Raw genomic sequence first — 70771 nt, 5'->3', positions numbered from 1 at the left:
TTTATTGTGTGGTAAATAAATACCAGGGTCTACTATCACAACAATCTTGCGCCAACTCGGTATGAGAGGGAGCTTCAGTTATTTATCTAGATTAGCCGCCGAGCCACACACACTTTCAGAAGGATTCCTTGGAGTTAGTGCTTGCTAATGTCATTTGTTCTGTTAGCAACCACATACACAGATCTCTTCGGGGTAGGTCAATAAGTGCGTCGGGCATGGGTAAGGATAGAACTCAATTGACCTACATTGCAGACATAATCAACAATGGCCGTTTGACGAGTGTCCACACACACACACACACACACACACACACACACACACACACACACACACACACACACACACACACACACACACACACACACACACACACACAGACACACACACACAAGTCCTTGTCACTGCACAACAAAATGTACGACAACCTAACATGCATCTGTCTCGCCGTCATAATAGCCAGCTTGTTATTAGCCGGCTAACCCCGCCCCCTGCCAGGCAACTCACAGAGGGCTCAAAGAGGCCTTTTTATTTGTGTGCGGTGCCAAACAAGGCTGGCACAGAGCGGGAACGGAGTGGGCGCGTGGGAAAAGCGTGGCTGCTCTCGTGATCCGACACAATGCGCTTGAAAAGTCCTGCGGACACAAAATGCGATGAGTGAAAAGTCACTTTTGTGTTTATTGCTTTGGAGAGCAATGGATGAGCTACTATATACTAAATGATGTTATGGCAATGCCAAAAATGTCCTAATGGTCAAATCCAGTTATCCAGGTGAAAATATGAATATATTGGGTTTCTGTATAATATTCCAACATTTGTGTCTGATTGTTCCCATCTGAGAAACTATCTGCAACTGTGTTTGATCTGCATCCTCAGGTAATGATGAGAAAATGAAGCTTCAAATGTGCTTCATAAAATTCGTATTATGTAACTCCTCTAGATGGCAATTTCTGTTCGACACAATTTCTATTGTACACTGACTTGCCATTTCTTAAACCCCGTATTTAAAGTAACAGTGCCATCTAGGGGAGTCAAAAAAACAGCTGGTTTATGAAGCACATTTGAAGCTTCATTTTTAAGTTGAGGACCTCAGGCTTTCCATTGGCCTAACTGATTAGCTCTCCTCTGTGATTTTCTACAGCACGTTACACATAACACTGCACATAACACTTAACATGTGATCTGTAACTTACGCAGCAAACTTACCATAAAATGTTTGGTTTCTAAGTATTCACATACAGGGAAAAAATAAACAATAGCAGAATAACATGATATGAGTAGCATAACATTACAAAGAATCAGGCTACGTACATGTCACAAGTAAGTCTCAAGTCATAAGCTTGAAATCTCAAGCAATTCTCAAGTCACTGTGAAAAAAAATAAAAATAAGACCAGTCACCAAATTTCAATCAAGATAAGTCATAAAATCTTGCTTAATCACAGCATATGTTGGAGTGATAATCAAATATATCATACTACAAAAAGTACATTATCCCAAAATATTCTACCAATCTTGACTTCATCTCATTCTGTGTTGCCTTCGTCAACATATGAGCTCTTTCCGAAGCCAAGTGGGACATGAACATAGAGCTTATTCATCAACGTGGCTCTTAGAGGGCCTTACGATTTGGCCTTCTAACATCTGTACCAACTGTCCTCTGGATGACATACACAGATATGCACCAACTGTGTTTGGTTGCCTCATGGGCACTTGCTTCCTCAAACTTTTCTGAAACCATGCATAAGCTGTCTTCTCCGAGCAAAACAACACTTGATCGAAAGGAGAAGTTGTGCTTCCTCACTGTCACCAGACAAAATATATATACATATATAAAAAAAATTAGCTACACGTGCTATCCTTAAGCAAGAACAACGGACAAGTTAGATAGCAGAACTGAAAACATTTATCTCACATCTGTGCTCAATCTTTAGATCCTCTCTTGGTACTCCCCTCAATAACAATCTGATTTCTCAACACAATTTACACCTCACCCCCCCAAGGACACTCTGAGATTTTACATACATTAAGCCCTCAGATCGTCACTCAATGCATTCGCTTGCAAGTGCGATCCTTGGGGAGAGTGGATCGTGAGTGAGTTGTCACGTGTATTATACTTGCATTAACCGCTGAAGAAAGCGAGACAAATCCAGCATGCAAATCATTCTCAAAATAACACGCAAAAGTAATTCCTTAGACTTTTTATCGGTATATTTGACCCCCAGTGGATTTATATTGATTGCTGCACAAAATAAGCATTAAGGGAAGTGTCGAGCAATATTTCCGGTAATTAACTTGCTACGCTAGCTACGTGCGGATAGTTTTATCTCTGGCAATTGAACGGCATGCCTTAAAGAGCAATTAACTACAACAAGATTAATTCCTCCAATAATGTTGAATAGGAGGTGGCAAGAAGTGAAGACGGATGGCAGCATGTCGGGAAAAGCAGACCCGAGATTTATCGGGTATCGACAGTTTGATCGTTAGCTTTAGCTTTAGGAACTGATGATTTTTTTTCCAGGAAATGGAGGTTTCTTACCAAAACCTTCTTGTGTATTCAGAGATAAAAGAAAAGACAGACTAGGACCACGTTCTTAGACCACCGATTCTGCCTTCAATTGTGATATTGGGATTGTCGTATTACGAATCCTCCTGCAGAGGGGACCAATTATTTTAGTAATCGAGTAATCGTTTCGAGTCATTTTTTAAGCTAAAGACTATCCAAGTCTTATGATTTCAGGCTCTTAAAGGTAAGAATTTTCTGAATTTGATAACCCTTCACTAAACCAGACTTATTTTTTTTTTTTGTGTTTAATCAAAGCAAACATTTAGTTTTAATAATGACAATGACATCAATCATTTTGGGATATTTCTTAACTGTAGTTTTTAAGACACTTTTACACAAATTATGTTGGATCCGATTATTTCATTGATGGAATAATTGGTTAAATAATCGCTTCTAAAAAAATATTTGATAGTGACAGTCCTATTAACATTACTTAAAAAGAAACAAGCACATTGAAGCCTGAAACATTTTGGAGGTTTGTATTCATTACAACAGTCATTTGGACCCTGAAACTTTCTTTCTAAAAAATGACACATTATTAATGTAGGTATTTAAATTTAAGGGATTTACATTTCAGCACTTGACAAAGGGATACGACTTTATTAATCAATTGATCATTTAAAAAGGGTGGATTCTTTCGCCTTCATTAAACACTTGTGAAAATGGACGCCATCCAATAAAATAAGTCACTGCAAAACTGCTTGCCGTCCTGTCTTGTATGCTATAATTATCAGCTTACTGGTGTGCAATACCAGAGATGCCAGATATCTGAGAAAATGACAGGCTTGAATACAATACGGCATATTAAAAGTAAATAGAGACGTCTTGTTTCTTTTGCCTTGTGGTGTCTGACCTTTTTAGAAGAGCCGTGGGTGGGCGCTTTGTCTTCTTTACTTACCATACTGCTACTGTGTCTAGTAGACCCTGCATTGACAATGACAAAGGATATTCCAAAAGACGGTTTTGGATAAGAATCTGCTTTGTGATTCTGATGCTGTTACGTGGTTGTTGCCATGACTGAGGAACAAAGTTTTTATGCTTGTATGCTAGAATTATCAGTCCACTGACACCACTGGTACCAGATATGTGAAACAACCACAGCCATCAATATAAAGTGGCACATTAAAGTTAAATATAATTGTGATGGGAAAATGAAGCTTCAAATTTGCTTCATGAAACAGTTGTATTATTGAGTCCTCTAGATCAGACAACCTTTTTAGCACCATGGCTTGGTATGCAGTGCTCAATTTATTATTTTGGATAATAAGCTAGGTTTCAATAGCTGCTAAGTATACTCCAATTATCAGCTCGCTGATGCACATCGCTGGAGCGTGAGAATAGATAGCTAAAAAATGAGAGGCTTTATTATGAGGAGGCATACGCAAGGTAATGATCGATGATTCGCCCCGTTTGGACAGGCTGTGGGGGAGTCGTCCTTGTGTTGAATATTACTCGCATGGTTCCAGCCCAGTTGCTTGTGTTTGCTCCATCCATAATGAGATTTACTCTTGATTGAATTTGAGGATTTCTCGTGGAGGCCGTCTCGACCCACAGCCGAATGAAGCTGCTCAGAGAAGAGGGCTTGCGTGGTAGCCGAGCAGTTTCAGGTTGCAGCACAGCTCACGTAACACATTTGTTATGAGGGCTGAGGGATCAGGGAAGTTATATTGTGTGCAGGAACAAACAGAGGTGTGTGTGTGCACAAAGATTAAAAACAGATAGAAATGAAGGTCAGGCATTCAGGAACAGGTTTGACATACCCTGACAAAACATCTAGCTAATATTCTTAACACAACTCCACACCCACTGACATATTTTATGCTCACTGTGTTGTTTTGCCACAAGCCACGCCCCCTCCTCAGATCACCTGGTGTCATAGGATTCTCATTGGTAAACTTCGTTTGAGATGGCGACACCCTCTAAAGGTTCACTGACCTCTATGTTTACAAACTATTGACGCGCATGAGTGCACATGAACAATTTTGGTTGAGAATTTGTTGAAATTTTGTTGACATTTTTTTGTGTTACGACTCAAATTCTTTATTGTTATTATCAGTAGGCCAAATTTGCCAAATATTTTTCATCTTCCGAAGTCACTTTCATTTGGCAGCATAAAATTAGGTAGACATGATTATCAAAAGTAGACCCACAAAAATCTCAAGACGCCATGCCTGAAAAGACACTGAAAGTCTGTTTAGTTTCAAGCAGCTAATTTGACCGAGAGCCCCCAAAGCCAGTTTCATGTAGCAACAGGAAACCGAGTTGGCATGTCTATCATGTGTAGACCCACAAAAGAAACCTCAGGAATTGAAGCCGCAAAAGAAGCTGGAGGTCAGCCTTTTTGTTTTGAATTGGCAACTTTAGGGAGCAGTTTGACCATTGTGCTTTGCAGAGAATTTGTCCGATTGCTACCAGATTTGAACGATGCATATCAGACAGATTTGCAGCTAGATAACCATTTTCATTTTTGTGATTGTGTGTGGGTGGAACACAATGACATAATTAACCAGATTTTGGCTAAGTTCCTAAGACTACACCTCCTGACACTGTATAGGTCAGTGGTTCTTAACCTTGTTGGAGGTACCGAACCCCACCAGTTTCATATGCGCATTCCCCAAACCCCTCGTTAGTGATTATTTATTTATTTTTTTATTGTAGACATAGATATTTTTTACTGGTGCACAAAATGACCCATGCATGAACATCACCTTGTTCAAAGAACAAAACCAATGCATGTTCAATGCATGAACTCACAACAAATTACATACTGGTAAATCAGAATTTACACAATAAATTAGGTTTGTTCGGACCTTCTCTGTCGAACCCCTGAGACCGACTCACCGAACCACTAGGGTTCGATCGAACCCAGGTTAAGAACCACTGGTATAGATGCAATAACAGTCATACATATATACAGTGATCCCTCGCTACTTCGCGTTTTGTTTATCACGGCTTCACTACATCACGGATTTTTTTTCCAAGTTAGAAAAAACATTTAAAAGTCTAAATGAAACTTCTAAATTGAGGAAACGTGTCCAACCTTTAGGACAATGTAGTATTGCTCTAAATGTTTGTTTACATTCTTTTAGAAGTCCGTTTTCGCGCGTTAGCACGATCGCAAATTAGCATCTTTCCACTAACTCGTTAGCCTGCCCAGTACTTCTTGTTGGTGACCGTACTTCGCGGATTTCACTTATCGCGGGTGGTTTTTGGAACCATTTATCCGCGATAAACGAGGGGTTACTGTACATATATTAGGCGAAGGCATACACTTAACTGTTGATCCAACTTGGTAGCACACCAGCAGCCTTTCATGGAAGCAAACATACACACCAACCAGCCTCACATGTGTACAGAAGCAGGGGGAAGTGCAACATACCATAAACTGTAATGTATACAGTCCACTCGGCAAATGGTAAAATAACACAAATTCTATTCGTGTTTTTCTCGCCCATGGAAAGTCAATCTAGCATTATAGTCCAATCACGAGTATTAGCTTTGGCTTTTCATGGTGCACACAACACTGACACGCATGCGTCTCCAAAGAAAATACAGCCTTATGTAATTTGCTACTTTTAAACAGCCATGAAACATGCTGCACACACATCCTGCAGTTTGCTTGTAGTTATTTTATATCAAAGAACTACTACTAACATAATTGTTAGAGCCATAAGTAGGAAATGTTTAAGTTAATTGTATTGTGGTTTGTTTTTTATTTTCTAAAATTGAGTTAAGAGGATTGACATATGTTTAGGCATTTTTATTGTGAAATCTTGTTTTATTTTGAAAGGTTTACTTCCTGTCAGGCTGTATTGCATTAGAACAAACCATTTAGGGATCGTTTAGACAGTTGGATTACGTAGACACGGAGAAAAACAGTTTTTGACCGTGTAGATCGTGTACATAGTATATACTGTGTATTTTTTGGAAAGAAAGAAAAAGGAATTGTAAAACTGATTTATCGTAATTTTTGTATTTGTATTTTTTATAGATAAAGACCTTTTTGTTAAATTCACGGTTCGCACGCGTCCTTTACTACAAGTGTCTAGGGAATGACACAGATATTGGATCTGTTGCCATAATATTAGTCAAAAACTGTCTCCAGGAGGATAAAAGGACATTCAAGAAAGAAGGAGACGAATGAGAGGAAGCTTTTGGAAGACGAGAGGATGAGAGCCATAGTATCACCGTGATTAGCTGACCTGCTAACATGCTAATGGCGAAGCTAACTATGCTAACGGAGGGAGCGCCTATTCACACTTAATGAGTCGTTTTGCAAGTTAAGAAGACATTAAAGTAGAAGAATACTGTTACGTTCATGGACTATAAAAGCCCTTTTTGATCGTTTGTTGAAAAAACTTGTTGGATATTGCTGAGATTAAAGCATGGAGGAGAAACGATCGTTTGTTGCCGCATCGGACGCAATGCAGGCGAGTGACCACAAGAGGGAGCCAAAGTACACACAAAAGGCACTCGAGGAGAAACTCCAAAGGCTTATCGGACAAAGAAGGGCAAAAATGGCTCATATTACGGCTAAAATGAAGGAAATGGACAACATGAAAAATAATGAAGAGCATGTTGATAAAATGGAGTCAGAAACACTTCAAAGTTTTTACAAGCTGCATGAAGAGTTCATATTGCTAAACAACAATATTGTACAGATGTTACCTGAAGATGAAGCTGACACAGATCAGCGTGACTGGTACGAGTCAAAGGCAGCTACTATTAAGCAGTTTTTGCATGAGACTGAAGGTTGGATTCAAGAACGTAAAAGAAGTGTTCACAATGAAGAGGAGGTTGCTCCATATGACAGTATTTCTGTAATAACGGAATAACGGATCTTCGTCGTCAAAGAAGTAAGAGCAGATCGAGTTCCAGGACTGAAAGTTCTTCACTTGTGTCAAACACGAGTTCAGTGGCTCGCATGAAAGAGGAGGCTAAAAGAGCAGCTCTTCTAGCACGAGCTGAAGAAAAAGGCAATTCAACTGCAGGAAGCAAAGTTGAAGGCTGAGTTGGAGGAGCTAGAGATTGAAACTGCAATAGCAGCCTCTACTGCTAAGCTCAAAGTTTTCCAGAACCACGAGGATCCCCAAGATGCAATGAATGAATATGTGAAATACAGGCTGGAACAACCTTTGGCAAGTCTTCCAAGATCCCAACCTGTACTTGAAGTCCAGGCTCAGATGACAGCAGATGCTGAAGATAAGGAAGATCATCCGATGTATGATGTGTCTGCTAGTATCACAAAACATTCATCTCATGCATATTTGTGTCATCCGGATCACTCAGATGGAGCCCCACCTATACGTCCTCAGGAGCCCACATCTACAGGTGACAGGATTTATGAGGTGATGCATCATCAAAACCTAATCACTGAAATGTTGGTCAAGCAGCAAAGCCTATCACTGCTGCTGCTCACTGACATTCCTGTGTTCTCAGGTGATCCACTCAAGTATAAATCTTTTCTCAGAGCATTTGACAATGCTATTGACAATAAGACACAAAATGAGAAAGATAAACTCTTCTTTCTGAAGCAATATACACGTGGAGAGCCACAAGATCTGGTGAGAAGCTGTGAACACATGACCCCAGAGAAAGGTTACAGAGAAGCCAGACAACTGCTTCATAAACAATATGGCGATAATTTAAAAATAGCCATGGCTTACATCGAGAAGGCTTTAAAATGGCCACAAATAAAGACAGATGAGGTTAAGAGCTTAAACGCTTATTCTCTCTTCCTGATTGGTTGCCGAAACACGATGCAAGATGTTGACTACATGGAAGAAATGGACAACCCAACAAACATGAGAGTCATTCTGTCCAAATTGCCATACAAGATGAGGGAGCGATGGCGTAATGTGGCATTTGAAATGCAGGAGAATAAAGGAAGAAGAGCAAGGTTCACAGATCTGGTAGATTACATTGACAGACAAACAAAGATCGTCTCAGATCCATTGTTTGGTGATCTACAAGAAGTCAGTCTATCTACAAAACAAAAAGAAAAGAGCAGTTTTGTGAAGAGAGCAAAGGAAAGTACACCAAGAAGTAGCAGTTTTGCTACAAGTGTTGACACAGAAAAGCAGGAATTTCCACAGTCAAACCAAGTCACAAAGACTGATAACGCAAACTAGCTCAGAATAACTGTTTGTACTGTGACAAAAATCACGGACTTGGGAACTGTGAAAAGTTCCAGAAGCTAGCACACAAGGACAATCAGAATCAGAATCAGAAAACCTTTATTGTCATTCTACATAGTACAATGAAATTGGAGACCTCCATCCAGTGCATGAGGTAGACACAAGTAACATAGTCAAGTAATCGACTAGTAGAAAAGTAGATGAAATAATCAGAAACAGTAGTGCGGACAAAGTGCAGTAATAGTGCAGGAGGAAAGTGTCATCAGTGTCGGCTGGAGTTGAGGGCGGCTATGGCTTGGGGAAAGAAACTGTTTCTGAGTCTGTTTGTCCTGGTCTTCATTTGCCTGTAGCGTCTTCCAGAGGGCAACAGGTCAAACAGGGCGGAGCCAGGGTGGGAGCTGTCCGCTGAGATGGCCTTAGCCCTGCTGAGGCAGCGGGTAGTGTAGATGTCCGTAAGGGAGGGGAGAGGGCGGCCGATGATCCTCTGGGCTGCCTTCACCACTCTCTGCAGCTTCTCCCTGTCAGCGGCGGTGGAGCTGCCGAACCATACTACGATGCAGTAGGTCAGTAGACTCTCGATGGAAGATCGGTAGAAGGTCAGCAACAGGTCGGTGTTGAGGTTGTACCTCCTGAGGACTCTCAGGAAGTGTAACCGCTGCTGAGCCTTCTTGACGATGGTGGTGATGTTCTCTGACCAGGAGATCCGGTCAGAGATGTGGACCCTCTCCACCTGCTCGCCGTTGATGAAGAGGGGAGTTGGCTCAGGGCTGTGTCTTCTGAAGTCTATGATGAGCTCGTTGGTCTTCTTGGTGTTCAGAGCGAGATTGTTCTCAGAGCACCAGTCGACCAGCTCCAGGACCTCCTCTCTGTAGGCTACCTCATCGCCATTGGAGATGAGACCGACCACAGTGGTATCGTCGGCGAACTTGACAATCCGGTTGTGTTTGTGAGCCGGTCTGCAATCATGAGTGTAGAGGCAGAAGAGGAGGGGGCTCAACACACAGCCCTGTGGGGAGCCGATGCTCAGCGTACGGGTGGAGGAGAGGCGGGAGCCAACTCTCACAGCCTGGAGTCGGTTGGTCAGAAAGTCATTAATCCAGGCACATGTGAGAGAGGGGAGTCCGAGAGTGTCCAGCTTTGTGGTGAGTCTGTCCGGGAGGATGGTGTTGAATGCCGAACTGTAATCCACAAAGAGCATCCGGACATAGCTCTGCTGCTGCTCCAGGTGGTTCACCGCACAATGGAGGGCTACGGCGATGGCGTCTTCTGTGGATCTGTTGGTCCGGTATGCAAACTGGTGGGGGTCGAGGTGTGGGGGAAGATAATCCTTGATGTGCTGAAGGACCAGCCTCTCAAAGCACTTCATGATCACCGGAGTGAGGGCCACTGGCCGGTAATCATTCAGGCTAGAGATGGCCGACTTCTTCGGCACTGGGATGATGGTTGAGGTTTTCAGGCAGGGCGGGACGGTTGCTAGGGCCAGGGAGCGGTTGAAGATCGTGGTGAAGGTGGGGGCGAGCTCCTCAGCGCATGCCCTCAGCACCTTGCCGGGGACCCCATCCGGGCCTGTGGCCTTTCTGGGATTCACTGTAAGGAGCACCTTTCTGACCTTGTGCTCCTGAACAGTGAGTGGAGTGATGTCAGAGCTGGGTGGGGGAGGGGGCAGGGCAGGGACAGGGGAGTGCTGCTGGGATGTTCCAAACCGAGCAAAGAAGCTGTTTAGCTCCTCTGCCAGCTGTGCGCCTTGGTCTTCGACTTGAGCGGCACTGCCCCTGAAGTTGGTGATCTCCTGGATGCCCTGCCACACCTTGCGGCCATTGTTGCTGGACAGGTGGGACTCGATGCGTTTTCTGTGGTCCGCTTTCGCCCGTTTGACTCCTCTCCTCAGCTCAGCTCTGGCAGCGCTGTACAGAGCTCTGTCTCCTGACCTGAAGGCGGTGTCGCGGGCTCTGAGGAGAGAGCGGACCTGGCTGCACATCCAGGGTTTCTGGTTAGGGAAGACCCGGATGGTTTTGGTCACAGTCACATTGCTGGCGCAGAACTGGATGTAGCCCAGAACTGTGTCTGTGTGTGTCCCCAGCTCCTGGTGGTCGAACAGGTCCCAGTCTGTCCGTTGAAAACAGTCTTTGAGTTTGTGGAGTGCATCCTCAGGCCAGGAGGTGATGGTCCTTAAGGTGGGTCTGAGTTTGCGTCTGAGGGGGGTGTAGGCAGGGAAGAGCAGGAGGGACAGATGGTCTGATTGCCCGAGGTGGGGGAGGGGGATAGCTCTGTATGCATGTTTGATGTTGGTGTAGACATGGTCCAGGGTGTTCTCACCTCGTGAAGCACACTTTACGTGCTGGTGGAAATTCGGCAGAACAGTCTTTAAGTTGGCCTTGTTAAAATCCCCCGCTACAATGTGGAAGCCATCAGGGTGAGCCCGTTGTTGTTCACTCACAGCTCTCAGCAGGAGAGAGAGTGCCGTGCTTACGTCAGCGTCGGGTGGAATGTAAACAGCAATGACGATAACAAGATTGAATATTTGAAATTCAAAGGTTTGTGTTTTGGATGCCTGGTTCAAGGTCATTTGAGTAAAGATTGTTCAAGATGACTGACATGTCAGTTATGTTCACGGAAACATCCAAGCATCCTACATGTACAACGAGAAGAAAAGACATCACCGAAAAATGAAAGAAACGCCACTTCTGAACCTCAGACCACTAGTGCAGTAAGCCAGGAGATGTGTGGATATACTGGGGCCGGGAGCAAAGAAGAAGTTTTGGCCATTGTTCCAGTAAAGCTCAAGTCCAAGAAAGGCACACAGATAATTGAGACATACGCCTTCATAGATCCTGGCAGTTCGGCGACGTTTTGCACAGAGAAGATCATGAGAACACTGAACTTAAGAGGCAGAAAGACGGACATTTTGCTCCGAACTATGGGACAGGAGAAGCTTGTCCGTAGTCACATCCTGTCAGAACTGGAAGTCAGTGGATTTGAAGAGGAAAAATACATTGATCTACCTTCAGTGTTCACTCAACATGAAATTCCTGTCAAAAAGGCGAACATTCCTGATCAGAAAGACCTCCGGAAGTGGACATATTTGGATGAGGTGAACCTTCCAAGTATCAAGGCAGAAATTGGCCTGTTAGTTGGTTCTAATGCTCACAAAGCAATAGAACCATGGAAAGTCATCAATAGCCAAGGAGATGGTCCATACGCAGTGAAAACGTCGATTGGATGGATTGTCAAAGGTCCTGTAAAGGGGGAAGAGGACGTTCAACAGTGTGAGAATGAGTTACCGAGGTTAACTGCGAACAGGATATCAGTGGCAAACCTTGAGGAATTGCTGATACAGCAATATAATTTGGATTTCACAGAGCGTAGCTGTGAAGACAAAACAGAGATGTCACAAGATGATCAACAGTTCATGAAGGATGTGGAACAGTCTTGTCAGTTCTTCGACGGACATTACTGTATAAGTCTCCCATTTAAGAACAAGCCTCAGAAGATGCCCAATAATCGCAGTCCAGTTGAGCAGAGAGCCGTCAATCTCAAGAAGAAACTCGTAAAAAACCCTGATTTTCATGCTGACTATAAAGTCTTCATGCATGACATCATAGCAAAGGGTTACGCTGAAAAGGTGCCTGCAAACAGTCAGTGCAACGATGGAGAAGTGTGGTACATCCCACATCACGGGGTGTATCACCCAAGGAAGAAGAAAATCAGAGTTGTTTCTGACTGGAATGCAACATATCAGGGAGTTTCACTGAATAACCAGTTACTTCAAGGCCCAGACCTCACAAATACCTTGATTGGAGTTTTGACAAGGTTTAGAGAGGAGAAGGTTGCATTGATGGCTGACATAGAGGCAATGTTTTACCAAGTCAGGGTACCCTCAAAGGACTCTGATTTTCTGCGTTTTCTATGGTGGCCTGATGGAGATTTGAACGGAAAACTGGAGGAGTATAGAATGACAGTACATATTTTTGGAGCCACTTCGTCTCCAAGTTGTGCTAGTTTTGCCTTAAGAAAGACAGCTGAATACAAAGAAGATGAGACAACAGCTGAAGCCTCTAAAGCAATCAAGAGGAAGTTTTACATGGACGACTGTTTGGCAGCAGTGGCTTCAGAGGACCAAGCAATAGCACTTTCACAATCTCTGAAAGTTCTATGCTTGCAGGGTGGATTCAACTTGACAAAATGAGTCAGTAACAGCAGAAAGGTTTTCTGTCATGTATTCCTGAAAATGAAAGAGCTGCAAAGATGAAGGATTTAGACTTGAACAAAGACACTCTGCCTACCGAAAGAGCTTTGGGAATACACTGGTGTACAGAGTCGGACACTTTCACATTTAAGGTGAACGTACCAAGAAAACCTGCCACAAGGAGAGGAATTCTTTCAGTTGTTAACTCAGTTTATGATCCTCTGGGTTTAATTTCCCCATGTATTCTTCCTGCCAAGATGATTTTGAGGGAACTCTGTCAAAGAAAATTGAGCTGGGACGAGGATGTTGGAGAAGGAGATTTGCAAAGATGGATGCAGTGGGTTTCAGAACTCGAGGAACTTTCCAGCTTCCACATAAAGAGATGTATGAAACCAGATGATTTCTGTCCCACATCTAAAGCAGAGCTGCACCATTTCTCGGATGCAAGTGATATTGGTTATGGTACTGCTACATACCTATTGCTGATCAATGAAGATGGACGGAGGAGCTGCGGATTGCTCATGGCTAAATCCAGAGTTGCCCCACTGAAGAAAATAACAGTCCCTAGGATGGAACTGACTGCTGCAGTCATAGCAGTGAAAGTCGACAGACTGTTAAAACAGGAGCTGGAGACCCCCCTTGGAGCGTCTGTTTTTTGGACAGACAGCCTCACTGTACTTAGGTACATACAGAATGATGCTTCACGTTTCAAGACTTTTGTGGCCAACCGGGTTGCATTCATAAGGGAAGCTACTTCACCATCTCAATGGAGATACGTGAATAGTTCACTTAATCCAGCAGATGCGGCTTCACGTGGTACAAAATTTACCACTCTTATCCAGAACCACAACTGGATTTGTGGTCCACATTTTCTTTATCAAGAGGAGTTTGAGTGGCCTACCAGACCTGACATACCAAGCACCATGAATGAGGACAGTGAGATCAAGAAGACAGCGCTGGTCAGTCTCTTGACCATGACTGAAATTACACCCATGAAGAGACTGGTGGAATACTACTCTGACTGGCACAAGCTGAAAAAGGCTGTTGCATGGATGCTACGCATGAAGGATCTGCTTCATTACCTTGTTGAGAAGAGAAGAGAATGTAAAGAGGTTATTTCCCAGAAAGAGACAGAATCATTGAAGCAATACCAGAAAGTGCATGAAGAAATGATGAGACTGAGAAAGTCAGTGAAAGGAAAACCTTTGTCTGTTCAGGACTTGGAAGATGCAAATGTTGTGCTAATACGTCACAGTCAAAGAGAGATGTTTTCAGAAGAGTTGTCTGCACTCTTAAGTAATGATTTACATATAAAGAGGTCACATCCGCTTTCCAAATTGGATCCTTTTCTGCATAATGGCATCATCAAAGTTGGAGGTCGATTGAACAAATCAGCCATGCCAGAAGAAGCAAGATGCCCAACTGTGTTGCACAAAGAACATCACATTGCTAAGCTGATTCTGCAACAGGTTCATCGACATAATGGTCACCGCGGAAGGAACCAGCTGGTTGCAAAGGTCAGACAGCAATACTGGATACCAGGACTGAACAGAGCTGCCCGCACAACAATATCCAAATGCATCACATGCAGGAAAATACATGCAAAGCCTGCAGTCCAAAAGATGGCAGACTTATTGGAGGAATGTGTACTCCCAGATAAACCTCCGTTCACGCATGTGGGAGTGGACTATTTTGGACCTTTTGGTGTAAAGAGAGGACGCAGCATAGTGAAGCGCTATGGCGTTCTGTTTACATGCTTTGCACTTAGAGCAGTACACATAGAGGTTGCTCACTCATTGGATACCTCATCATGCATAAATGCCATCAGAAGGTTTATATGTAGAAGAGGTCAAGTTTCTACCCTGCACTCAGATAATGGGACTAATTTCATTGGTGCCGAAAAAGAACTTAGAGAAGCCATGGCTGAGCTTGATCATTCTAAAATAAGAGAGGATCTGATGTCAAAAGGTATTGCATGGACCTTTAACACACCAACCGCCTCCCATCAAGGTGGAATATGGGAAAGACAGATTCGTACCGTCAGGAAGGTGTTGAACTCTGTGTTGAGGCAACAAACATTAGATGATGATGGCCTTCACACACTATTATGTGAAGTGGAAGCAGTCATAAATGATCGTCCTTTGACTGCTGCATCAGATGATCCAAATGACTTGGAGGTTTTGACCCCAAACCATCTTCTGTTGTTAAAGAAGCAGCCGATCCTTCCTCCAGGCTTATTTAACAGTGATGATACATACTCGCGTCGAAGATGGAGACAGACACAATACATGGCCGATCTGTTTTGGTCAAGATGGACAAAGGAATATCTTCCATTGCTACAAGAGAGACAGAGATGGCGGACTCAAAGAAGAAATTTTGCCGCTGGAGATCTTGTTCTCATTGTTGACAATTCAGCCCCAAGGAATACTTGGTTGACTGGAAGAATCCAAAAGACCTTCCCGGACTCCAGAGGAATTGTGCGACGAGTTCAAGTTCAAACCAAGTCTAGTTTGTTGGATAGACCTATAAGTAAACTCTGTTTGTTACAGGAGGCAGAATGAGTCAGGAAAAGACTGTTAGTTGACTCACAGGCAAAACCTTGATATATTTTGTTAGGTTAATAACTATATGGCTCTTTTTGAGGTGTAATTGTTATGCATCCTGCCCATACAATTAGGGGCCGGAATGTTAGAGCCATAAGTAGGAAATGTTTAAGTTAATTGTATTGTGGTTTGTTTTTTATTTTGTAAAATTGAGTTAAGACGATTGACATTTGTTTAGGCATTTTTATTGTGAAATTTTGTTTTATTTTGAAAGGTTTACTTCCTGTCAGGCTGTATTGCATTAGAACAAACCATTTAGGGATCGTTTAGACCAGGAGTGGGCAAACTTTTTGACTTGCGGGCCGAATTGGGTTCTAAATTTTGACCGGGGGGCCGAACCAGGAGCAGATGGATGTAGTGTTTGTGTGAAGTAATATAAACGACCTGTAAAGGTCATTGCATAAAAGGTTTTGGCCTTTAGTAGGTAGTAAAGCATGGATATTCCAAAAAAGTTTTTTGAAAACAAATGCATTTATTAACAGCATTAAAAAAAAAAAAAAAACCTGAAAAACTGCTATCAGTGATTCTCATAAAATACGACACTGTTATTATGAATAACAGTCTCCATCACTTCAGTGCCTGCAGGTCAGATTAATGAAAGATGTTTATCTTATGAGATCACATCAAACGGCAAACATTCTGACCAAATATATCATCTTGAAGAATCGGTGAAAGCATACATCCAAATAAAATAATCAAAACGGCAACACGGTGAGGGGTATCTGAAAATCTGGTAACAGAGGTGAGGAAACGGGAAACACTTCCTTAAAGTAAGCCTTAAGAACTTTACAGGTTAAGATTAGTCACAAACAGGTGGTGCATCAATGTCCTTGAGCATCCTGCATTGTTTGAAAATGAGAATGGTCGGTAGTTTCAATCCCTGCTATTTGTACAGATCATATTCAAAATGCATTTTTTTACAACAAACTTGAAAGCCTCCCCTTCATTTTCAGTGGGAACAGTGTTGTTGGTCTCCCTTTTTTTTGCTAGTGTGTCATAGTCTGGAGTAAAATTTGTTGTGGCAATTCTTAGGAGAGATCCGAGGTGTTGGTCCGTTTACCTAGATCTGTGACGGGTTGATGTTCATGTGGCTGAACGTCACGTCGCGTACGTCGAGCCAAATTGGCCACTCTTTTTAAACACTCGGCACTCAGCTTGCTTTTCCATGGGCGACTCATTTTAATGGAAGGATTCCAGGGGAAGGTTTGTGGGTGGCTTTAGCGTAAAACTGTATCCGAAAGCTCGGCGCGCAAATTACAAGAATGCTGTCGTCACAGCCCACGCTCTAAATTCGGCACTGATACAAATAGAGCGCGAGTGCGCCATTTCCGTACTACTGAGTGCGTACACGCACTTGTGAGTGTGCACCGAGCTTTCTGACACGGCTTCCGGTAGTAAATGCACAGGCGAGTGGTTCCCCATCTACTGGGGAAACACAGTCATTGCAGGAAAAATGACCGAGAGAAAAAAAATAAGTTTAATAATACAATTTATTTAGGGTTGGCGGGCCGGATTAAACAGCCCCGTGGGCCGGATGTGGCCCGCGGGCCGTAGTTTGCCCATACCTGGTTTAGACAGTTGGATTACGTAGACACGGAGAAAAACAGTTTTTGACCGTGTAGATCGTGTACATAGTATATACTGTGTATTTTTTGGAAAGAAAGAAAAAGGAATTGTAAAACTGATTTATTGTAATTTTTGTATTTGTATTTTTTATAGATAAAGACCTTTTTGTTAAATTCACGGTTCGCACGCGTCCTTTACTACAAGTGTCTAGGGAATGACACAGATATTGGATCTGTTGCCATAATAATAATTTTTATTAGAGTAATTTCTATTGCCTTCACAATAAAGGCATTCTATTCTATTGAATCGTCATGTGATATTTAATATACTCATGTTCATAGAGAAAAAACATGTTTTGTTTTTTTATCCTCAGGAATTATTTATAGATTTTTATTGGTGTCTGGTAAGTGCTACCAACAAAAATGGGTCAAAACAACGTGAACATTCTTCATAAGCCTCCCAGACTGATCTTTGGTGACATTTCCACCAGTGTACTACCATGTTGTGTTAGGCTGCTTGTCTAGACTGTTTCATAATGAATGGAGCCCACTTTGGTGGTCGCTACATGTGCTTACCAGATTAAAATCAGTCCCAATTTATACTTTAACCAAGAGATGGTGATTTACTTTTAAAAAAAAAATCCCTTGAACTCACCATGACAATATTACCCGTTAGCAATGATGTAACGTTTTCTTGGACTTGAACTTCCTGGAATACTATGTCTTAGTAGTTGTGTACTCGTTGTGTCTCGCTGAATGTCTTTATCTTTATGAATACTTGCATATTATGTGTGAAGCAAACCATATGATCAGATATTGATCAGGCTGAGTGTTTGGCTGTCTGCGCTGAGGTCAGCATGCTCTTCCCACAGATCCTACACTGTGTAAACACAGCTTTTCGTTCGTCTACTTCGGTGTGTGTGTGTCTTTGTTGGGGGAGGCAATTACAGGATTGTGAGCTTGGGATGGAAGGCAAGGGCATGGAGGTTATTAAGAAGAGAGACTGTAAAAAAGGGGGGTTTTAGTTACCCCACTGGAAAAAAATGTTACTTTGTGAAGATAAACACGAGGGTGGGACTCGGTATAAGGGTCCGCTATCAGATGAAGGGCAGATTAGGGGAGCGGTTACATGGATTTAAATGTAGTAACCGCCAATGTTTATGTTAGCAAAGGGAGAAAATGGATGGCAGGTGTGTTTTGCGAACCAAAACAGAGTGTAAAGTTGCTGTAATTAGGTCCAAAAAGTAGACTTAACACAAACACAAGTATAGAAGCAATTTAGGGACAAATAGAAGAAACAATTTTCCAGAAGAAAAAAATAGATTATTAGATTAGAAGTTTTATGTAAAATGTAATCTTTTTCATAATTTTAGGTCAAAAATGGCTGTTCATTTAATGTAATTTTTTAAAGCAAAAAATTAGACCTGTTATTTTCTGAAAAAAATTTGCAATTGATCCTCCAAAAAGCAATTTGACAAGAAAAAGAAATCATATCATATCGAGTTCATTTTTGTATGCCAGTAGTCAGAATTTAAAGAAAAAAGAATCACACAACAAAATTTCAAATTTTCATTAGTAAAGTATTTTTTTTCTTGAAAATGTTATGAAACATCTTTTTTTACGTAAAATTTAATCTTTTTCATAATTATTGGCCAAAAATGGCTTTTCATTTATTATAATTTTTTAAAGCCAAAAATGAGTCCTGTTAGTTTTCTGAAAAAACATTGCGATTGATCCTCTCAAAAGTAATTTTACAAGAATAAAAAATCATATCATATCGAGTTCATTTTGTATCCCAGTAGTGAGAATTTAAAGCCCCAAAGTCCCAATGATCATCGTCACACACACATCTGGGTGTGGTGAAATTTGTCTTCTGCATTTAACCCATCCCCATGTGATTTTGATCCATCCCCTGGGGGAGGGGGGAGCAGTGAGCAGCAGCAGTGCCGCGCTCGGGGATCATTTGGTGATCTAACCCCCCAATTCCAACCCTTAATGCTGAGTGCCAAGCAGGGAGGCAATGGGTCCCATTTTTATAGTCTTTGGTATGACCCGGCCGGGGTTTGAACACACAACCTTCCAGTCTCAGGGCGGACACTCTACTACTAGGCCACTGAGCTAGAAAGAAGAGAAAAGAAGAAAAAAGAATCACACAACTAAATTTCTAATTTACATTTTCAAGAACCAAAAGACACTCTAATAGGAATGAAAGCAAGTATTATTATTAGATGAACATCCAAATTCTAAAAGAATTACCGTATTTGCCGGTGTACAGGTCGACTCGGTGTATAAGTCGACCCCCTAAAATTCGACGGAAATTTACGATTTTATGATATATCCTTTGTATAAGTCGAGCTCAATTGTTGCATTATATTAAACTTCAAAATTCAATATGCGAAATTTATTGACGAAATGTGTTCAAATTCCGGGAGGCCGTGCGCATGCGGCTGTTTATAAGCACCGCGGAGGAGATCGCGGAGCCTCATTCGACTTCCAGCGGCCGGCGAGCTCGCGCACGCCGCCCGGCACCAACGGGAGGCCGGAAATAGCTCCAAGCCGAGCGGATCGGCACTTTATAAGCACCGCGGAGGAGATCGCGGAGCCTCATTCGACTTCCAGCGGCCGGCGAGCTCGCGCACCCGCCCGGCACATCCGGGAGGCCGTGCGCACGCGCCAAGTGGCCGAAAATAGCCCCCGCCGAGCGGATCGGCTGTTTATAAGCACCGCGGAAGAGATCGCTGAGCCTCATTCGACTTCCAGCGGGCCGCGCACTCGCGCACGCCGCCCGGCACATCCGGGAGGCCGTGCGCACGCGCCAAGTGGCCGAAAATAGCCCCCGCCGAGCGGATCGGCTGTTTATAAGCACCGCGGAGAAGATCGCTGAGCCTCATTCGACTTCCAGCGGCCCGCGCACACGCGCACGCCGCCCGGTTCAAATTTTCTAAGTGCAACGCACAATGAGATGCATGAGAAACGGCCTTGGTTACCATCACATTTGAAGCGATGAATACGAAGTTAAATTTTATGACTCGGTGTATAAGTCGAGGTCAATTTTTTTCGGTCGATTTTGGATCGAAAAAGGTCGACCAATACACCGGCAAATACGGTAAACCTTTTGCAGTGAAATTGCAGAAAAAACAGCACGTTTATTTTCCCCCCGGGTAGTATCAGAAGGTCAAAAAGCGGGTTGTGTATGATCACAACATGCATGCTTTGCAACCTTGACGTCTTCTAAGAGCTTTTTTTGTTTGGGGAAGTTCCTGTTCTAAATCCACCCAAACACTTATGACATCATTTGCCTTGTCTTGGCAGCCTTCAAAGACCCAACAGACACCTCTGGCCAAAAGATGTACTACAAAAATAAATTAGAGATAGAAATTAATAAAAAATGTGGAATAATGTTACTAACAATAAACTGGTGTTGAAATTTAATTTGTTTAGAAATGTTTAGAATTTGTTTGCTCTTAGCAAAGTGTGTAGATGTTTACTGGCATGTGTGGAAGATTGTTTTGGTCCAGTTGCTCTAGAGTAGGATTAAGTTCGCCCTTCAGGTCAGAGTTCAGAGGTGAGGGTTCAAATCTTGGTTATGTGACAGCCGTCTTTCTTTCGCAGACAGAGAGGAGGAAGGAAAAAGCGCCTTGGTCTTTGTATGCTCGCTTTGCCCTCACATGGCACATCATTGGAGCATGATGCAAGCAGAGATGTTCATCCATAATGTATCACCAAGTGTCTTATGTAAGGCCACTTGCGCTTGTATACTCTACATGTGATCGCTCTCAAGAGATATACTTGCAAAAAAAACTTGTTAATGTGGACCGGTTTTTGTTGTGCGTGCGGCTCCGGTAGGATTTTAAATTTAATTGGGATATTCCGCATAAAATATTAAATCGTCTTCATTTGAACTAATTTACCCATAAAACTGCCCCCACGCGTATATTTTCTCTACCCTAAAAGTATATATATTGTAGTTAGGTGTGATATCTTCTTAGAAACGTGATTAATGGTTGGAAATGACATTATGACCAAAGCTGAGAGATAAATGCTACTTCGGCGACCCCTCACGGTCAAATTATAAAGAAAACGCTTACTTATGCAGCATCCAGTCAAGTTACTTTGCTGCAACCTAGCGACATCTCGATGTATTACATAACAGTTAACAAAATTAGGAACATTGAACACTAAACGTAGATAAACTGATGTGAAAGGCGTTCATTTAAATTTTTTGAACGGGAAAAATAATTTGGTAGGCCTGGGTGTCATTCATTGTCAATTGGAGCTTCTGTGGCTTTTTTTTTTTTTAAACCGTTTGCTAATAAAGCTGGTGTGGAAATTTACCTGAGTGTACATGGCAATTACATCTACAGAAATATCTAATCATGTGTTTAAAGTGTAACAACCAAGTTCGAAGAGTTCAGTCATCAACCGTTTAGAAAACAATCCAACAAAAACAAACCAGATTTATTATTTTTTTCATTAAACTCTCCGCAACAAAATATATTTACATAGTTCACAGTGAAGTTGGTACATTTTGGTTGAGGGTGAAGGCGAGTTAGCAGGCAACACAGACAGTGCAACAGTAATAATAACAATAATACAACTGGATTAAGGTATGACGGTATTCCAGCAGATAAATCCCTTGTTATCAGCTCCACCTGCATGTTCTCACCACGAGCCCTTTAGAAGATTGTTGGCGGTAAACAGTCTGATAGGATGGCAAAAAAAGGCGGGATGGGTCAAGTGAAGACGAGGGTCAGTCCTCCCTTCGAGGCACGCAGCCTTCCATCTCTAGGACTTCAGGCCAGCCCTCGAACTTGTTGGTGTCCGCGCTGTTTTTGATGTGCTGCAACAAACATGGCAAACGAATGTTCAGGCTTCTGACTGGCAAAAAAAAAAATAAAAAATCACAATTAGCGATTGCTTTGCTGTGGAATATATTGAATTATTCTAAGTGGAATATATTGAATTATTCTAAATTTGTTTTATGGGACTCGAGTTTTTCTCTCTGAGACCAGAGTCCATCTAAACTTGTGTTCCCAACATCAAGACAAGCTTTGGCTAAACAGATTGCCCACACTCACTACCTGCTCAAATGGACTCTTAGTCTTGATCCCTTTCCCGCCAACAAAGATCCAGTTATCCCGGAATCCCACGTTGTTAATAGCCGAGCTTCCCAAGTCCGCAATCAACTTCCGAGCTTCATCGTTGAGCCTAAAAAAAAGAAATAATCAATTATCAATTAAAGGTTGGGATTCATGGATGTGAATACAGTTGATGTCCCTACTTGGTGGAGGGATCGTCGAAGGAAGCCATCATGACCACCGTCCCATCCTCAATTCCCTTCAGGAACTGAATGAGGGGTGCCACATCTAGGATGAAATGTGACACACTATTCTGTGCTCATGTTTTCATCTCTGAGGTAGAGGTTTCAAAATTAATCGATTACTCGACAAGCAATCAATTATAAAATTAACTATTTTAATAATCAATTAGTCAATGTGTAACTTAAATGTCCAAATTTCAGCCTCTCAACAATAATTATTCTCTGACTTATGTAGTCATGAAAACAGACTTTGTGAAAGCAGACTTATTATCTTTTGTATTTATTTGCTATTTACAATCAATAGAATTCTAAAAATATTCGATCGTGACAGTCCTACTGTGAAGTAGTAATATGATGCTCACTTCCTGCCCACATGTCGAAGAAGTCTGTTTTGTTCAGCTCGCCAGTTCTTCCTGTGTAACAACAAAGAACGTCTCAAGATGTCATGTCTGAAAATAAATAAGAAGATAAATATATAGGAATACCCACAGGAGATTTTGTCTAATTGCTAGACAGTTGGATAGCGCAAATAAATAATATTCTCATTTTTGTCATTGCGTGTTGTCGAAAGATGGTGGCAAAATTGAGCGACTTGTAAAACATAACATCCTACCAAGTCAAGGCCAGAACTTGAACAAACATCATAAAATTTGGTTATGTGTAGACACACAAAAGTTAAAAGAAGCCTTGCCCAAGAAGACAAAACTCTGCCATTTTGAATTAATGCAGCCATTTTGGCAGTGAAGATCATTCGCCATTCAACAGTAAACTAACCAAGGTCAGACTGTAATTTAACAATCTGTGTTTTGATGAAAACCATGCCGTGAAGAGAATCGAAAAGTGAATGCAATCCATCGCTGTCGCCGGCATTATTTTGTATTCAAACATGAAGCTGTGGCATTACCGTTGACGAGCGCAATGTTAATTCCTCGTCCCACGTTGTTCTTCACGGCGCTCATGAGCCTAAAAAAAACAAGGTAGATGAGATATCAGATGTGTGTTAAAGAGGGCACGCCCACTCTCATTTCGTTTCTCAGTAGTATTTGACTTCCTTCTCATTCCAACACCTTCATCAAACACACGTATTGCATTTACAATCAAATGAAGTCATAAAATGTCACCTACATTTTGTCTTCCAGGCACATTTTGGGCCCAACCACGCTGGCTGCACCACTCGCCATCTTGAAGGCAAACTGACCGGCAGGACACGGCTTGGAAAGTCCACACTTGTGCCCAACTCGTTTGGCTGCTTGGCGAATGCAGATTTTCCTTCAGATTTTTTGAGTGATCAAATGGTTGGCATTCAAACCACAAAAAATATACTTACAGCTGTCTTCCAAGGGACCCGATTTGCCTAAAAGACAAAAAAACAAGACGTACAAAAAAGACATGGTGAATTTTCAGAATTTCTGATTTGGGGGATAGCACACCAAAATGATGAATAACTCGTTATGAAATCAGAAGTAAGTAAAAATTGTTTTTGTCAAATATTAAATTTAGTTTAAAATGGTGATTGGTAAAAAATGCTTGAAACGTCTTAATGGTTTTAAAACTGAAGACAATTTACAAAATTGATACACATAGTTTGCTTTTGTGGACCGAATAAATTGATGTGGCGGGGCCTGCTCTGGCTTTCAAGCCTTGAGTTGGAAACCTGGCCAGTGGAAAACTATCAGAGAGTTAAGGAGATGCCTACTCATATACTTGAGTTTATTTTATTGTTTTATATTTAATGTTAGCTACCATTGATCTAATGTTCAGACTAAAAAGTATACTTAATATTATTAGTTCCACAATAATTATGTTTCACTGTGTAAATAACATATAATGCATAAGTGTACATTTACAAAACAACTACTGGGGAAAGCCCTGGATTTTTAGTTGTGGTCGCTTGGGCTGCTTTACATTTCTCCACTTTAATGTTACTAGTATAGCCATCAATTTCATTACAAAAGGCACACAGTTAAAAAAAAAAAAAAAGCACATCTTGCCTGGTCGGCTTTGCATTTGGGATGAACTGCATAACTGATGCTACTACAATCTATACTGGTGGGTGGGGCGGCCAGTCAATTTATAGGGATGGCAATTTTCACCCCTGGCCCCCTCTTTGGGGCGCTACTGGGTCTGAGCATTTTGCATCCTCAGCTTCTCTGCTCCTTATCATTTACCCATCACGCTTCCCAGCCGGAACTCCATCCTTATCTCCAGCAACTGGAACGCCAGATAGATGCCCATGATGCATGCGGAGATGAGTGCTGCCAACTTCAAAATACCTGGGGACAGAAAGAACCACGTTTGAGAGTTTCTTTTGTCAGTGTCCCTTGTCGGAACGTTGGAAATCATAGATTTTATTTTTCATTAAACTTGGCGGTTTACCTCCAGTTCGCACCATGTTCAGTCAACTTCAGCTACCCTGAAACGTCCAAAACAAATCATTATAGTCACCAATCAATTCATACTTAGCAGCATCTAGTTTCTATAGTTTTTTTAAGGATCACTTCCTGTTAGCGAGCTGCTACCAAAAGTATAATCATTATAGAAATATTAATACTTAGCAGCATCTCGTTTCTTAAGTGTTTTTTAACATTGCTTCCTGTTGGCGAGCTGCTACCAAAAGTTGGTCCTCTTTCGGAGTGCCACTTGATTGCTACTAATTTCATTTAAAACACAAACAGATATCTTGACAAATTTGAACTTTTTAATATAGTTCTAAAATAACGTTTCTTTGATATATTACTAACACGTTGGTACCTTAGAAAAGTATAGACACGACCTCGTTACGTTCGTCAAAGGACTCTCGTCGATGTTAGTTAACAGTGCAATTAAAAGTGATATTTGCAAGTCTGATCAAATGACAATTACAGCAATTTGATTAATTTTGGTTGTCTTACCAGTTTTACAAATAACGGCGGTGACAAGCAGACGTTCAGTTTGTCGAATCCAGAAGTGACACCAGAGCTGCTCACATTGGATCCCCCCCCCAAAAAAAGAAGCGTAGGTGGCAACGGGAAATACTAGACGTGTGTTTACTTTTTTAAAACAAAAAAATGAACAAGCCTAGAGGTTGTTACGATAAATGTGGTAAGATAATAATTGGCTTACTTGTTTGAAAGTTTTTTTTTAATTATTATTGCTATAGTAAGCACCATACTTAAGACATGATCTTTTTTTACTTCCGGAATTGTTCTTCTTTGTTCAATCAAGAGGTCTGCTACCCTGTAGCGACCTCACTTGGTACTTTCATCAAACAACAAGCAAAGCTTTCAAACAACAAAGAATAAAGAAACAGCCCATTTTCTTTATATAACTTATATTGTGAATTATTAATTTAATAATAAAAAACATTATAAAACAAGAGTAGCATCCACATGTAATGATATTCAAATGAAACATGTACAAATCAAGGCTGGAGTGAAGCATATCAAACAAATGAATGTCAATAAATAAAGTTATTTCATTTTGTCACAGCTCTTTAAATCCACTCTAGTGTCAGTCCAAAATGGGTTTCATTGCAGAAGATTTTGCTGGAAAAAAGACATCATTGCTAAATCATTTTAAAATTCCAACAACAAAAAAATATTTATTTATTTAATGCGAGTGATGATTACATTATCTGAATCCCGAGGACAGGCCGTTCCATTGCTGCTGTTGGCACTTTCAAGGTCCCATGTGGCTGCATTGCGATCATCTTGAATCTGGAGGTTGGAGAAGCGATACTCTGGTGCCCTGCAGGGTGGCAGTGTGAAACAATAGTCAGCAAAAATGCTCTGAAAATCTTTGAACGTGTCCCGAATGTACAACCGCTTAGCTCACCTGTACTGATAAACTCCTCTTCTGATGGCAACCAGAGCAGAAACGATAGCGGCTAGGACAATGATGCCTGCGCCAGCGCACACCAATATCAGCACCATCCTCTCTTGCTGGAAACACAATAAAAGGTATAAAGGTGTTTTGAGTTTTTGGATTTCAAAGCTACTCACCGGTGTATCAAAGTGTGTCACTGGTGCAGTGGGATGTGGGGCAGCTGAATCAAGATTGGGTTTGACACCACAAGGTCTGATGACAGTCTGGACCACTAACTGAGAAGAAAATCCCCCCTCACAGCGGTCACTCGGGACCTTGCGATAGCCCGTCGTCAGGAGCTCATCCTCTTCTCCATTCAAGCACATTTCCAAGGTTTTGTTGTGCAGGTCGGGCTGCCGTACACACTCTGATGTGTTCTCATGATGCTGATAGCCATAGTCACTGTTTCAAAGGGTAGCTTGTTAAAATGGTGACAAAACTAATCAATTAATCGACACCAAATCAATTATCAAATTAATCGCCTCGTATTTTAATAATCAAGTCGTTACATTTTCAACTAAAGATTGTCCAAATCTTGATTTCAGGTTCTCAAGAGTAATAATTCTGTAATTTCTCTAGTCCTTCATGAAAAGAGACTGGTTTATCATTTGTGTTTACTCAAAAGAAGACATTTACATCTGCATTTACTGCGTCTTGTGTAATATTGCTTAACTGTTTTTCAATCACTAAATAATACAAAATAAACAAATAATTGTTAATAAATACTTATCGGCAGAGGGACAATGAGTTTTTATTCACACACGTTATCGCAAATAAAATTATACCCGATTATTCAAATAATCGATAGACTAATCGATAGAATAATCGATTCTAAAAATATTCGATCGTGACAGCCCTAGTTTGCTACTGAATGAATCCATATGTTGCGATTTGATGTCCTCACCACAAAAAATCTTCTTTGGTGCACAGACAGGGACTTTCCTTCTTTATCGTGACATAGCCGCGACCGTTACGACACACGGCTTGTTTCTTCCGTCTCCGGTATATTTCCTTGACACCCAAGATGCAGCCATCCCTCTCCAAAGCACCTCCCATTGTTGAGTGCGCCAACCACTCCTCATAATCCTGATCATCACCTTAAGGAATGATATCAGAATCTCAAGTCAGGGAGGATCCGCGTAAGAGTTAAGTTAATATTTCCACCCACACTCTCTTGTGATGAGGCTCTGGAAGTCGATGGTAATCGCCACCCACATGGGCTGGTTATCATCCTCGGGACGGAAGCCCCATACGCTGACGCTCATGGCCTTGGTGCCTGGTTCAGAAGCCAGGCCAGCGAAGAAGAGGGGCTGCTCAGTGAAGTTGTACGACTTCCAGCATTGGCCTTCGTCTGTTGAGAACCTGAGGCACAACCAGAAAAGTTTATCTCAAGAGGTGTGAATAAAACACGAGTATCGCCACTTGGAAGCTGGTTTAGAACCTGTAGACAATAAATAGGACCACAATAATGAAACCTTTTGGGAACCTATGTTGGGGACCTGCCAACTAAAATGGAATGAAGTTTGTGGATGACCAACAAGAGCAGAAGTCAACAACAATAAGCCTGTTTCGTACTTGATCGTCTTGATTTTTCCATCACGTCGGGCCTCCACAGCTACAATGAGGCCGCCAGAATCCAGTATACTGTAATGGTGGGGACCCCTCAGCGTGCCCCTCCAGTTGTAACCCCCATCAGACGACACAAACACATCTGGATACTGCCATGATGACAGGCAGTCACCCACGGAACCTAAACCACAAGGGAGTTGTACATACACCCGAATCAAAAAACAAATTGTGACTGTTACCATGTGCGATGACCAGGCCGACAGCAGTGGGGTCAGACATGAGAAGCATTGGAACGATGTGATTAATGCGACTGTGTTCTCCGTGAATATGAAGGTTGCACTGTGAAAAACAGTGATAGGTTAGACAAATATAAACGCAATTGAACCGCATTCAACGCACATTCTTCACTTCCTCGCCACATTCCACATTCAACGGTTTGGAAATCCGATGCCACGTTCCTCCCCGATTAAATGAAATGACAGATCTGATTCGCCCATCTGAAACAGCAAATGAAAACAAATCAAATCTCTGACACCGTGTCCAACACGACACCGGAACCGACTCGCCTAACCTTTGTCCAGTTTGTTGGTGAGGTACACGCCGCGGAGTGATGTGATGTTTCGGAAATCGCTTTTTCGTTGCCCGTCGAACAAGTGGCGCTCAAGGGATTTGGAGAAAAGGATGCCACGGTCATCTGATGTGTACATGGTCCCAAAGTAGGTGTCTACGGGAGTTTACAATCATGTATGATTTTTGTCTGTGTCCTGAAAACCCTTGAGAGTCCAAAAATTTACCACAATTAACCCCTCAATAGTGTAACATTGCAGTGTGTTTGTCTTAACTCATTCACTGCCAACCCAGTTAAAATAGATCTTAGACGTCTATAGTTGTCATTGGGAATGAAGGGGTTAATGGTTTAAGTTATAAATCTAGCCCAGGGGTATCAAACTTGAGTCCTCAAATCCGCATATTTTAGAGTTTTATCGCTTTAAACACATCTGATCCAATTAATCAGGATCATGAAAATTTGAATTAGGTGTGTTTCTAACAACAACTAGTGTAAAGGTCATAAATCTAACCTCCATAAAGGTTATTCTTGGTTCGAGAATCCTTGAGCAATTACATCTTGACTTTTGCAAAAGTCGAAAAACTGTTACCCATTTCCAATTGTGTATGTTTGGCTGTTGGTTTAAAACTTTACTAAAAAAATAGATGTCAAGTCTTAAATCTGTCATGTACAGTCATAAAGGACAAGGTCAGCTGAAACAGACCACAAACACATTGAGAGTGTGTTTGTGTGTGTTCTTGTGATACACCCTGATCTCCAGATATGTTTGTCAGCCTTTTGCAGGCGCAAGCTAAATCTCCTGCCCACTGCTGGCGACAAAAGATCTAATCTCCCTTGATTTATCTGAAGTCCTGTCAACTTAATACCAGAATTTTTTTTTTAAATGAGGGAATTGTGGCTTTTTAGGAGACAGGAGATGTTAAGAAGAGGGGGAAAAGGCTTGATGGGAAAGGAAAGTGGTGAAAGAAAATATTGTCCAGCTGGGCAAACACAACGAGTATGATGAAATGATTTGTCAGCAGCAGCCAGAACCCGTGAAACCAGTTCAGTATTTGCTGTTGAGTATTTCCATTACAACAAAGAAAAAACAGTTTTTGTGCCAGGTTTTTAGTTATTTTCATCTTTGTTTTTACCTCCCGGATTGTCCACATGCATAAAGAGCATGTCCTCGTCTCCGTCCAAGATGGAGTAAAACTGTAAACACATACAAATGAGGATGGAGGAGGCATGAGAATATGTTTGACTTGTTTTGGGTTGTCAAATTTATTTATTTATGTATTTATGTATTTATTTATTTATTTATTTATTTATTTATTTATTAATGCGTGTTTGTTTGTTTGTTTGTTTGTTTGTTTGTTTGTTTGTTTGTTTGTTTGTTTGTTTGTTTGTTTGTTTGTTTGTTTACTTTAATTCACCACTAACTGTGTTGAAAAGGAAAAGGTCATTATTGGAACTGTCATCAGTTTAATCAACAGCTATAAGGAGCTAAATCTGATTAAAAGGTGTGTGATTGTGTTTTAAATCTGCTTTATGTTATCAAATTTCAACAAATTGTGCGAGCTGCATTTGGTAATGTTCCAATGTAGCTGAAAAATGTAGGGTAATTGTACCCCTGAACTGAATGAATTTGATTTGTACATGCTCACATTTGAGAATAAATGGTTTTCATTGAACAACAATGCTATGCTAACGTTGGGTATACGTGTCCCATTAGCGTCTAGTTTCTAAGACAAGCACTTCAGTCAAGTTGTCCAAAGTGAACTCAGTAACAAAAGATAATTAAGATATAAATCAGTAAAGAAGTATTCTAAAGGCTAAAAATCTAAAGGCTAATTCTATCCCAAACACGAGAACCGTAAATAGAGACGTTAAGATAGTTAGTAGTCATTGTTAGTCAGTATCTTAGTCAAGGAGCATTATCCATTATCTTTAAGGTTTATTCATCAAAATAATGTTAGCTGCTAGTAATGTTAGCCTTTTTTGCTGAAAACCTGAATGTGACCTTTTTTTCCTCACTTGGCTTCCTTTTTTTATTTGTAACTGAAACAAGATTATAAATATGGTTTAGTTAGGAAAGTTATGAAATTCTTACCTGTTCTGTGGACGCCGATGGGAGTAGCGCTCGACTGAAGGAGTCTCCTTGGTCGGATGAGAAATACATGACCCTTGGAGATCGCTGGCAGGAAATACAACACAAATGTCATCTGATAGCATTATCGATAGCAGTGTGTTATTTGAAGATGTTTCACCGTATCTTCCATGACCGAGAAGAAGAGAAAAGCTCCAATGTAGCCAAAACTGTAGACATCTTCGTGGATGACGGTGAATGTCTTCCCGAGGTCTTTGGTCCTCTTCAGCTGCAGATCGCCTCTCTCTTCTGCATCCACTACAACAACAGGAGACCAAATTTACTTGATAAATATTATGGAGATTTTTTTTTTTTTAAAGATCCAGTTGGACTGGACAAATTATTTACACCTGTAAATTTTGCACTCTTACTTGTGTCTGCTTTGCTGGAACTGAAGAACAAATTGATGCCAGCTCCCCTAAAGAAAGAGTCTAAAAATTAGACTTTCAATATGAATCAAATCTAAAAATGGTGTCTCATGTCTTTGAAACTGTGGTTTTGTGTGTCACATCCTGTTGATTCTCACCATGAGAAAGAATGCACTCCATCATGCACTTTATTCCATGCGGTGCCAAAGTCCAGCGAGAGCCACAGAGCGCCCTGGAAGTCAGGAACAGGAACACACTGGTTGTGTTTACCCTCTTCTCCCAAAGGCGTGACATGTCATGAGTGTGCTTGCAATAACATTGTCTGCACTTTTAAAAAAAAAAAAAAGTAGATCAAACGTGTGTGTGACTCACGTCGATGCTAAGCGCCACCAGCAGATCGGGATTGAGGAAGTGGTAGGTGATAGGCTGAGCCAGGTGGAAGGGGAGCTGAATGAAGCGAAAGGTGGCACCGGCATCTGTTGAGGTGAAAATGATGCCGCCCGGATGGTCCACCACGGGTGTGTCAGCGGTTAATATCACCTGTTTCAGTCATACATACAGTTATGGGAATGGGAGCTTTGAAGACAGAGTTGTGAAGCACTTGATAGCACTTAATTAAAATTGGCAGGCTGAGAGCCATTTTTGTGCGGCTGAAATGGGGCTCTGGGCCAAAGAACCATGCTAACCAACAAAATCGCAAAGAAGACCAACCAAAGTATTTCGAAATTGACTAATCGACAAGAAGTCAATTACCAAATGAATCGCCTTGTACCTTAATTAATCAATTTATTGTTTAGAGATATACTAAAGATTGTCCAAATGTTCTGATTTCAGATTCTCAAAAGTGATAATACTTTAATTTATCTAGTACTTCAAGAACAGAGACTTGTTTATCTTTTGTGTTTACTCACAAGAAGAAATTGGCAAACATCTGCTTTCACTTTGGAAAACAATGACCATCACTTTTTCTTGTATGATATTGCTTTTTTTTAAATCACTAAAAAATATCAAATAAAGAAAAATAATCTAAACAGTAATCGGAGCAAAATGTTTTCAAACGTACTTTAATGCAAGTAAAATTATATTTGCTTATTCAATTAATCAATGGAATAATTGATCAAATAATTTAATATTCAATAGTGACAGTTGTAGTTGTCCTAATATAATCTGAAAACAACAAATACCATTTTCTTTGGAGGAACATTGCCACTACTAACATGCCAGCATCTACTAGCATTCAGCAGTTAGCACATGACTTTCAACTCACAGAACTTCCGGGACGGCTGATGGTGTAGTGGTACACTCACATGTCTTATGTGCAGGCACCATGAGTTCGATATATGACAGTGTGCGTGTGTGAATGTGACTAAAAGAAAACTCACAGAACCCCCTGGTCCAACGCTGACTCCAAACTCTTCTTTGATGAACGTATGGTTGATGTTCTGCGAGATGTCGTGGAAGGACTTGCCGTAATCCGTACTGGAAAGGAAGATAGGATTGGACAGTAATGCATTAGCATGGCATATTATTTGCAACTCACCTTCGGTAAAGACGCGAGGAGCCACCCTCGAGGAACGTGTCTATGGGAGCGCTGATTGTGGACAACACCAAAATGACCTAGAAAGATGCAACTGTGCTTATGATACTGTTGTCTATGTAATTGTATAGTAGTGATGTTTTGTTGCAACACTCACCCCAGTACCATCACCGACCCACGTGAGAATCACATAGGAGCCGTCGTCGCCATTAAAGCCTGTCTGAAAGCAAAACCACACCAAATTAGCTGTCTAACTGCATTTAAAACCTATTTCACTGTATTGGCATTCCTTTACTTTGTATATCATAATTATTGCAAATGCATAAAAGTTATTAATTAAATACAAGAAAAGTTTGGGATGAAACAGCAACAAAAATAAAATGAGCAAAGCATGTATTGTACCATAATGAATGATGATTTCATTATCTATTGATGTATATTGTATGTCAATAAATTACAATCTCATGGGAAATTTTAATTCAATTGTGTATTCAAAAACTAAGACTTGTATACAGTATGACCCAACTTCCTTCGTAAAGCATATGTAGAAACAACCGCAGGCCACATACATCTACAGTGAACCTTTTTTAAAATGGCATAACATACACAACAGAAGATCAAAATGATTTTTATGACTGGAATTTGGTAGGACTTGAAAGTCTGAGAAGTAGTTTCCATTTTCAATTAATTTACGTAATTTTCTAATTTCTAATTAAGGTTGACCAATAACAATATTCCCATTTATTGATATGAGCCTGCGCATATAAAGTACCTATAAGGGGAAAACCTTGTTTATTTCAAGCATAAAACTGATTAATTTCAAGGTTATTGATTAAATAAGGTAAATTTACACAATTTTACTCGACCCACAATGAAAACCATCAGAAGACCACAAAATAGACCACGACCCTTAGCTTGAGAACCGCTGCTTTTCAATAATAGGAGACTATGGACTTTGATCTCATTCGTGAAAAAGAACATGTATAAGTAACACCTCACCTCGTGAGTGTTGTCGTCCAGAACTCGATGCTCGGCTGGGGTCAGGCTGACTCGGCAAGACTCGAAGGCAGGACCCCTGGGAGCCCTCGAGGCACCCGCGGAGGTAGCGGCGCCCCTCCGCGTGCGAGTGCGCGCTTCGGCCCCGAAATGGAGCAGAACGCAGAAAGCCACAATTCGCCTCCAGATCATGACCGGTGCTGTAACCGCTCGGAAGCCCCTGTGGAGGTATCCGCGGGCGGGATGCGTGTGCTCTGAGTGGTCGGGGAGCGGCAAAAGGTGTGGAAGTGGAGAGGGGACGGCTCATTAACATGAAAAGTGCTGCGTCCTCCGCGGTGCAGGTGTTAAAGCCCGCATCTCCCTCACATCAGACTTACGCTGTGGGCCATTTTGCACACAAAGGCCCCGTGTGACCGACCTTAAAGGACACATATGTGGGCTCCACCAGCCGGGGAAACCATTTGACTTCTTAACACAGTATTAATCGTGAACAATGCACACGCGGGACAATTTAAAGCAAGTTTCATCTTTTGTAAACCTCAGTCCCACCTTGATTAGCTGTAGGTGTAGTAGATAAAACGGGCCACACAGAGGTGCTGTTTAGAGACGGGACATTTTAAGTATCCCTCTGTATTCATATTCATTTTTAAATATTATCTAGAATGGCTTCAAATAAAGCTATTCGTATAATAGATACGCTAAATAGTATTTAAAGTTCACAATTTTTATTAAATTATTTTCTTGATTTGTTATAATAAAATGAATTACAAATTGCAATTTTTCCAAAACCTGTTTCCGTGTTTTACATTAAGTGACATTTATGTTTAACCTCATCTGCATGGCCTCCGAGAACTAGTTTGCCTTCCACTGCCTTTTATGTTTAAAAATACGATGTAGGTGATGATGTAACGTTTAGACTCCAAAAGAGACAAAGTAAATGTTATTGATAGAACTCAGCTGCCATTTGCGTAAGATCCAGCTATCAGACCTCTCTTTGATTACATCATCATTCAAACAGCACCTATCTATATAAAGTTTGAGGTCAAGTTTCTATTGAAAGGATGTTTATATCCTAAAAGCAGACAAACAATTAATCAAAAGCAAAACGTGTTTGAGAATGAAATCACTTGTTTTGTTTGTGATGCCGTTTTATTTAGATTTCACAAGTTTATACTGTTCACTTTGTTATGTGACAAACTGACAATGTAGCTCATCACAGGCGTACATTTTAACGCTGCACACACAAGTAAACCCTTGGCAGGGTTGCCAGCCATTTCAGTTTACATTAGTTAGGATTGTTTTTTTAAATTATGAGACACATCAAAAATATTGATCCTGAAATCATTCCCCCATGCTGCTTGCAGCCACTTATCATCTACATTACAGTACAATTCTGTCTTTGGCTCAGCAACAGTGCATTCCTGTCACATTTTTAAAGCTGCCACGGTTCCACAAAGTGCATCCATCCATCCATCAGCCATTTTTGGCCCTGTCTCATCAGTCCACGTGAAAGGTCACAGAGGCCCCTGCATGATGCTTTAGCGGAGGGCCTCTTTCTGTCTCCAGCATCCAGCGGCGGTCCTGGACGTACATCAGGCCACCAAACGAGTCAGCCAGGCTGAAGATGAAAGCGAAGATGGTCATAATGGTCCCGAGGAAGTAGAGCTTCAGAACAGCTGGAACCATGGCACCAAGTGAGCAACAACAACCCTGTGTTATGGAATATATGATTTACAATACATGAATATATGTTTTTATCTGTTCCGTCATCAGTCAGTCTTACAGTGTTTGCAAATGTATGAGGTCAACTGTGTCTAAATAATAAATACAATACAAACGGATCAGAAACAAAACTTTACTGCGTATATGTATTTAGAGAAGTCACTTCGGCAGGGGAAAAAAATTATTAATGGTGCGTTTAAAATTGATAGGAAATACCCCAACTAATGCGTGAAATACACGCTACTTGCTTCATGTAATAACCGATACACATTTATTGCTTATCAACTTGATACTAAACTCCTTTTCTTTGTGTATAAACAAGCACACATTACGTACAAGGTTCCAAATTACATCACGAAACAATTCAAATTGGCGCTACATAGTCGTTCTATGAGAGTACTTGAACGCACCAGCAGCTTGACTGCGCCGTATTTGCAAAACGTGGACGTAAATTACAAAAAGGAAAAAAGAACACATTCGCGTGACATTTTAATTCATCTTTAAAACCCACAAATGTTTGCGACGGTTTGATAAATTGGGAAAAACTCACTGTGCGTCTTGTTTCTTTACATGCGTGTCGCAAAGGCTTTCGAAGGTTTCCAACAACAAGAAGCCGAGACCAGCTAAGGTTCTAGCGGGTATTAAGTTATTACAAAATGTAAGTGTCTTTGAATTTGTCTCTTAAATAAAAGTGGTAATTTACTTAAGAGCTGGCTATCTCATTCCCCTGCTCGCACGTCGTTGAGGAGCGTGGAAGAGGCAAGCAGACAGAGGCTATTTCCGGTTCAAGGAAATTTACAGTATAATATATATTTTTTAACTTTGCACGCCTTTTTATATCCTTCTCTGACGTATAAAACTACCAATAAACATTATGGAAAATATACACATCAATAACCTTAATGTCGTCGCTCAAGTCTTACATGCCTCCAATCCCTCGTCCACTTGAGTTACTGTATCGATTTGTCAAAAGGGGAGTGGTTCCTTATTTGTTCTCATGCACGTTGTGGACTTTCCCAAAAATGTCAGCTGTGAAAAATACAACCCCACAAACTAACTAGTCATCATTATTCCGTCCGGGTAAGTCATGGTGTTGTAGAAAACATTTCACTATGTCTAAAACACTTTTAAAATGCTTCTTCAAGACTTTATTCATCGCATAACTGTTATGCTGTAATATATACAGTATTTATTATGCCATAACAAATACTGTACAAAATTTAACCTGGACTTCTGAAACATCACTTATGTGCATGTTTCGGATTTTCCCTTTACACGTTTGTCTTCAAAGTTGGGTTGATGGTTTCATGTAATTCACATACTGTACATACAATTAAATGCTCATGTTTATAGTAGAGACATCATAAATCTAAATTTTAACTATTGTGTCCTAAAAGAGTGTGTCATATTATTTGATGAGCCATAATATCTACTCAGCACAAAGGTATTACTTGCATTGCAACAGTTGAGATGAATTAAAAACAACTCGGCAATGTTTCTCTCTGCTTCCTGTTTTTCATAATAACATCAAAAACAGTCAGTGAAGTTTCGCAAGCAGGCTTTGTGAAACTTGTCCCAGAGTTTTTGCTGCAGCAGCTGGAGGATGGCCAAGCATTCAGACTGAAAAAAAAAAAGAGTACAAATTAAAACCTCGTGTTCTGCATTGGAATGACACAGCAAAAGCCATGCTGGAGCTCAATTTGAATTTAGTAGTTACAGTGTCTTTAGCTCACATCTCACCATGACAGTACCTGAATTAACTGCTGTTTGGTGTAATGACACACATTGTCGGACAGGGAAATATAACAATTATCCACGCACTACTGTCGAAGTCGAGTGAAAAATGCAAATTACATCAGTCTAATAAAGGTAGAATAAAAACATTAAAAATAAAATTAATCTTTCAATTAATTTTTGTTTTGAGTGAAGACCTAATGACTTATTTTAATCTTTAGTTAAAAAGACTTATAGTGAGACAAACATGTCTTTATACAATAATGCTAAGATGTAATTGAAAATTCTGACATTTTGAGATACAATTAATGAACTAAAAATAAATTTAATGTAATAATAATCTACTAGCTCTTTGAATGTCTGGTGGTATCATTTAAAAATAGATTTAATATTGTTAATATGTAGTTTTCTAAACATGTTTCTTTTGAGGTATTAATGTACAGTATGTTTCAGTTGTGTGGTTGTTTTATCTCATTCAATTGAGCACGTGTAATCATGTGAATTATAGAATTTAATATGCTTAACAAGTTCCCCTAAAACTGTAGAATAACCACACTGCTCAGCCTTTTCATGAGTGATGTTTTAATTCACTTTAATGCAAATAAAATTGTATCTGATTATTCGATTAATTGATAGAATAATCGAGAAAAGTATCGAGTTTAAAAATAGTAAATTGTGACAGCGACTTAAATAAATGCTGTAATTAATAATGGAATTTTAAATTCCCCAAAATAGTTCAAAACAAAACACATGAAAGGCAGCACGGTGGGCCACTGGTAAGCAGCTCCGCCTCACAATGAGGAGGGTGTGGGTTTGATTCCACTTCCAGCCCTCCCTATGTGGAGTTTGCATGTTCTCCCTGTGCCCGCGTGGGCACTCCGGTTTCCTCCCACATCCCCAAAACTTGCTTGGTAGGCCGATTGAGCATTTTAAATCGCCCCGAGGTGTGAGTGCGAGTGCGGATGGTTGCTCGTCTCTGAGTGCCCAGCGATTGGCTAGCAACCGGTTCAGGGTGTCCCCCGCCTACTGCCCGATGACTGCTGTGATAGGCTCCAGCACTCCTGCGACCCCCGAAAATGGATGGATGGATGGATGGATGGATGGATGGATGGATGGATGGATGGATGGATGGATGGATGGATGGATGGATGGATGGATGGATGTAATAATATTTTTTTTTACCTCCAGTTTTGAATAAGCCCAGTGTGTACAGTTCTAAAAAGGTTCGTTGGCATGGCTCCCTCCTCGTGACCGCGTCCACACTGCTGCACACATGACGGCCATTAGAACAAATTCATAGCGTGCACTCGCTTTCATTGAGGCCGGCTGGTCCCCCATTTCGTTTGCATGTGACGCCCTGCCTTTTCATGTCACGTGACATGAAAGGTAGGTCTTGTACGTTAGCATGTGGTGAAGGGCTTTAAGAGGATTTTACATCTTAACTGTCACTGTCACCTGGTAGTAGTTAGTTACAATAACCGACAATGCCGAGGTTGCACATGTCTGTTGTTTGAAGGTTGAACATGAAGGCCACTTGGGGGGGAGGGTCATGTGACTGAATATAGGGATCACTGTATAAAAAAAAAGGTTCGCCGTGAAATCCTCTTTGTCTGGATTAGATGGTTTCACACTCTCCTGTCCCACTCTTTCTGCTCCAGGGCCTGCAGGCTTTGCTTTGTCCCGCTTCCCCATCACGGCGACTACCAACTCTGGCCGGTGACGTGGCGCTTGGTTTAACATTACCACGGTGACACCCGCTCTCCAGGAGAATCTCCTTGGCGACGCCCCCCACCGACACGCCTGTTGTCTCTTTTCAAGGCAGGTGCATCCTGTGAGTCCTCGCTGCATGGGAACATCTCCTGCTGCTGCCAGATAAGCATATTTGAACAACAACTTTCAAGGTTCTCACGCATGGTCTTCTAAATGTAGCCAACACTTGGAAAGGGAGCCAAACATCCAGCTCGAAGCGGGGATGGACATCTATGAGGGCCAACAGGTGGACCGGAGGAGGATGCCGGGAGACGCGCACACCAGAGGGGACCACTACGTCCGGCACGAGACGGCGGCGCAGCGCTACAGCGCTACCCGCATCCAGGCGGGGCTTGGCCCGGAGAGGTAGGACATTCCGATCCGAGGTTGGATGGTTCCAAGGCCACTCCGATAATAGCTGCCCTCGCTTTAGCGACTGATGCTAATACAAACAAGACTTAGCGCAAGCTTTTAAAAATAGGGCGCTACTGGATCACCGTGGGGCAATCCCGAGCCGGCTCGCAAAAGGAACCACTGAGCCGTATGGCCCGTGACCCACTTTCAGCCATTCAAATCAAATCCCTACCTCCTAGTCACCTAATGCACTAGTCAATTCTAACTATTTGAACAATGTTAAGACTTTGGTGGGCAACTTTTGGGTTAGATTATGCCAAGACTGTAGACAAACACGTGTGTTTCTTGTCTTTCCACATACAAGCGTTATTTCTCTGTGGTGACCTATCTCTGCCTTCTCTGTATCCAGAATTGTCAACTTTTAACACACAGGTGTCAAACTCAATGCCCGGGGCCAGATAGGGCCCGTCACATCATTTTATGTGGCCCGCGAAGACAAATTGTGCATCAAATTCGTGTCATTACTAGAATTGCAAATTGTCTTAACTTTTAATAAAAAAAATTTTTTTTTTTACATTTTTGACCATTTTTTACTCGTCTGATTTGAAAACGAGTTATTTCTCAGTTTGTTTTGTAGCTTTTACTGTATATAATGTGAGGTGCTCATACATTTATTTGGGCTGACAGTCATTATGGCCCTCCGAAAGAAGCTGACTATAATGCGGCCCGCGAAAAAAATTTGTTTGACACCCTTGTTTTAACAAGTGGAACACATAAAAAAAAGCAACTCTACACATTAAAACTACTTTATTAAAAGTTACAATATGTGCAGAATGTTTTGAGTTTTCACTGTTAATTCATATTAAAAACCTACAATTCATTTTAATAATATTCACGTGTACGTCTGCGAACGCCGTGACGTCACACATGAGCAGTGAAAGGGGATGTAACGAGACGGCGTTTCCTTCCCTGCCTACATAGTCACCAACCCTGCTGCGTGGCACTGAGCAGAGGCAAACAATCAGGTTTTGCCGTGCTTTTTTTTTTTAAACTCTCATGAGCCACGGTCGACGTGTCCGCTCTCATTTCTTAGAGGTAAACTCACGCCGCCGTTAGCATGCCTATTAGCTTCCTCGCTACAACCAGCTGTCACATTTCACTACGAAGCCGGGAGATCGCATCATATCTTTAGGTTAACTCAGAACGAACCGTCGATTGGCAACCGGTTAAATAATTGTCCACCAACAGTTTAATAACACGGGCGAGTTGACACCAGTGGACATGCTCACACTCGCGTGCCGTATTGCTAAAGCTAACCGCTAACTCTCGTTCCACATGTATCCTTATCGCCGGTGCATGTGCAAAAAGTTTCCACTTTCAACATCACATGTGACGATTAGTTCGAAGATTCCAGTTGTGCAAATGACAGCCACTGATAATAAGAATGGAATGTTGGCACGAGAGTATTTTTTAATTTACTGTTATGCTTGTATGTTGTTAATATACAGTGCGATCACTAAAAATATTATAAATGCTTCGCTATATTATTGCATTTAATTGCCATCCCTGTTTTCTATAACTGCCTCACGCTCACTTCAGCAAGTATTAACATTCTAAATGTATCCCAAGCGTCACCCTCCACGCTGGCTTCACAACGACTCAACTTTACGCATCGAAACAGCGAACTCTCTTTAAAACCACACTAAAATAGCGTTACCCCTCTCCTCTGTGAAGTAATTTGCTTCCAATTACTGTCAAATGCTATCGTATGTTAAGCAAATAGACCTGTCCGTCAATTCGGCCTGGATATTGGTACTATTTTTAATCGTCATCTGTCGCTATGTAGCCTTTTAAAGAGCACGTTCCGGATAAAGATGTTTTATGGTGACTCGCCTGCTAAGGAGCTCACGAGGCTATTTAATAAGCGTCACTAAAATCAAACTTGACGTTATTTTAAACAAATTAACATACCGCTACATAGTGTCATTATAATGTCGAGATATTTTTGACGTTGTCACGTTGGGGTCCCGCGTCGCGACTGGAACGCTGCAATGTTGACATTTCCCTTTCTTTTATCTTCACGTCAAAATGTGTTTGTTATACGTATGACATAATCAAGCGACGGTGGGTGCTTGACGTTTGTGTTTGTTTGTTATCAATTGACTGTTTGCCTCAAGATGTTTCTACGGCTGCCTAAAAACCTCTCAAAGGGGTACAGTTTTCAGGTTTTGTTCTGGAATGATTTTTTGTATATTACATCTTGTTGGCTGTCATGGGCATGATATATAGATGTACAACCGATCAAAAGTTGGAAGGAAGTAGCCAAGGGAAGTAATGCAATATTATAGGTGATCTATAAGTAATCACTAATAGAAATTACAAAATGGGGCCAATATCGTCAGAGTATGATAACGTTTCAGCTTATTATGAGGCTTGTGTAGATATACAGTGCCGTGAAAAAGTTTGTGAACCCTTAGGATTTTACAATATATTTGCACTTTTTTTAAAGAAATGACGGTGACAAGTTTACAAAAGTGTTACAGGATATTGACACAAGGCTAGTTAGCATTGACACAAATCTGCAAAACCCTGTTTTAACAGGAAGCATAAGAAAATAGCAAAAAAATCAAAACACAGGTGTGAATAAGTTTGTGAACCTTTCCACCTATAGAAGTTAAAACTGACTGTGTGACATGTCTTTCAATACTAGATGACTTCGGGTAATTTCATGTGACTTGACAGACCTTAAAGCCACACTTGTTGTATACTCACCTGAATGTACTTGTCATTTAGTAGAGCTATACCTGCGTGGACACAAACATTACAAATCTAGCAATGGGAAGATCTAAAGAGCTGTCTCCAGACCACAGAGGAGCAATAATTGCAGCTCACAAATCTGGAAAAGGTTACAAAACCATAGCCAAAGATCTGCAGCTACATGTTTCAACTGTAAGACAAGTGATTTACAAGTACCAAGAACATGGAGTAACTACTTCACTTCGAAGATCTGGTCGTCCAAGGAAGATAACAGGCAGAGCAGAAAGAGAGATGGTGAGAGAAGTCACTGATAACCCCAGACTTACCTCTAGAGACCTTCAGAAATCTCTCTCAAGCAAAGGAATTTAAGTTCATGACAGCACCATCAGAAAAAGACTGGCTCAGAATAACCTTCATGGAAGGGTAGCAAGGAAGAAGCCATTACTATCAAAAAAGAATATTGCAGCTCGGTTAAAATTTGCTCAAGAGCACATAGGAAAGCCTCAAGAATTTTGGAACAACATTTTATGGACTGATGAATCTAAAATAGAACTTTTTGGCCAAAATCAAAACAGATTTGTTTGGAGACGACCAAACACAGCTTATCAACAAAAGCACCTCATCCCTACTGTAAAACATGGAGGAGGACGAGTACTCGTATGGGGCTGCTTTGCAGCAGCAGGACCAGGGCAACTTACCATCATAGAAGGAATCATGAATTCCGAGGTTTACCAAAATATTCTGGAAGAAAACGTTAAACCGTCTGTAAAGAAGCTCAAGTTAGGAAGAAACTGGATGCTGCAACAGGACAATGATCCAAAGCATGCAAGTAAATCAACATCGGAATGGCTCAAAAAGAAAAAATTCAATGTTCTGGAGTGGCCCAGTCAAAGTCCAGACTTAAATCCGATAGAAATGTTGTGGTCGGACCTGAAAAAAGCAGTGCACCAAAGAAAACCATCAAACCTTGGACAACTGAAGCAGTTCTGCAGGGAGGAGTGGCCCAAAATCTCCCCAGCTCGATGTGAGAGACTCGTCAGTACTTACAAGAAAAGATTGCAAGAAGTCATTGCTGCTAAAGGAGGTGCAACAAGCTATTAACTCTGACTGTTGGCAAGGGTTCACAAACTTATTCACAACTGCGTTTTCATTATTTTGTTATTCTTGTGTGTTTATAGTTAAAATATAGTCCTATTAATTTGTATTCAGCCATAATGGCAATGTGTCACCATTCTGTAACACTATTGTGAACTTGTCTCCGTTATTTCTTTAAAAAAATGCAAATATATTGTAAAATCCTAAGGGTTCACAAACTTTTTCACGGCACTGTAGCCAATCAGGAGCTGGAGAAAGTAGTCGAGGTAAAAGGCACCGTAACAGAAAATTAGAAGTCAACATGCCCACTCGCATAGTGAATTATATTTACTTTTACTTGTTTTCTATTACAGCATGGCAGATTACTTAATCAGCGGTGGCACTGGCTACGTCCCGGAGGATGGACTCTCGGCGCAGCAGCTCTTCTCCATCGGCGATGGCCTCACATACAAGTAAGACGTCAACCTCTTCCCCCTCCACCTTGCTTTTGGAAAGGCACACAATTGCACGCGTCATCACGTAGCGCTTTGTAATGGCCAACACGTTCTGAACCAGCAGATGTGACCAACACTCGGACGGTCAAACGGCTGAAGAGCTATGCTCTAAAGGAGAAGGGTTGACTTACAAGTGAGTAGAACAAGTCAGTTTCAAACTGCATACGGAATTATCATGATTGTCCTGATTCAAAGGAAAAAAAAGAGAAGTTCGTTGAGGTCAATCACACTGTGACAACACACTGAACGAGAGCGCAGATCTTATCAGGAATCAGGCGTTGTGGGATGAGCAATGCTATACAGTGGAACCTCTGAAGTCAGAACAAATGACACATTCTTGGAAAAGTTGAAAGAAAAATGGTGTTCCCAGGAGGTCAGCGGAATGGGCTGGACTTGACTGCTCAGAACAAATAATTATTGATACTAATGTAATTCAAATGTAGCTATAATCATTAGTGGACCAGCACAGTGGTGTCTAAAATATGGCCCAGGGGCCAGTTGTGGACCACAGTCCATTTTTTAAGCGGTCTGTGGCATATACTAAAAATGACTTTTGCTGCTCATAAATGATATATATATTTTTATATGTATTTTTTATATTTTAAGACAAGAGGAAAATGAGCTATTTACAACTAAACTAGTACCATCGTTAATTATTTGCCTTAGAGAACGCTGTTCATGTAGAAGATTTTACCAAAACACTAATATATCAACAAATTAAATAAATGAATTAAAAAAAAGTTTTACAAGAAAAAAAATGTTGGTAAAAAGTTGCATCCTTTGATTTTTCTGGATATGGATCTGGGAGGGAAAAGTTTGAACACGTCTAGAGAGAATAAGACGAGCCATTTCCTGTCCACCCACCTCTTTTGATTTTTTAGTTTAGGAAAATTGTGTTTTGAAATGACATTTAGGAGGCTCCACTGTGCTTGTTAACTGTCATTGTACAAGTGTTCTATGCATGGCCTGTTGTACTTATTTATTTTAACCTCACTCTATTGATACTTGTCACACCTCTAGTTAGCATCCTGGCATCCATCCAATATGGCAAATGTACGAGTCACATTTTATGACATAACAAGGCAAATAATTGCAATTAACGACCATGTGACGGATTTTTAAGAACACGATCCCCATTAGCGACTTAATCGCCCGCATCACGGTCTTCCCCAAGGCTGCTCACATGATGATCTCAATTGAAATCATGTGAAGGGCAGGAGAGAACCAACACGGCGTGCTTCCCAAAAGTGCGCGACCTAGCGGCTCAGCGTCAAATTCCAGCCGTTCCAGTCCAAAGATTATCAGAAAGAGTCTCTGGCCGACAAGTCGTTGTAAAACCTTAAAATGGAGGTTTGTGTCCCAAAATGGCCTCCGGGAGATCAGGCACTGAACTGAACTGCAAATCCCTTGACGTGCCATAAATTCAAATATTTGTTCTTTAGGCCTTTTTGGATATAACTGAATACTGGCTTCTTGACCCGAAACTAGACTGTGAATTTTGATATTTGTATGGTCCACACAGTTCACGTTGTACTGTAAATATTTAAAATGAGCAAACATGTTTTAACTTTGAAGGAAAGGAAATCAAATAGACAAGTTTGCCCCATAGGCTTTTTCCTTTAAGCTAGGCCGGCGCTTTCACACAGCATTGTAAAAATCAAGACAGCAGGGCACATTCCACGTGTCCTCATTATTTCATTGTCAAACTCATGATTTTAAGCAAGTTTGTTAACTGTGTCAGAGCTTAACTTAGCGCTGGTGGCTCATTGCTAACTGATGCTTTTCTGGAATTCCTGCTGGCCTCCACACAGATATTTGTGGGCATGGGTGTGTGTGTGTGGGGGGGCAAACCGTTCAACCGTCTGTTTTTGGGGACAATTAAAAAAAAAAAAAAAGCTGATAAATAATGTTAAGTGGTTAAGTGGAAGTTAAGAGGAAAAACTATTTCCGACGTGAGGTAACATTTTGACAACGTAAACCATTACACAAATATAAACCAAAGATAAAACTGAAGTACAGTCAAGTTACTCACTTTTTTTTAAGTTTAATTAGCACATCACAGAAATTAAAATGTAAATGAAAAAAAAACCAATAGTAAATGTGAACAGTGAAAACAAATTGCTGACTCTTAGGCACTCACTTCATTCTAATGATTCTGCCAAGACTATTTTTTCCCTTGAAGTTTTGGATATCACTCCCGCTTTCCTGTCTCATATTAGCCTCTGACTTTCTCCGCTTTTTGTTGTTGTCTTTCAGTGACTTCCTGATTCTGCCCGGCTTCATCGACTTCACCTCAGACGAAGTGGTGAGTACGTTATGTTGGCAAAGGCGCGGCCTTATTCTCTAGTTGAGATGCATGTCTACGATGCCAAACCTCAGACCTGACTGCCAAATCGAAATAGCTTTGTTTATGAGTTTTTGCACATTTGACGCCGCTCCCTTCAGCCTCGGTTGCTCACCCACCTCTCCCAGATGGTTGGCCGTTGAGTAAATAATCCCCGAGAGGGGATTTCTGTTCTGAGACAGCAAACATCCCTTCCTATGCTTTGTTCATCTCGTAGGGACTAAAAATGTACAAATGAGAGGAATAGCAAATTGACATTTATTTCATGAAATTTTAATGAAAACTGCTATAGTGTGGTAAAAAGGCCTTTTTCAGAAATTACCCATCATTTTGCAGAAATTGTATCAGCTTTTGCATCGGTGACTAACCACTCAAGAACCAAGTACTCATATCGGTCTTAGAAAAGTGGTATCGAACATCGCTATTTGAAACCCTCTTGTTAAAAGTAAGCAATTAAAATACGTAACATTTAGCAAGAAAATTAATATGCATTTGATAAACTAAATAATTAAGTGTATGAAATTGCCGTTGAAATAATACAAATTATTTCTATGTAGTAAGCAGAAAACAGATTTTTCATAAATACATTTTAACTCGTGTAAATAAACCACACAATTCAATTATAAAAATGTATTAAATAATTATAAACGAAATCATGATTATAAAAAATATTGTCAAATAACAATGATTAAATATTCGTGTACCACTTTACTTCAAGTGGAAAATAATGCAAGTATATTTTTATTAAAAAAAAAAAAAAAAAAAAGAATCCTGAAATTGACCCCACCAAAATAAAATAATGGGTAATTCCACGGTTGGGTACCAAAGGGGTGTAGTGCTGCATGTTGATTGGCTGACAGACATTCTTTGCTTCCATCTTACTGTGTCAACTTCCTCTTACTTGCTTTTTTATTTATAGATGTTTCACCTTTCGGTTGTTGCTCTAGATGTTTCACCTTTCGGTTGTTGCTCTATCACGGCTTCACAGTCCCGGTCTGGTGTGTCCCAATTTGGCCTTTTTACAGTTTGCCCATTCATGCTTGGCAAGCAAAAACAAGTCCACATTTGGCTCTAAATAGACCCCTGCTGCAGCCCGGACCGAAGTGTCACAGAGGCCATGTGTGTGTATGGTGTGCAAGTGTGTGTGGACGTTCACATATCCCCATCTCCCAGCTGGAATCTCACAGCTCAGTGAGTGCTCTCTAAATGGAAGTCTGAGGTGGCTTTTTTTTTTTTTTCGCCCTCGTCACCGTCATTGTGTGAGAAAAGCTGCCCACTTGCTGCTTTATGCCTGATAAGAATTAATTCAACCTTTTCCCATGTGCCAGGAATGTTGTTATTGTCACGCGGATACATTCCCCTGTGGGAACCAAGTATCACTTTTTTAGTAACAGCTGAACTTGGACTGAAAAAAGACGAATTGGTTCATTCAACTCTTCTTCCAAGATGGAAAAGCCACCCTCATGCGGCTAATGTGCATAACACATGGCTGGTGGTAATTTACTGTTTGAGCACGTATTTATTTATTTTTTACATGAAATATTCATTTATTTTACAGTTTAAAATTATTAATTATTTCTTGGCTGTCAGGGGCTAATGGTTCATCTAATTTAACAGAATAGTTTCCAATTGTGTGTAGTTAAAAAAAAATAGATTGTACGTTTGTTTTGTATTAATTATTATTTTGCTTGTCACGGCTTGGCTCATGTCATTGAAATAAACAATTTCTTGTATTTTTCTTAACCATATACTTATTAGTTGATGGACTATTTTAAGAAAAAAATAACAGTTTTTCATTTAGTAATAAATCAATTCAATCAATTCCTAATCAGATCTTGATTTTTTTTACCCATATAATTGATTTTTATTAATTTACACTGTGCATTATGCATGTTTCTTTTTTTAATGGCTTTGTGTAATTCAACTCTTTAGGGTATCATTATTGTATACATTTGATTCCTGTTAGGATTTAACATCAGCGCTGACCAAGAAGATCACATTGAAGGCACCCCTCATCTCCTCCCCCATGGACACCGTCACAGAGTCAGCAATGGCAATTGCAATGGCGGTAAGATATAGATTTGTATGGCCACTTTAATTATTGTGATTATTCCATTTTAATGCATCGTATTAATGTCATAGCTAATGGGAGGCATTGGCTTCATCCACCACAACTGCACACCCGAATTCCAAGCCAACGAGGTTCGCAAGGTCAAGGTATGCCAGCATTAATAGACACAGTGGTTAATATATTATTTTTTTAATTCATATTTTCTATACATCTGATCATATTTCAGAGGTTTGAGCAAGGTTTCATCACAGACCCAGTGGTAATGAGTCCGCACCAGACAGTCGGCGACGTGCTTGAAGCCAAAATGCGCCACGGTTTCTCGGGCATCCCCGTCACCGAAACGGGCAAAATGGGCGGGAAGCTGGTCGGCATCGTCACCTCTAGAGATATCGACTTCCTGTCGGAGAAGGATCACACCAAGCCCCTGGCGGAGGTTTGTGATCCGGGGAGATATATTGAATATGAAAATATTTCTGAATGTTCTCCTTGTGCTGTTTAAGGCAATGACAAAGAGGGAGGAGCTGGTCGTCGCTCCGGCCGGTGTCACGCTAAAAGAAGCTAATGACATTCTGCAGCGCAGCAAAAAAGGTAAAAACGTCAAACTTACGTTACGTAAACGTTTGTTTTCATTTGATGATGTTGATGTCACTGTAAACCAGGCAAGCTCCCCATCGTGAACGACAATGACGAGCTGGTGGCCATCATCGCCAGGACGGATCTGAAGAAGAACCGAGACTACCCGCTGGCCTCCAAAGATTCGCGCAAGCAGCTGCTCTGCGGCGCCGCCATTGGCACCCGCGATGACGACAAGTACAGGCTGGACCTTCTGGTGCAGGCGGGTGTGGATGTGGTGGTGTTGGTGGGTCTTTTTACTATACTTTATAAAAAAATCCTCACTCATTGTCACATAGTATTAAAAAAAAAAAAATGTATGTATGTAAACATTTTCCTTTCAGGACTCGTCACAAGGCAACTCCGTGTTTCAGATCAACATGATCAACTACATCAAGCAGAAATATCCAGAATTGCAAGTGGCGGGAGGAAACGGTAAGCTCCTGGATCGATCGATCAATCAATCAATCAACAAACGTAACTGCAGGTTAAGCCAGTGTTACATTTCCTTAATGTTGGTAGTTAGATTTAGTTGTTTAACCCTTAAATAGATTATTAAAATGCTGTAAAACAAAGATCCAATGCTTAAATTGTATGTATAATCTATGATAGAATTTGCAAAATGTTGTCAAATATAATATAATTATAGCTTCCGTTTTTATTTTTTTTATTTTTATCTGCAAATGCTCTTACTGACTAAACATGGGTCATTTTTAGCCTTTGTTTTTCAACAATGGTCGTTTAAAAAAAAAAAAAAAAAAAAAAAATGCAAGTCAGGCCTAATCAATACTGTTTTGGCCTATACACAGTAGGTTGCTCATCTTTTGCTAAAATGGCCCCATTTCCTTCTCAGTGGTAACAGCGGCGCAAGCCAAGAATCTGATCGATGCAGGCGTGGACGCACTACGAGTGGGTATGGGCTGCGGCTCCATCTGCATCACGCAGGAAGGTACTCATCCGGCCTTGTTCTCATGGTTGCCCGTGGTAACCGCAGCCCAGAGAGTCCCCTTCGTCACGCCGGTTATCTTCCTGTTCTGGGTTGCCAAGGCGATCTCTGCTTCAATTATCAGCATCTGTTTGTCTTGATTCACTGCTATGTCGACGTTTGCAGTTATGGCGTGCGGCCGGCCTCAGGGGACCTCGGTGTACAAGGTTGCTGAATACGCGAGGCGCTTCGGCGTGCCGGTCATTGCTGACGGCGGCATTCAGACGGTGGGGCATGTAGTCAAGGCACTCTCATTGGGAGCGTCCACCGGTAAGAATATCCACAAAACAATATAATTTATTGTTTTACCACCACATTTATGACATACTAGACAGAAAGTAATTACACGCACACAAAATCAGAATGAGATAATTTTGAGGAAATTGTCAGTTATCAGTCAGTCAGTTGTCAGTCTAGAGCAGTGGTTCTTAACCGGGGGTGCTCGCACCCCCTAGGGGTGCAAGAATGCTTCCTAGGGGGTGCGAGGATACCCTGGGGGGAATTTACAATTTTTCGGGGCTAATGGTCGGGTAACCGAAAAAAGTGAAAAATTCTGGAAATCAAGAAGTCATTGTGTTAATTGGCATTAGGGATAATGCTAATTAAGTCTTATAGCTGTAAAGTAAACCAATTATTATAATAATTATTTAGGGTTAGGGGTGCGAGAGCTGGTTAGTGAATTGAATGGGGTGCGAACAAGGAAAAAGGTTAAGAACCACTGGTCTAGAGAACAAGTGGTCAAATTCAAGACTCATTTGTTTGACAAAGACAGGAAATAACAAGACTGTGGGAAAGAAAGGGGGGACCCACAAAAATAATCTCTTGTATATTGGACAAATTTGAAGAAATCATACCAAATACAGGTGTCAAGATTAATTGACCACTAATTGATTATCACCGCTTATATTTATAATCGTTTAGAGCCATTTTGAACTGTCTAGAATTCTCTAATCCTTCATGAAAGCAGACTAATTTATCTTTTGCATTTAATCAAAAAAATACATTTGCAAACCTCTCTGCTTACTTTGGAAAACAATGACTAATCCTCCTGGTGTGATATTGCTTGATTGTTTTTTAGTTGTTTTTTTAAATCGCTAACTAATACCAAGTAAGCAAAAAATAATTCGTCAATAAACAGTCATCGGCAATTTTTTTTTTTGATGCACTTTAATGCAAATAAAATTGTATCTGGGTACTGTATTTTATTAATCGAATTATTGATTGTGACAGCCCTAAAAACAAATCATCCTAGCATAGTCTAGATGAGTCTAGCGCATGTCAAGCTCATGTCCTGGATGTGTTTGACAAAGCACGTCCTATCTTCTTAATTCCCCCGTCTTTTCCCACCACAGTCATGATGGGCTCCCTGCTGGCAGCGACCACCGAGGCTCCCGGTGAGTACTTCTTCTCGGACGGCGTGCGACTCAAAAAGTACCGTGGCATGGGTTCTCTCGATGCCATGGAGAAAAGCACCAGCAGCCAGAAACGTTACTTCAGGTGCGCTTGTATTACGTTATATTTACAATACAAGTGGCAGGTGGAGAACTGACGAATTGTTTTATTTTTCTCTCCCTCCAACATATCAGTGAGGGCGACTCGGTGAAGGTGGCACAAGGCGTGTCAGGCTCAGTGCAGGACAAAGGTTCCATCCACAAGTTTGTACCGTACCTCATAGCAGGTATCCAACATGGCTGTCAGGACATCGGTGCCAAGAGTCTCTCGGTTCTCCGGTGAGAACAGCGTCAATTCTATTTCCCCACTGATGATTTAAAGGCCTAGAGACATCCCTTTTTTTTTTTTTTTCCAATTAGAACAGAATTTGATAGAATGTATAAAGAGAACCCATTTGCCGCATTGGAAATTAAAAATGGACACCGATTACTAAGAATAAAGCTAAAATTAAATGCCAGTTTATCGATCAGGTTCCGCACGCAGCCACACTGGTGGCGCCATTACTGTGACGTCACAATTTGTACATCCGGATTTCAACAAACCCAAACATGGCAGATGATAGCCACAGCTCCATTTCTAGCGGCAATATTAGCATCATTTTATCCGATTCAGAGACCTCTTTTGACGCAGAATATGATGAATCTAGCAGTTCACTTGGGCTGAGCTGAGCACGTTTTCTGAATTGTGCCCCTCCCATCACTCTGGTTAGGCTGGCATAGTAAAAAGTGCTCTTGGGGGCTTTAGAGTGCCGAGTTGATCTCGGCACATGAAGAAATGACCACCTGCAACGTTTGGTTTAGGTTTTATAAGCATTTTTAATTTTATTGCTTAAATCGCATTTTCTCGACGAGCTGAGCACGTTTTCTGATATGTGCCTCTCCCGTCACTCTGGTTAGGTTGGCATAGTAAAAGGTTCTCTAGGGGGCTTTAGAGTGCCGAGTTGACCACGGCGCATGAAGAAATGACCATCTGCAGTGTTTGGTTTAGGTTTAAATTGCATTTTTAATTTTATTGCTTAAATCACATTTTCTCGACGAGCTGAGCACGTTTTCTGATTTGTGCCCCTTCCGCCACTCTGGTTAGGTTGGCATAGAAAAAAGTGCTCTTGGGGGCTTTAGAGTGCCGAGTTGACCACGACACATGAAGAAATGACCACCCGCAACGTTTGGTTTAGGTTTTTTGCGCTTTTTTAATTTTATTGCTTAAATCGCATTTTCTCGACGAGCTGAGCACGTTTTCTGAATTGTGCCTCTCCCGTCACTGTGGTTAGGTTGGCATAGTAAAAAGTTCTCAGGGGGCTTTAGAGTGCCGAGTTTACCACTGCGCATGAAGAAATGAACATCTGCAGCGTTTGGTTTAGGTTTTAGGCGCATTTTTAATTTTATTGCTTAAATCGCATTTTTTCGACGAGCTGAGCAGGTTTTCTGAATTGTGCCCCTCCCGTCACGCTTCGACAGATCGAAATTACGTTTCTCACTATCCCAGGGTGACAAGACAGAGTTCACAACGCACATACAAGTAAACAACACAGGAAAAATAAAACAAGAAGTCAACATCAATGAACAATAAGAGTGATAGCACGCTAGCCGCTCCCGATGCACAGCAGAGTCCGGAAAGATGACAGTCAACCAGGCCACTGTGAACACGAGCACACAGCAGGCACGCACTGTCCAGTTTGTGGATCCTATCAGGCGAACGCAACCCATCTTGTCGTCCCGCGAACGAACGTACGCCAGGAGAATGGAAGGCACGGCTGGGCGAGCTGGGTTGGCCACAAGCCTGGCCCGACGTCTCCGCGCTGGCCCCTCTTCTCTTTTTGTTTACATTCACTGAAGCTAAACGCGTACAACTTGAGACGTCACTTCCGGCCGGCGGCTCGGTGCAGTCAAACTCGTCTGCGCGGCAAATTTAAATTATATTTTTCAGAGCAACAGCTTCCTTTTCGTTGTTTCGATCGTCAATTTATATTTATAAGCCCATAAGCTAAAAACGATTTATACATATACCGGTGTCTCTGGGCCTTTAAGTAGCGGTTGCAAAACACGTATTTGCTGTGTTGTCAGCTCCATGATGTACTCCGGAGAGCTCAAGTTTGAGAAGAGAACCATGTCGGCACAGGTGGAAGGAGGCGTTCACGGACTTCATTCGTAAGTAGCACCTTTTCCGCCATTAGAAACTTTGAGCATGCTTTATGCTTAACTATTTAAATCATAAAAATAAGATTTTTATTTTACTCATGAAACACAGAAATCAATCCACATTTTGAGTGAATACGTTAAATGACATGAAGGTGGCAAAAACAAATAAGGTGTGCTTTTTAAAATAATTTTTGAAAAGTTCTGGGACAGTGCTAAATTCTGTGTTAAATTGAAGGTCTCTATCTGGCTATCCAAAATCTGGAAATAATTTAAAACCATGAATTTGAAAATTATGACTAGTAAAAATAATCCTGAGCACTTTTTTTGTGCCAAATAATTCTAGCATGATCTCGAGAAAAAAAAAAGATTAATTTGGACACTTTGTCATTTCCAGTATCAAATAGAAATGAACTAAAAAATATGATGTTGGTCCAACCAACATGTGTTTGAGCCGGGTTGTTAACCAAAACAGACTTCTCACCATTTCAGCATGCTCAGTAATAGCAACATTCAAAAGCTTGAACAAAATGGCAGACTGTGTGGAGTCCAGCATGCACTTGAGTGGCTTTTAATGCAGCAGCTCACCATTAAACAAAGTGGATACCACCATCCGGCACTAATTGTGTTTCCTTTCGTCTCACCTCGACAGTTACGAGAAGCGTCTTTACTGAGCTGCGGATGGGCCACCGTACCACCTTATTCTAAAAGAAAGTGACCAAACGTTTAAAAGACAAAAAAAAACTCCCACTCCACCCACCATCATGTCCACTTCAAGCTCATCTCCACCAACACAAAAAACGCAATCTTGGTTGGAAGAGGGGGGGGGATGCTCTGCACTCAACAAGCGGCACATCAGGGTTTCCAGATGTTTACGGTACTACGTTTGTCGTCGTTTTTGCTTTTACGAGGGAGCGCTCTTTGTTTACTTTGGAACCTCGGAGAGCCGCCTCCAATCAGCACAGTCGTGTCCAATCATTTACGAGCCCAAATATCACACAACGGGACCAAAAACTGAATCTAATCAGGTATGTTTCCACGAGTAAGTTTGATGTCAAAGCTGTACAGTTTCTTCGAGGTTTTGGATGAAGCGATGGATCCTTTTTGATATGCATGTTCTTTATCCACAAACCCAACGCGGTTGTTTTTTTTTTTTTTTTTTTTTTTTTTTTTTTTTATTCCGCTTTGTTGGACCTGCATACGTACTGCCAAGTGTATTTATACGTCCTCTTTTTGCAAAAACCAAAAAAGGAACCAGCCTGGTACCTTGTGTAATGCTTATCCTGCGGTTTTTTTTTTTTTTTTTTTTTAAAACGACTTGTCATTTTTACCACAAAATTGCCTTGGCAAGTAGACAGGACCCCCTTACAAAACAACTTGCTGCGCTTGTATCGCTGTGTTTTATTGTGTTAAGTATTTGATGTGGCCTTATACTAAGGCCATCACCGTTTTTACCAAAAGTACTTCGCCCAGTGTTGGGTTAGCTTGACTAACAAAGTCTTGTAATAGAAAGCGTAGATGAAGATACAAGCTTAGACTTCCCCACATACAGACAGTATGACATGTTTTTTTTCTTATTCTTTATTGTCCAAAATGGAGAAGACTACGTTTATGAGCATTTGGTTTCTGGGAGATGACCTGGTTATCATTTTAATAGCGCTGCAGACGGCAAACAGAAAAGCTGCTTTACTGTTCAATTTGGTGAAAAAAAAATAAAGAAATTAAACTTTGCTAGTTCGCTGTCTTATTGGGAAACAAAACCAAACATTTGTTTACAAATAAAATTTATTAAAGTGTGTATGCATTTCGCATATATAAATTAGTAAGCAGAAGATTGCAGTTCATGTATAACTATTTAAAGGAATGGCCAGCAGAGAACGCTGTTTGCTCACTTTTGTGCTGAACTTCAGCAGTTTTTTTTTTAAGTGCTCGGTAATACACAAATGCAGTAAAACATGACCATTAAGTTAGGTATGTTATTGTGACTATCCTTTACAAATTTCTTGTCTTATTAGGCAGAAAAAGTGTAAAACTTACAAACTACCTGTTGTTTCTGGACATTTTGGCACTTAAACCTGCATGGACATTCGCTAATGACCCTCTAAGGAAGCTCCTATTAAATGTGTTGTTTGGCAGCTTTCATTTACCCCATGCACTTGTAAAGCTGCCATCCCCCCTCAAAAAAACTTTACCGTTCCTCATGAAGTCCCCACATCAAGTCCATCACAAATCAATGGTCTCACTGCAGATGCTGAGAGCATCAATTTGTCTGCAAGCGCTCATAAACTCCTCCTGCACCGATCGGTCGGCCTCAGATGACATATCCAGGTCCAGGCTCTCCTGCGAGGCGGCGCCCAGCGTCTGGTAGTGCTTCTGCGAGTCGCTCTGCTGCCGAATTTGTGCTTCTGGACTTTGACAGAGGACCAGTGATGAGTTCCCGATGGAGGCTCGATACGGAGAGCTGGACGAGGAACTCCCCCTCCAGCGCTCTGGAGATGAGCAACTGGAAGAGGACAGGGATGGAGATGGAGGACCCCCGACAAAAATCTTTCCTTCTTTTAATGTTATGTCTGTGCAAGAGGAGGTCCGGTAAAGGGCAGGATCATCTGAGAGGGGATGACAGAGGCTGGGAAGTGCGGAGTGGTTGTTTACGGATAAGTCGCTGCTCTGCGTGGGCTTGGTTGTGCTAAAGAGGCTCATGGGAAAAAGAGCCTCTCCAAAGAGCGCCTCGTCGATGCTGCGACGTAGGTTGATGGGCGAAGGCGGCCTCAGGTCTGTCGTAGAGTCACTCGTTAAGGAGGATCCACCTGACGGCTCTCCACCACCAAGATTCTGCGAGTCCTTGATGTCAGAATTTACCTCAAGGTCTCGATAGGCCAGCGCCCTGTTGCTATGGTACAGGAAGTCCAGCCCATTTAGACTGCTAGACAACCTATCGTCCATCAGAGTGTAGAGAGGAAGGCTCTCTGTCTCGCCGAGGCCGACCGTGTCCACAATGGCGAGTTTCTCCTGCTGGCCGAAGCTCCACTGGCAGTTCCCCGGCAGGATTGGCGCTTTAGATGCGAGCAGTTCAGTCCAACAGCTTCCGGTTGACGGTAGCTGATCAGAGCAGTAGACCGGTTGCGCCACTACCAGCGCCAGGGTGAGGCAAACACCCAGTTCACACAGTCTGCAGCTGAACTGAAAAGCCCACCAGCACCACGGGCGGAAGACTTCTTCTTCCCCGGTGACCCCCGTAGCATTGAGCATAGCGTACAGCTGCAGTCCCGCGCAGGCCAAACAAAACAACGCAGATAAACAAACCGTTATGGCCGCGCGATCCCAGTCACGGCTCTCGGCGAACGGGCAACGATTGTAGCGCTCGGCTGGGGTAGGAGAAGTGTTGTTCAGGTGGTAGATGTGCTTGGAGTCTGCTCGCACGTAGACGTAGAATACAAAATAAGCGATGGACAGGAAGGTGGCAAGGGCTACGAAAGCTCCGCGGGAGATGAGCAACAGGAACAGGCAAAGCGAAGGTTTCTGCTGGTAGAACTTCAAAAGGGTTCCTGGACCGAAGGCAGCAGCGAAGTGCAAGGCAACCAAACAGGCTAAGAAGCAGGGTCTTTGAAAGGCAGAGTAGGACAGCTGCATCCTTGAGCGCATGGAAAGCAGAAGGAAAACCAAGCCGAATGCCGCCGTCAGGCAAGGGAACGGTGCCTCGTAGAGCATCAACGAAGCCGCGGTGGACGGCAAGCGGTCCTGGTGGCCGTATGCGTCGTATAATAGCGAGAAGGATCTGGTACCCCCGGCGGCCAGTAGGAACAGACTGACCAGAGCAAAATAGCCACAACCAGATGGACACCTCAAAGGCAAGCAGAGAAGGTTTAGCGCTGAGGCTAGCGTTAGCATCGCAAAGATGCAACCGGCGCCATACACGTGCGCCTCCCATGCTAGGCCCCAGGCTGCCATGGCGCTGTTCCAGTCCGTGTATAACGGAACCAACATGAGAGGAGACGAGAATACAGAAGTGCTGCTCGATTGGTTTGTGCTTGTGTTGGTCTTCATGTCCGAAGACGTCGATTCCCAGTCGCCCGAGAAGTTGCAGGCCCCGGAGTCTTCTTTATTGCAGTCTGGAAGGAATGTGACAGTCCCAGTCGCCAGGTTTGACACCCAGGCCTCTGTATAAAGACTTTGTGAACTCTCCACTGTAGCAACAAACAAAAACAAATACAAAATTGGTATTTTTAACTCCCAATTAAGATATTCCTGCTACCACCCCATCAAGAAACATCGAGAACTACAAGAGAATCATTGCAGTCGTGTATTTGGGCTCATCCGTCAATTTTGCTGCCCAGGGGTGTCAAACTCATTTTTTTCGCGGACTGCATTGTAGTCATAGCTTCTTTCGGAGGGCCATTATGACTGTCAACCCAAATAAATGTATGAGCGCCTCATATTATATTCAGTAAAAGCTACAAAACAAACTGACAAATAACTCGTTTTTAAATCATACGAGTAAAAACTGGTCAAATATTTTTAGAAAAAGATATTAAAAGTGAAGACAATTTGCAATTCTAGTAATGACACGAGTTTGATGCACAATTTGTCTTCGCGGGCCACATAAAATGATGTGGCGGGCCGTATCTGGCCCCTGGGCCTTGAGTTTGACACGTGTTGTAGACGATCAAAAACCAGGCTCCCTTAATGGACCCCAGACCTCGAGCGTAATAACCCGGCAATACAGGCAATCTTGTTGTTTTGCAGGAAATGTGCACACTGTGTCAAAATAGATCCGAAAAGCATGGAGAATACATTAGAGCTCAGATGTCGGCATAGCAGACAAACCCACTAATTGCTTCCGATAATAGCTGTGAGGCGGTTTCACACCTTTTTATTGGTTATTTTTTCCCCCACCTCTTCCTTTCTGGTCCCCTTAATTTGATCATTTGAGCCACCGCCTTTAAATGAGACACTCCTTTAGGAGGGATTTTTTGTTTAACTGGGACAAGTGTTCTGCCCATCATGTTTAACTTCCTCCAGGCACCAAAAAAAAAAAAAAAAGAAATGTCTGCTTTTATCGTACTTCAATGACGGAGCATGTTAGCTAGCAGTCGGCTTGTAACGTTTTGCCTCATTTTAAGACTCTGGATTAAAGCAGCAGGTTGTAATGTAAATGTCAAAATGGAGGAAATATGACTCTGGGTGCTGCAGATGGAATTTATTACTTTGTTGTCGGAGTTTAGGTACATTGTTGTTTTTTGCCGGATTAAAAACATGTTCTGAATGTCAGTGCCGCTGTGATGTCATCCGGCCTGAGCAGATAAAGAAGGTGTGGCTCAGAAATGTGTCACTCCATGTTTGCTTTCCAGGGCGATCGGGATGCCACCCAAGCAAGGCGTGGGTGGAAAACCTGACACTCGCGTCAATGTACGTCTAAACTGACGGTCTAGCCCGGGTTTGGTGGACCACAGAGCAAGGACAGATTGCAGAATTTAGGTTCTGCTGTCTGCCGCTAGGTCATGTGACACATTCCTGTGGGAGAAACTCGGTCACATCTGCAGTGCTCGGTTTGAAAACCCAATGACAGACTGCGGTATCTCTTTTGGGGTTCGAGTCCCAGCTGTTCACTAATCCACCTGCTGAGGCCACAAAAGCTTTGGACTGTAAAAGTCACCTTCACAACTTGTCAACAAGATTAGTTTCTCTAAAACAAGTGGCACATTTAACATCTATTTGTGGAGAAATCACATTTGCTATTCTGGAGCGAGCAGTCGAAGTGGGTTACAGCTGCTCCTGCGAACTGGGCCACATATTTCACCAGAGATCAATTTTCATCATGTCGTAACCCATGAGGGAAATAGCAAGACAATAATGGCAGCGGCTCTTTTATTAGACAGCACTTTCTCCATCGTATATTGTTGATGGTGTTAAATGAAGCGGTCTTCGCTGAGGATTTTAAATGAGAAGATTCGACCTGCTGTCAATTAACAGATTGGACGGAGTACTCGCGCGGTTTAACGGATAGGCGAGAAGCATAACTCTTAGCTCACCGGTTTCTCCTGGTTGAGACGTTGTTAGTTGCGATGAAACGTCCGTCGTGTAACCGTCGGGGGCCGCATCTTTCTCATCCGCCTTAGCTGTGAAGAAACAAGTGGGTTAAGCGCTGGGTGGTTTCAGAGTGAAGACAGAAAATAATTGTTGAACACTACGCTGCACTTGGAGTAGAAGGACTGTGTATCTTAACCTACTTCTGTCAAATGGGTCATTCTGGCCTCCACTTTTATACAGCCAGTCATCCATGGTGCGTGTGTGGTGTGGATCTCCGTAGTCTAATTGAATTGATGTTTCAATGGCAGTGCGCCGTGATGTCACAGTTTTAAACCATGTAAAAAATGTAAAAAAAAAAATAAAAATTCTACAGCAATTGGTCAGGCTGAAATTAAGGAGAAAATAGTATAAATGTATATGCATGTATATAAATGTGTTTGTGTGTATACGTGTATATATACGTACATGTGTGTATGTATGTGCGTACGTATATATATATGTATGTGTGTGTGTGTATATAAAAAAAAATATATATATAATATATATATATATATATATATATATATATATATATATATATATATATATATATAATTCTAATGTATTGGTATGTAGAAGAAAGTATTTTAAAGACTTTTTTTATGATATATATATATATATATATATATATATATATATATATATATATATATATATATATATATATATATATATATATATATATATATATATATACATATATGGTTCGACCTCCGAAATTTGTTCGACAACCGAAGCAAAAAATCTCGAATTTTTCGTTCGAATTCCGATTTGTTCGAGAACCGGGACGTTCGAAAACCGAGGTTTGATTGTGTATATATATATATATATATATATATATATATATATATATATATATATATATATATATATATATATATATATATATATATATATTCTAATGTATTACCATATAGATAAAAGTCATTTTTGACATTTTTGATACACTAGCAGTTAAAATATTCACTATAAATCACTGTAAATACAGACACGACAACTTCTCGTTTATAAAGACAAAAAAAAACCCCGCCTAATGTATTGGTATGTAGATGAAAGTATTTTAAAGACTTTTTTTATGATATATATATATATATATATATGTATATATGTATGTATATATGTATGTACAGTCAAACCTCGGTTTTCGACCACAATCCGTTCCAGAAGGCGGTTCGAGAAGCAAATCGTTCGAATTCTGAATCTATTTTTCCCATTACAAATAATAGAAAGAAATTTAATCCGTTCCAAGACAAAAAAAACCCCCGCCTTTTTTAAGCACTTTTTCCATTTGCGCAATTTTGTCTGACCGTGCAAATGCAGCGCACCGCCGAACGCGCAACCGTAGCGCGCCGCGACCGCGCAACTGCACCGTGCTGGTCGCATTATTGTGAAAGCCGTCGGTGAAATTTAGAAAATGTTTTTAAAGTCCTGATGTACTTTACAAAATTTAAGTGGACTTCAGTGCGCAGGGAGCTGAATTTGGTCCGATCGTGCAACCGCAGCGCGCCGGGCGCTTACTGTCGCATTGCTTTAAGAGCGTCTTTGTGTTTTAGGATGGCTTTACTGCTCCCATTTGCTTTGTTTGGAGGTGTTAGGGGTTAATACAATCCTGAAAGTAACGAAAATACAATAACAACGGAGTCAGTCGGCATCCGGGCCACGCGGTCGGGTTTTCTCGGTTCCTCTCGGCTCATCTCGCGAGGTTGGTTCGACCTCCGAAATTTGTTCGACAACCGAAGCAAAAAATCTCGAATTTTTCGTTCGAATTCCGATTTGTTCGAGAACCGGGACGTTCGAAAACCGAGGTTTGATTGTATATATATATATATATATATATATATATATATGATTGTATATATATATATATATATATATATATATATATATATATATATATATATATATATATATATATATATATATATATATTCTAATGTATTACCATATACATAAAAGTCATTTTTGACATTTTTGATACACTAGCAGTTAAAATATTCACTATAAATCACTGTAAATACAGACACGACAACTTCTCGTTTATAGTCACACAAAATTGACCAAAGTATTAACATGACATGTACAAATGCGATATACAATAATTTTTGTTAACCTTGAAAATGTATGCTTCTATTTTTAACGTCTGTCTGCATCTACCTGTGTCATTTTACCACTGTAATGGCTCTTAGCCAGTCCAGTGTCTGGTCCATGTGGTTTAAGCTAAAACATCTCAACTGCTTGTCTTTAGCTACCCTTCAAATTTTAACCAAGTTTTCGAAATGAACGCAGACAGCATGGGGAGGTCTTCGGCAATGCTTGTACTATTAGAAACCTCTTGTATCATTATAAGCTCTGGTATGACAGTTTTCTGCTGGAAGAAGGCTCCGCCTTGTCAAAACACTTCAGCTTTCAAAGTAGCCACGGGAGCTTAGCAGTTGTCAGGATTTGTACAAAGCTGACAAAAGGCAGAAGGGAGTAGTGGGGAGCAGCTTCACTGTTCAGCTTTGGTGAACAGCGTCTGGCGAGCGTACGGTACCAGCGGAGCTATGGATGTTTTCGCTGAGTGTGCGCTCAGAATACTGATACGTTAGCGTATCCGGGGTGGTCCCCTCCCCATCAAGGAACATGTAGTGACATTGCGGTTTGGTGTTTCTTTGGCGTTATGCCCTGGGACTAATGCATCCCAATGTCAGATCAAGGTATCTAACCGTCTTAATTTTCGTAACACCAGTGGACAGATCTGCCAATCACAGGATCCCGCCACCCCAATTTTGATTGGTGATTGACTAATGCCCCCCCCCCCACCCCCCCCCACACACACACACACAGGCTTGGATTAATTGACTGATCATCTTGCAGACTAACCTCGAACCTGACATGACGGATGTGTCTGTACCTGGAGGAGGGTCTTATCTTGATTACCACAGCTGGGGGAGGTGTTTTCGAGAACAGAGAGGATGTTTCCTCAATGTCCCTTTCAAGCTTTCCCCTTTTAGGCAACCTCTATGAAAACAGACCTGGACCTGATACGTTTTTTTTTCTTTTAATGAGCCGTTTAAGAGAATCCTACGATTTGTTTTTGACGCTGGATTCCAGACTTTCATCAATTTCATGTAGACTTGTATCGAATAGATCTTTGACATGCCAGAAACGCCCAATGATCGATCCGACCTCTGTGTCACTCGACTATTGAACGTCTGTCTGTGATCGATCCCTTCAGTCCAATCAATCCCGCTACAATTGATTTGTTTGACTTTGTTTACCTTCTGCTTTCGGGGCAGTAATCTTTCCACTGGCGGTGGTGGTGGTGGTCCCCAAACTGGTGCTCTGAGTGCGTTGACTTTCTGCTGAGTCTTGTGCTTTCACTGAAGTGGTGTCAGGGGACGTTGAGGTTGGGTTGTTTGTGATTCCCATTCGAGTGTTCGTTGTTGTCTTGATGGGTGCAACTGTGTTTTCTGGTGCCATTGTTGTAGACAGTTTCTGTAAAAAGTCATTTGCGTCAGAAGGATGGTGTCTCTGTGTTCCATTTAGTCTTAGCGTGCTTGAGCTGGTGGGACTCTGAGTATTTCTGATATGTGTTGTAGCGGTTGCAACAAGAGTTTCTTTGTCATTTCTGCTGTGTGGAGAATGTGATGTTCCTGCTGGAAGACTTTCCGTCATTATCTCAGTTATGCCGCTTAGAAGCTGACCAGAAGTCGTGGGAAGTTCAGAGGTTTCAGATATGATCCCATCTCCAGACCCAGATTGATCGATTGGGCCTGACAGCTCATGGCCGGTTGTGTTCAATTCTGTGGGCTGACTTTTACCCCCAAAAGGATATAAAAGCAGACGAAATGGCAGTGAAGGAAGAGACAGGGGCTTTGGCAGACTCGGACTCCACCAGTACGAACTGGATTTCTTTTGAGATGGCTTTTCTCTGGAAGGTGTCGGTCCCCAGAGGCCCTCTTCATCAGCTGAGGCCTGCTCGTGAACCAGAATTAGACACCAGAAGCACAAGGCCAAAGTCCGGTGGAGTCGAAGCATGCTGTCGTCGGTGCCTTGTAAAACGATTACATGTTGAAAAATGACCTAAAAAAAACAAAAACCAACAAGACATGTGTGAGATGAACATTTTTGGAAGGCCACATCAATCTATTTGCCAGCCCCCTTGGATCGACTGATGGACTTTGCAGGTCCTAAAACTTTCTACCGCTGAAAAACACTCAAGTATTTCGGATTCCTTCAATTAGTGGTTTCCTTTGAGATGCTAAGGTCATTATTTACATTACACTGTTAGACTTCCATCAAAATAAAACGAGGGCGCGTTTGTACAGCTCAAGTACAGCTAAGGGACCTTGGTTTTCTTTGGCGGTTGAAAGTCATTGGACTGTTGCCTCAGTGAAAAGATGAGGGGACCAAAGGAATTCCCCCCCCCCCTGCGAGAACAACAACCTGAAGCCCCCTCCCTTAAACCTCCGGCTCACCCTTTCTCTTGCTCCCACGCCGCTGGCTCTAAATCTCTTGTGTGTGTTTATATGGGAGAGAAAACGCTAATATTCCACCGTAACAAAATTAATTCCACATTAATGGAGCTAGAAATCTTTAATCCGGACCACAGCGTGACTATAGAGGAAGGCGGCGGAGGGTGGGGAGAGGGGTGTCAAACTCATGCTTCCCACACACTCCCTACTTTTAGAATCAGATTTGTACAGCATTAAAGCCAACCTAGATGCTTTTCAGTGCAAGTTGTAACACGCAAGCAGTCCACCTACACGGCTTTGGAAGACTTTCATGCGTGTAAAGGTCGTACAGATGAACGTCTGGCGGGGGGATCTTGCCATCATGCGCCCACACACACTGTTCTCCAGTGCGCCCACACAAACACACTTTTGAATTTTAGATCGGAGATGATAGCTGGGAAGATGTCATTTTGAGTTTTAGGCGGGTAATTTAGCTTTTCATCGTTTTATCCATTATTTACATGCTTGAGGCTAGCTGTTATTTTTTATTTATTTTACACCCAGTTTCACTTTCACTTCGCATCACCTTGCGTGTATATCGGATGAACTCATGTCGGATGCAGGATTCTTTTTGATTTGCAGATTTATCAATACATGGTGTTCACTTTTATTTCCCAGGTGCACCTCTGCACTTTATGAGTTCTCCTTCTCCATCCCAGCTTTTTGCTTTCCCTTGTAGTTGCCCAGCTCTCTCTAGTTGTGTCATTAGCGCTGTTATTAGGTTTTTGGTTGCTCTTTTGCATGTTAAGACTGTCCTTGAAAATATTTTAGCTTGGCTTTTTTCCACAGCTAGATGCTAATTTTGTTTTCCTGTCAACTCTTCCGCTTAACTTGTTATTATTAGCTTTAGCCAAAATCAGCCCTGATAGATTTCCTCAATACCCCAAACAATGTTTGATATTCAATTATATATTCAACCCACTTCCAGGTTATTTGCTGTCTCTCTTTTATTACTGCAATGTTTTATTAGCATAATCACTCCTGCTAAGCTAATTGGTTAGCCCCCAAGAACTCCAAAATAGCGTTGTCTCCATTCCTTTATGGCCAATCACCTTCTAGCTTCGCATTCCAAATCTGTCTCGAAACTTGATGTGAGATTCTTTATATACTGTATTATATACTGCATTTTACAACCTTGAACTTGTTCACGGTTATGTGGCAAGCTAGCTGTGTTGGGCTATAATGCTAAACTAGTTATCATCATGCTACCAGATGCCCGCACCACTTGAAAAGTTATTTTTTTTTTACACAGAAATGTTAAATATTGTAATATAATACAGGAATTGCTCCATAGTAGCAGCAATCTAATTGGCTAGCTACTAACCATCAACAACCCCCTAAACAACACCGCAGTGTGCCATTATTCGGCCTTTTAACTTGTCACATCATCCAATACTACTCCCTAAATCAAGGCATTGTCTGCTTTGACAGGCAACAGAGCAAATGGAAAGGAGCCATAAAGAGCACAGCCAGTGAGAATTTACAGGCCTCCCTTCCATTATGGTGTAATGCTGCTCAACCAAGCAGAGCAGAAGCAGAAGAAGGTACGGCAGAAGGGTTCGAGCAAATCATTGACATGCCGTTGTCGAATTCTCAGTCCGCGAGAGTCAACTGTGCCACAATCTGCCTTATTGTCTTTTACGTTTGCTGCCAGAGTTTCTTTCATTAAGTGTGTAAACATTCCCCCCTTGGCTTTCCAATGTCTCAGCTATCTAAATGAACCCGACCGCAAACGCCCCTTTGCTGATAATAATAGAGTGGGTAGAGCTTGCAAGAATAGAGGTACCACAGGATTAAGAACACCATGCCTGACTTTTGAAATTATTTTTTTTTACATTTTACGAGTCTTGCTGAAAACGTTTGATGGGGTTGAGGTCAGAGTTCAAATCAGCATCTTGAAACAGATAAAGTCCATTTTACTCAGATGTTCCAAGAACTATCCAATGGTCCAAAAAATAATCTTGTTCAGACTTGAGTCTAGTCTACCCTTTCCGATCATTTAAAAAAAAAACTAGCAACATCAGCGCCAATGTCCGAAGCCAGCGTCAAAGACTGTGGATCTTCGGCCATTGCACATTGATAGCTGGGAAGATATAGTCAACAAATTACAATTCTGGTACCATAGTATAATCTGGCAGGTTACCCAATTGAGATGAGCCCCTCCGCCCCTCATCTGTACTTTACACTCTGGTGGCTTTACACTTTGGATACTATATTGGCAAATACTTGGGTGGAAACCAACCCCCGCCATCCCACAGTGATACCACATCAGACCTTACGAACCGGTGACGTTTCATATCCGATACATCAGCAACCGTAGAATCGTTTGCCAACAAAATGAGCAACTTGTGGTTTTCCAAACAGACAAGCTACAAGGCGCTCAATAGTTCCGGCGCGTCATTGACCATGACCGGGACTCTCGTCCCGAAATAGCCGGCAGCGTGATGTCATCCGTTGTCGCGTGCCGCTGCCTTGGTTTAAAGAGCATTGAAAGAAGATTAATTCCCTAAGTGATCTAATTTGTCACCTCTAATAAATGCCCACACCATGAACTCCTAAAATCCCCAAACCTGTTGATTTTCCTCAAAGCTGTCAATCACTGCACCGCCTCTAATAAATGCAGGGATGGCTGAAACAAACCCCGGCGGACTCTCTCCAGACGCTCTGAATGCTCCCGATGCTAATCCCGGAGATTTGAGCACCTTGCTGCGTCTCGCTGCAAGTCACTGCCTTGCCAACAAGCCAAACACCTTCTCGCAATAGAACGCTTGCTTGAATGGCTTACCTCCAGATGTTTGGGAGAAGCTGCGGAATCCCCAAAGCACCTTCGCGGTGTGTTAGTGTGCGCTCGCGCGCTGCAGGAGAGGCTCCGTCGTCGTGTGTCAGTGTAAGTCCGATTGCACGGACTTGTAACCTCCCTCCCTCCCTTTCCATCTTCACCCCTCCCCTCCCTTCCCTCTCAGCACATCACAATGACGCTCGGTCACACCTCGGTAAGCAAATTGTTCATTTGCTGAAGGTCGTTATGAAAATAAAATAATGTCAATAAATGGATATAGATGTCTCAAGTAGATTTCTGTTCATATGTTTAAGGCAGAAATTTGAAACATTTTTTATTCCTATGTTTTGTTTAATGGCCTTCAAATTGAACACAAATCCCCATTAATATCAATTGTTTTCTTAAGAGTACAGGTCTGAACGTGGTAGCTCAACTGTATATGCATATTTTGAAATAGTTGATTTATTATATTTATAAGTAGAAAATATCCAGTAATTAAAGTTATTTTAGAGCTACAAAATATTTACAGATGACAAGACGTTCAATCATGGGTGTTGAAATACCTTAACAATAATAGACCGTAAATTAGTACAATTAATAAAATAATAATGTTGGTTAATTCATTTTGATAATTTGAGGGGGTTTCCCACCAAGGAAACCAATCTCATTAGTAGCTTCTTAGATCATCAATACAAAAATATACAATATGACATTTACAGTATAATTAAAATAATGATGTCATATTGTTTGTTGCGCATGAATCATAATTTCAATATCCACCTGTTCACCTGTTTTATGGCATTTTTTCTTTTGCTTATTTACCATGAATGTTGTAAGTGAACTGTAGTAACCGCCGTTGGCACGTCTGACATCCTCCATGTGATCCGCTGGAATGTCCCAAATATAAGAACAATCGCTTGAAACCACACCAGGGAAGCATAATTTCCTGAGTGGGTGCTCTTCCACCGCCCCCCCCCCCCCCCTTGCCCCTGCCCCCCGCTCACCAATCAGCTCATCACAACCTTAATAACATCTTTGACCTTGACTCTCCTTACTGTTCTAAACACGGGTACTTTTATCATGGAAATTCTTTTATTACCACAATTCCATTTAAAGACTTGGCAATGTGTGGCATCACCACTTTAGTTTTGCATGTTTTTCTTGACATTCTATGTCAATGACAATAACAAAACACTCAAATAAAATGGCCATTGTTGCGTTACATTTCTTTGTGAATGATACTTGAATCATCACAAAAAAAATCTGACTTTTTATGTCGTATTGATAAAGTTTATCTTTTTTTTTTGTAGAATGCTAGCTGTAATGATAAAATTAACATTGCCTGGACGTTTTGTGACATATTCCCAATGTCTTATAGAGTAATATGGGAATGGTCATGACGAGGAAATGTTTTTGTCACTCATTGCTGTTGATTTTTTGTTTGTTTCTACATTTCTTAAGAAATTAAGCTACCTATCATAAAAAATACTCATTTATTTACAGGCATACTATTAAATTATGACTAAATAAGTATTTGAATCTTGGACTTGCCATGCACCCTGATGTGCACTTTGCCACATATTCCTGTTTTATCAATTGACTGTTAAATCTCTTGGCTTGTTTTCGGGCCTTTGTCCTTAGCCCAGTCCGACTGGCGGTCCTAACGCAATCTCTTGAGGACGTACAAAAAGTTGCATGAATGTGTGTGCGTGTGTGTGCATGTATATCCCGTTTTAGCGTGACAATAGCAGAGAAAGTTCCATTGTTTTTCCACTCTGTCCAGGAAAGTGTGATTCTTTTTATAGTATCATAATGGTCGCAACATGTTTTTTTTGTTCTACTAGGAAGTCCACCTTAACAATGTTTTTGAGTAGTTTGCACTGCATCATGTTTAATTAGCTATGTCAAATAGCATCTATGTAATTAGATGCCCGGTCGTTTGGTGCCTCCTGCCTCCATTTGCCCTCTTCGCTGGAACAATCAGGCGTCTACACAAACAATAGCAAAAGGAAAAGCCCAGGGTGGAGTTGTGGCGGCAGGGTCCCCAACTTCTGAGGAGGGGGGTTCAAAACGGAGTGGAAAGTATTGTGTGTCTTCCGGAAATAATCTTCCTCATGCTTGTGATTGGTCAGATGGCTTTCATGTTAAGTCTTAGGGTTGATATTAGCGCCCTCTGTCGCTATGCCATGATCTTGACAAGATGAAAATACAAAATCAATAAATTAAATGTACTTTCTTTTAGTATTCGAGAATGTCATAAATTTTTGTATTTGTATTTTTGAAATTTTAATTATAGTTACTGCTTTATATAATGCACGTAAAAGGCCGTTTTAGTCCAGTTTCAACCCAATACCTTTATTTTGCAAATGTATTTAATCATTTTTAAATTAAATGTCTACTAATATTCTCCAATCCAAAATTATAATGGCCACAAATCCGTAAAAAACATTAATCACGATTAAAATGACGCCCTCTTCCCGATTTAGCGTTACTCTGTCTCTACCATGCGGCCAACTGTCGAGTTGCAGTCACCTGACGGTGCCGCGGTCCAGACAGTTCAGACCATTTTGACTTTCTCGTTTCTGTATTTAGACTAAGGCAGTCACAACTTGTCCCACGGGCTTATCTCAACTATAAATAAATTGATACGGGAGGATAAATACAGGACATGCAGGATGAAAGCGTCGTCCAATTCAAACGCTTCAGACCTTTCTTAACTGCGCAACTGTTCAATTTGAGTCCACGCTTGCGCAGTAGCTCTCTTTTTGGTCACCGAGCGTGGTAGCAAGAGCGCGCATGCGTGTGTGTTGGGGGGGGGGGGGGTTTGTGGGGGTGTCACTGGTACAGTTTCCATCCCGGCTGCAGTTTTCCATCCGTCGGCTGGACACGACAAGCCGGCAGCAGCAGGTAGCTCCGAACCGGAACCACCATGGGCAACCTGCAGCTCACCACTGGGTAATATACTATATGTTTTTAATTTTGTATACATAATATCTCTTTTTATATGGATGAATATAGTATTCAGTTCGTTTTGTGCACTGCTCTTAAATAGGTCATGCTGACATTATACAATGTTGCATTGTAATCCAGTCATGCATGTTTTAATTCTGTTGTTTTACCATAAAGGCTGTTTACAACCGGGGCGCCCCCACCTCAACCTGACAGCAGGTTCACCAGCAGACCCATCAGTAGAGGCATCACCTACTACCAAGCCTGTCACCCTTCGTCTACTTCCTCCGCTACCCATGACCCACTTCACGCCACTCTTCCATCACGAGCCTCACCGTCACCCCGGCCCCTCCTCCTCTTCTTCTCGTGGCTTGGGGCCCACCCGGGTGCGGCGGCCAAGTATTTTGATGTCTTCCTAGCGCGGGGTATGGACGTGCTGTTCGTGCAGAGTGGTGTCATGCACTTTCTGTGGCCCCGCTGGGGACAGAACTACGGGCTGGAGGTGTTGAAGGTCCTGGATAGGCCCGAGTTTTCAGGACGCCCCTTTCTGGTGTACGCTTCATCAATCGGGGGCTACACCTTCACGCAGGTTCTGGTCCACGTGGCGCACGGGCACGCCAAGTATGCAACTCTGCCTCACCGGGTTGTGGGGCACATCTACGACAGCCTGGTCGCTGGAACCCTGGAGCACATGGCAACAGGTGAGCAAGGGCCCGCTGGAGATCAGGTTAGGTGACCATCCAGTGTCAGAGTCGGACATACACAACATTTTCTGTGCTTTTTGCTATTGGCAAAGCAGGATCCTATTGATATTTTGGTGCCTTGGAGAACAGGGGAACGGGGGTCCAATGGGGATCAGGTGACTCAGTGCTCCTTTTTGTTAGCCTAGGGCACAAAAGTACAGTCAGATTCTAAAATGTGTTCTGTTGGCAAAGCAAAGGTGCAACTCAAACCGTCTTGAAGCAGGGGCGAAAGGTGAACAAGGACCTGCTGGGGATTAGGTCACTCACTAGTTGACCTACTGCTATCGACGTGAAATCCAAAACAGAGTCTTGAGTGTTTTTGTGATTATGGTTGTCATTTTAGCCAAGTTTATTTTCTGCGTTGACTTGTGAAACAGTTTGCCATAACTGCTTTTTGAGCATGTTAGCTTCATGCTAATACAATGGGAAACATCATTGATGGGCTAGCGAATAGCATTAGTGTCATAGTTTTAAAAGCCTTTAAGCACTGGGTGTTAGGACACAAATAGTGGAGCAGCACATGTAGACAGACAATGTAACACTTCACAGGCATATGTCCTTTATCCTCTATGATCTAATATTGCTGTGGACTCTTGAGGATCTTTTAGATATATGCGATATTTGTTGGCTGGCTAAACAAAACTAATGAAAACAAAAATGGAACTGATAGTGATTGATGAAATGATTCTATGTTCCCAGGCTTAGGGAGGACTCTGGCACCCTTCCTGGAGCGTGTCATCAAAAGAACGGCCATGTTATATTTCTGGCTCTTCAAAGGCAGCACGGCCAATGTGTACCAGCGCGCCATCCGGGTGTTTGCCAGCAGCCCCGTCACGGCCCCGGCGCTCTTCTT

General features: G+C 41.6%; 5 protein-coding genes and 1 long non-coding RNA gene across 11 annotated transcripts in view; 2 read left to right on the top strand and 4 right to left on the bottom strand.

Moving 5' to 3' along the window:
- Positions 1–21489: 21489 nt before the first annotated feature.
- Positions 21490–25539, bottom strand: fam3c (FAM3 metabolism regulating signaling molecule C). Of its 2 annotated transcripts, none has more exons than XM_049760649.1 (10): positions 25264–25539; positions 24749–24785; positions 24541–24645; positions 23700–23726; positions 23498–23621; positions 23277–23335; positions 22735–22785; positions 22334–22418; positions 22134–22260; positions 21490–21892 (listed from the first exon to the last, which is right to left on the bottom strand). In XM_049760649.1, the coding sequence occupies exons 2-10, from the start codon at positions 24762–24764 to the stop codon at positions 21803–21805; spliced, it is 684 nt and encodes a 227-aa protein (XP_049616606.1). In that variant the 5' UTR covers positions 24765–24785; positions 25264–25539; the 3' UTR covers positions 21490–21802. The 2 variants fall into 2 exon arrangements, with proteins under 2 accessions (XP_049616606.1, XP_049616607.1); XM_049760650.2 differs by having other exon boundaries at positions 23498–23618; positions 25264–25537.
- Positions 25540–25717: 178 nt separating this feature from the next.
- Positions 25718–33733, bottom strand: si:dkey-159a18.1 (sortilin). Its single transcript, XM_049760587.2, has 20 exons — positions 33385–33733; positions 32543–32605; positions 32389–32465; positions 32231–32327; positions 31221–31388; positions 31007–31080; positions 30852–30898; positions 30602–30738; positions 30445–30528; positions 29486–29546; positions 28356–28508; positions 28184–28281; positions 28024–28123; positions 27791–27965; positions 27384–27577; positions 27120–27312; positions 26353–26617; positions 26186–26292; positions 25981–26098; positions 25718–25896 (listed from the first exon to the last, which is right to left on the bottom strand). Exons 1-20 carry the CDS (start codon positions 33571–33573, stop codon positions 25879–25881), a joined length of 2418 nt encoding a protein of 805 aa, XP_049616544.1. The 5' UTR covers positions 33574–33733; the 3' UTR covers positions 25718–25878.
- A 775-nt stretch (positions 33734–34508) lies between these two features.
- On the bottom strand, positions 34509–35995 carry LOC125992068 (uncharacterized). Its single transcript, XR_007489514.1, has 2 exons — positions 35654–35995; positions 34509–35091 (listed from the first exon to the last, which is right to left on the bottom strand). It is a non-coding gene; the product is annotated as an uncharacterized lncRNA (long non-coding RNA).
- A 2792-nt stretch (positions 35996–38787) lies between these two features.
- impdh1b (IMP (inosine 5'-monophosphate) dehydrogenase 1b) lies at positions 38788–54616 on the top strand. Of its 5 annotated transcripts, none has more exons than XM_049760607.2 (16): positions 38788–38952; positions 43146–43244; positions 43351–43419; positions 45543–45591; positions 47597–47698; positions 47773–47847; positions 47928–48134; positions 48202–48289; positions 48361–48560; positions 48658–48748; positions 49167–49262; positions 49425–49568; positions 50651–50795; positions 50885–51028; positions 52814–52897; positions 53538–54616. In XM_049760607.2, exons 1-16 carry the CDS (start codon positions 38810–38812, stop codon positions 53557–53559), a joined length of 1758 nt encoding a protein of 585 aa, XP_049616564.1. In that variant the 5' UTR covers positions 38788–38809; the 3' UTR covers positions 53560–54616. The 5 variants fall into 5 exon arrangements, with proteins under 5 accessions (XP_049616564.1, XP_049616563.1, XP_049616565.1 ...); XM_049760606.2 differs by having other exon boundaries at positions 43348–43419; XM_049760610.1 differs by lacking the exon at positions 38788–38952 and adding an exon at positions 39867–40035.
- prrt4b (proline rich transmembrane protein 4b) lies at positions 54027–66374 on the bottom strand. Its single transcript, XM_049760578.1, has 4 exons — positions 66233–66374; positions 62212–63016; positions 58915–59001; positions 54027–57069 (listed from the first exon to the last, which is right to left on the bottom strand). Exons 2-4 carry the CDS (start codon positions 62969–62971, stop codon positions 55109–55111), a joined length of 2808 nt encoding a protein of 935 aa, XP_049616535.1. The 5' UTR covers positions 62972–63016; positions 66233–66374; the 3' UTR covers positions 54027–55108.
- Positions 66375–68771: 2397 nt separating this feature from the next.
- LOC125992059 (uncharacterized) overlaps positions 68772–70771 on the top strand; it is a 2595-nt gene continuing 595 nt past the window's right edge. The window contains exons 1-3 of the mRNA XM_049760640.2: positions 68772–69181; positions 69353–69876; positions 70618–70771. The exon at positions 70618–70771 is cut by the window's right edge and continues 595 nt beyond it. Coding sequence (XP_049616597.1) covers positions 69156–69181; positions 69353–69876; positions 70618–70771 — 704 coding nt within the window. The 5' untranslated portion in view covers positions 68772–69155. The remainder of the gene's footprint in view (positions 69182–69352; positions 69877–70617) is intronic.

The sequence above is a fragment of the Syngnathus scovelli genome, chromosome 22 (genome assembly GCF_024217435.2).
Source record: "Syngnathus scovelli strain Florida chromosome 22, RoL_Ssco_1.2, whole genome shotgun sequence".
In the NCBI taxonomy this organism is placed as follows: Eukaryota; Metazoa; Chordata; class Actinopteri; order Syngnathiformes; family Syngnathidae; genus Syngnathus; species Syngnathus scovelli.
This window is presented reverse-complemented; position numbering and strand designations above follow the sequence as displayed.

Excerpts from the sequence above, each read along its gene's own strand:
- si:dkey-159a18.1 (XM_049760587.2), bottom strand. The coding sequence starts at position 33,573 with ATGATCTGGAGGCGAATTGTGGCTTTCTGCGTTCTGCTCCATTTCGGG. Across the intron at positions 32,466-32,542 it reads GGGTCGGTGATGGTACTGGG|GTCATTTTGGTGTTGTCCAC; the intron begins GTGAGTGTTGCA and ends GCATCTTTCTAG. Across the intron at positions 28,509-29,485 it reads GCATGTGGACAATCCGGGAG|ACACCTACTTTGGGACCATG; the intron begins GTAAAAACAAAG and ends AAACTCCCGTAG.
- impdh1b (XM_049760606.2), top strand. The coding sequence starts at position 38,810 with ATGGACATCTATGAGGGCCAACAGGTGGACCGGAGGAGGATGCCGGGA. Across the intron at positions 38,953-43,145 it reads GCGGGGCTTGGCCCGGAGAG|CATGGCAGATTACTTAATCA; the intron begins GTAGGACATTCC and ends TTTCTATTACAG. Across the intron at positions 51,029-52,813 it reads AAGAGTCTCTCGGTTCTCCG|CTCCATGATGTACTCCGGAG; the intron begins GTGAGAACAGCG and ends CTGTGTTGTCAG.
- fam3c (XM_049760649.1), bottom strand. Across the intron at positions 23,727-24,540 it reads CCGGCTGGGAAGCGTGATGG|GCAAATCGGGTCCCTTGGAA; the intron begins GTAAATGATAAG and ends TTTGTCTTTTAG. Across the intron at positions 22,786-23,276 it reads TAACATTGCGCTCGTCAACG|GAAGAACTGGCGAGCTGAAC; the intron begins GTAATGCCACAG and ends GTTGTTACACAG.
- prrt4b (XM_049760578.1), bottom strand. The coding sequence starts at position 62,971 with ATGCTTCGACTCCACCGGACTTTGGCCTTGTGCTTCTGGTGTCTAATT. Across the intron at positions 59,002-62,211 it reads TACTGCCCCGAAAGCAGAAG|CTAAGGCGGATGAGAAAGAT; the intron begins GTAAACAAAGTC and ends GTTTCTTCACAG. Across the intron at positions 57,070-58,914 it reads GTCTCAACCAGGAGAAACCG|TGGAGAGTTCACAAAGTCTT; the intron begins GTGAGCTAAGAG and ends TTGTTGCTACAG.